The sequence below is a fragment of the Haliotis cracherodii genome, unplaced genomic scaffold (assembly GCF_022045235.1).
Source record: "Haliotis cracherodii isolate W230 unplaced genomic scaffold, xgHalCrac1.p SCAF_18, whole genome shotgun sequence".
NCBI classification, from domain to species: domain Eukaryota; kingdom Metazoa; phylum Mollusca; class Gastropoda; order Lepetellida; family Haliotidae; genus Haliotis; species Haliotis cracherodii.
In genome coordinates this window covers 24,552,989-24,625,077 of record NW_027266273.1, presented here as the reverse complement: position 1 = coordinate 24,625,077, position 72,089 = coordinate 24,552,989, and the positions used below count along the sequence as shown (strand labels likewise).

The 72,089-nt window shown below is 38.7% G+C and overlaps 2 protein-coding genes across 2 annotated transcripts; both read left to right on the top strand.

Moving 5' to 3' along the window:
* Positions 1-1,359: 1,359 nt before the first annotated feature.
* Positions 1,360-4,528, top strand: LOC139465572 (uncharacterized). The gene is made up of 4 exons (XM_071247285.1): positions 1,360-1,389; positions 2,734-3,012; positions 3,362-3,598; positions 3,791-4,528. The coding sequence occupies exons 1-4, from the start codon at positions 1,360-1,362 to the stop codon at positions 4,526-4,528; spliced, it is 1,284 nt and encodes a 427-aa protein (XP_071103386.1).
* Positions 4,529-25,733: 21,205 nt separating this feature from the next.
* On the top strand, positions 25,734-56,856 carry LOC139465433 (motor neuron and pancreas homeobox protein 1-like). Its single transcript, XM_071247146.1, has 3 exons — positions 25,734-26,202; positions 48,456-48,628; positions 56,512-56,856. Exons 1-3 carry the CDS (start codon positions 25,734-25,736, stop codon positions 56,854-56,856), a joined length of 987 nt encoding a protein of 328 aa, XP_071103247.1.
* Positions 56,857-72,089: the final 15,233 nt, after the last annotated feature.

Genomic DNA, 72,089 nt, shown 5'->3' with positions numbered 1-72,089 from the left:
GGATTAAGGTATAACCGTTTCATCATAATAAACGACACCATGTTATAGAGATACTTGATGACTTATTCTTTGGTATTTTACTCTGAGATATTACGACGTACATGCTGTACAAGCAGAATCCGCAGACACAAGAAGTATTCAACTAACATGGCATTTCCTGTAGATATTCTCTGTGTATAAATAAACCCCCATGTGGTCTATATTAGACATGCCATATATCGCAGTAAGCCTCTCACAAGAACAAGATTGACGTGTAATTTGACAACGCTGCCATTTAGATCTGTTAATGTGGAAATCAATCGGTTATATTAGATAGGGAAATCCGGTAAGGCATCATGAGATAAGTTGGTATTAATGTCAGAGTTAATTACAAACAAAGCATATCATTCACAATCAAAAGTGAAAATACGGGTGGACAGGGCACGCTAACCCTTTTCAGGAACATCTGGGGTCATCACTGATTTTTAGTGATCCATTCATGCATTTGCACCGCCTTTAACGCCAAATGGAATCTGTGTCGGTGGATAATGGGGACTAGTTGCTCTCTGGCATTGATGTTTTATATTCACAAGGCATGAAAAATTGTTATCTAAAAAAATACTTAGGTTTAATATTTGAAAAGAAAATAACTTTTAAAAAGATAAAGCTTACTTTCTTACATTCGACATGTGTAATCTTACAGATTTTGGGATTAAAAAACATCTTTCGTGGGTCCAAAGCAATTCATTGACTCGTCATATCAGAGAAAGTAATTGTGTTTTTGCAGCTCTGGCTGAAAGCAAATATTCTGTCTCAAACAAAACTCCTAGCCCCTATGAATATTTAAAGGCGGACCCCTAACTTCATTGAGCCCATCCTGCGTGTGACTGATATTGATGATAGACACAATACGCCTATGATCCTGACGAAACACCCTGTGGTATTTGTTGTAACAAGTCCCGAGTGTAGAAATTTGAATGTGACGCTGTATAATATTTCATTTGAATACGTTTACTTTGTCATAACTGCTATCTGCGTATCTGACGTGCCGCTGACGTCATGACAGTGAGTGAGTATGGTTTTACGCCGCCTTTAGCAATAGTCCAGCGATATCACCAGAAATGGGCATCACACATTGTACCCATGTAGAGAAACGAACCCAAATCTGAGGCGTAACGAGCGAACACCTTAACCACAAGGCAACCCAACTGACCCTCAAATCACGACAAGTGCATAAATACATGTATGTACAGCATTCACGTAATCAGTCACATCCGCCATCAGCATGGTGAAGGATGTTGTCTGGGGCAGCTATAATCACCGAGTCCACTTAACATTGATACTTAGAATCGGTGATTACTCCAGGAACCTACACCCGAAATGTCAGGTCACGACGGTTCTACAAATGTAGTAAGTGACTTATACAAATAGAAAACTCTATTAGGCTGAGATGCCCGCCCGTTATATATCTCACGAGGAAGGAGGGGTGATCCTAGCTTGACCAGATGATAAATAGCCCATTAGCTGTTTGTAGTGTATATGGACTGACCTGGTCGAGAGGGGAGCTAGGGTCAGCCGTGGTCAGTCCAAGCTCAGCGTCACTTCCAGCAACACTGAGAGGAGTGATTAGCACAAGACAAGAGTGACCCTTGACCATTATTGTGGTCAAGGGGAAAGGGCAGGAACCTCTGCGTGGACTTTATTTGAGGCACTCAGATGACCAGATGGGATGGGTGCATGTTTGCACTGGGGACACAGCCTCGCCAATAGATGTACCGTTAATGACATATTTATGCATATGATTTTCAGATTGGTATTGTATTCGCGATGAAAAATGGAATGTTATTTTTGAGTTTGTATTTTTTGAACATATGAGTTTTTTGTCGGAAATATACCACTCAACTCTTGACAGGGATATTGCCATTATTCATAATGCATCCAACATCTAACATCAGTGTGCCTCAGTATCCCTATCAATTGTTGGATAGTGTGCTCTGCTATATTAGGCTTGTGACGCAGTCTTCAGACAGGATGGCGAGGGGCAATTGGTCATTGTCATAAATTATATTCGACAAGAAACATCCATTATGCTACTTCCCAGCCTATTGACGAAAGAACTTGATGTCATTTATCATTTGGATCATTAACAGGGATGATTTATCACTGAGTGATAGTTGGAGTGATATTGAATTTCTGCCGACATAAACACAAGATAAAGTCGGGTAAAATGAAAGAAGGATAGTAGTCAAGATACATCGTAATCGGGGTTTGAAAAGTATCTTCGGTGACCAATTCCGCGATTCATTGTCTTGCAAGTACATACAACAGAGAGCAAACAGCTTATCCTTAATCACTTGAAATACATTATAAGATGTGCAGAATAGATGTTCTTTTAAAAAGTTCAAAATTAGGTATATTGAAAAAACTTTCAAAATCTTGTAAAATGATCATGTCAATGTTTAAGTCACGTTGAAGAGTGACACATTGCTAGATGTTAACTGTGTATATATTCCCTGTAAACCATGTTGACACTAGATGTACCATTGTCTTTAACGTACATATTTGTATATGTATATATTGTACCTCTATATAGTTGGAAGTTCGAGGAAAGGAGACATCCATTGCAACACAACATTGTAACTGTTATCTACCGTAACAAACATCATCAGATTAACTTATTCTTCAGATTAGTTCTTCGTTTGGCAGATCTCTCTTGAGAAAACATGCTTCTGGATCCTTGAAGTGTAATTCCAGGAAGACATATCTGTGGATAGTGCGTACTTCCAGAAAGACGCATCTGTTGACAGTACGTACTTACAGAAAGACGCATCTGTTGATAGTACGTACTTCCAGAAAGATGCATCTGTTGATAGTGCGTACTTCCAGAAAGACGCATCTGTTGATAGTGCGTACTTCAAGAAAGACGTATCTGTTGACAGTACGTACTTCCAGAAAGACGCATCTGTTGATAGTACGTACTTACAGAAAGACGCATCTGTTGATAGTGCGTATTTCCAGAAAGACGCATCTGCAGTAGTGCGTTATTCCAGAAAGACGTATCTGTTGATAGTACGTACTTCTAGAAAGACGCATCTATTGATAGTGCATACTTCCAGAAAGACGCATCTGTTGATAGTACGTACTTACAGAAAGACGTATCTGTTGATAGTGCGTACTTCCAGAAAGACGCATCTGTTGATACTGCGTTTTTTCCAGAAAGACGCATCTGTTGATAGTGCGTACTTCCAGAAAGACACATCTGTTGATAGTGCATACTTCCAGAAAGACGCATCTGTTGATAGTACGTACTTACAGAAAGACGTATCTGTTGATAGTGCGTACTTCCAGAAAGACGCATCTGTTGATACTGCGTTTTTTCCAGAAAGACGCATCTGTTGATAGTGCGTACTTCCAGAAAGACACATCTGTTGATAGTGCGTACTTCCAGAAAGACGTATCTGTTGATAGGGCGTACTTCCAGAAAGACGTATCTGTTGATACTGCGTACTTCCAGAAAGACGCATCTGTTGATAGTACGTACTTCCAGAAAGATGTATCTGTTGATAGTGCGTACTTCCAGAAAAACACATCTGTTGATAGTGCGTACTTCCAGAAAGACGTATCTGTTGACAGTATGTACTTCCAAAAAGACACATCTGTTGATAGTACGTACTTAGAGAAAGACGCATCTGTTGATACTGCGTTATTCCAGAAAGACGCATCTGTTGATACTGCGTTATTCCAGAAAGACGCATCTGTTGATACTGCGTTATTCCAGAAAGACGCATTTGTTGATACTGCGTACTTCTAGAAAGACGTATCTGTTGATAGTGCGTACTTCCAGAAAGACGTATCTGTTGATAGTACGTATTTCCAGAAAGACGCATCTGTTGATAGTACTTCCTTCCAGAAAGACGCATCTGTTGATAGTACGTATTTCCAGAAAGACGCATCTGTTGATAGTACGTACTTCCAGAAAGACGCATATGTTCATAGTACGTACTTCCAGAACGATGCATCTGTTGATAGTGCGTACTTCCAGAAAGACGCATCTATTGATACTGCGTTATTCCAGAAAGACGCATCTGTTGATACTGCGTTATTCCAAAAAGACGCATCTGTTTATAGTGCGTACTTACAGAAAGACGCATCTGTTGATAGTACGTACTTACAGAAAGACGCATCTGTTGATAGTACGTACTTCCAGAAAGACGCATCTGTTGATAGTGCGTTTTTCCAGAAAGACACATCTGTTGATAGTGCGTACTTCCAGAAAGACGTATCTGTTGATAGTGCATACTTCCAGAAAGACGCATCTGTTGATAGTACGTACTTCCAGAAAGACGCATATGTTTTTAGTACGTACTTCCAGAAAGACGCATCTGTTGATAGTGCGTACTTCCAGAAAGACGCATCTATTGATACTGCGTACTTCCAGAACGACGCATCTGTTGATAGGGCGTACTTACAGAAAGACGTATCTGTTGATAGTACGTACTTCCAGAAAGACGCATCTGTTGATAGTACTATTTTTCACAAAACACCATAGATGAAAAGTCAAACCACCCAAACATATAAAAACTGGATTATTGACTTATTTTACTTGAGTATGTCTAGTACGTGAGTTTGTGCAGTTAACTCGCGAACAAACAAGTTTGAAATATTGTGTATAGTGTTCAGAGCATCGCTAATAACTAAACATTTTGTCGAAACATCATCCCAACCCTCGTCTCCGCGTCTACTTACGACATTGACGTTCGTGTTGTAAGTGAGAGTTGCGCCCCTTGGACGAAGTGAGCTGTCGTTAGTTATGTCGTCCTCATGTCAACCGATGCAATCTTGTATTGGGAATTTTTCGTGCTCCGAATTTGAAAAATTGATGGAGCTTTGAGATAATTACAACCAGTTTCATAAACCATCTGCTGGACTCGTGTGAAATGTCAGAGCCAAAACATGTCTTGGTGAGTCGATTGTCTCGCGGCATTCCCTCACGGCTGGCTCACCTACATTCAAACCAGTTTGAGGCTAGATTTTCCGTTTAATGCGAGTGTTTCTAACTTGGTGAGGTTCGTGTATATACAGACGATCTTGAAAACGATGTTAGAATCGGCATCTTAATGTTTCTGATAATCAATCTTGGTAAAAGCTGCGCACTGTATTTCCAGATTGCACTTTGAGAGACCAGTCTGTGGTCGTCGGGTCATTAGCTGTGAATGTTGTATTCATACGCCAAAACAATGTCTATTTTAACGTTCAATTTAGTTAATATGCAACGTTTAAGTGATCAACATATAATTACAATCCTCGTTCCCTTTAGATATCTTTGTTTATTACAAATCGTGTACCAGTATTTCTTTAATACACTCATTGTCATAAAAGCTGTATCTAACGAGTTTAGTAATCTATATATCTGTGTCTGTTTGGTATTTCTTAAAGGATTTTCTGATGGTGATGATGATGATGTGTGTGTGCATGTGTGTGCATGCACGTGTGCGTGTGTGGCTGCCTGGACTCGTCCGGACTGATGTCGGTTTTATTGCGCTAGCCCACTGAGATACCATGCCGCAGTTGGTATCTGATTCCGAACCGAGTTATCTCTTTAATATGCAGAGTAACAACAGGTGCTATCTCTTTAGTTCTTTTAGAAAGATTAATCTGCGGTTGTCGCGTTCTATCAGAAACACGGATCTGTGGTTGTCGGGCGCTTCTAGAAAGAGGAATCTGTGGTTTTCTGGTATTTGTAGCAAGAGGTCAGGTTCTACAAGAGATATGAATCTGTGGTTGTCTGGTATTTATAGAAAGACGATGTCAAGTTCTACAAGAGAGATGCATCTTTGCTAGTCTTGTATTTATCGAAAGACGATGTCAAGTTCTACAAAAGAGATGGATCTGTGGTTGTTTTGTATTTATAGAAAGACGATGTCAAGTTCTACAAGAGAGATGCATCTTTGCTAGTCTTGTATTTATCGAAAGACGATGTCAAGTTCTACAAAAGAGATGGATCTGTGGTTGTCTTGTATTTATCGAAAGACGATGTCAAGTTCTACAAGAGAGATGCATCTTTGCTAGTCTTGTATTTATAGAAAGACGATGTCAAGTTCTACAAGAGAGATGCATCTTTGCTTGTCTGGTATTTATAGAAAGACGATGTCAAGTTCTACAAAAGAGATGGATCTGTGGTTGTCTTGTATTTATAGAAAGACGATGTCAAGTTCTACAAGAGAGATGCATCTTTGCTAGTCTTGTATTTATAGAAAGACGATGTCAAGTTCTACAAGAGAGATGCATCTTTGCTTGTCTTGTATTTATAGAAAGACGATGTCAAGTTCTACAAAAGAGATGGATCTGTGGTTGTCTGGTATTTATAGAAAGACGTTATCAAGTTCTACAAGAGATATGAATCTGTGGTCGTCGGGTATTTATAGAAAGACGTTGTTCGGCACTTTAGGACAACGGTATCTGTAGATTTTGGGAATATTCAGTAAGACATGTAGTTCAGGGGGAAGGTTAACGTACGTGTATGTGCGTTTAGTAAAATATGAAGGTGGTTATGAACCATGTTCTTCCAAGTGGTATTCGCCTATGGTGTGGAATACTTCACGTCCACAATAGTCTGGCATTGAATCACTCGCTGGTACTTATAATGGCCTCACTGCGTGGGATGGCAGTGATCAAAAGAATAACTAGTCACGAACACTGAAAAGTTACAATGACAGCACCAGGTATTTCTAGTAACATGGCTTACCTCACTGAAGAGAAGTTCAAACAAGCTTATCCTTTTTGTTTCAGTGATTATTTAGAAGTGTCGCTGACTTTAGATCTCTGCGGTGTCTGAAACTTATAAATACACGTGCCTCTGGTTATCAAATACCACACAAAGACCGTAAGAAAAACGTGTCAGTAGCGATTCTGTCGTTGTGAGAAATCTCGGTAAACAATGTGTCTGTGATTGTCAGGCAGAGAGAGAACATGTTTTCGTTTCTTGGGGATAAGTAGAGTGAGTGAGTGAGTGAGTGAGTTGTGTTTAAGCCACGTTTAACAGTATTCCAGTAATATCACGGCGTGTCAGCTTAATGTGAGGTAATCCCGAAGAGATGCAGGTATCAGGCGTTTACCACTTTAGTGAAGCCCACGTGCAGGAGTATGGTGCTGACAAACCTAGAAACGTAATCGGGACCAACCGGGATTCGAATGATCATAAGTGTCTAGGGTGCCCAAGGGACGCAACACTGCACAGTAAATAGCCGGAATCACTAGCAGATAAAGTCACAGAAGAAAGCATCGCATCACATAAGGTGAAGTGCACCCCCAGGAGAGGGTACATTCATAAACATGCACATTTTAGGTTCAAATGCATTTTGCATCAAACAACATACTGACAGCTCTCAGAACAAGGTATGACATTTCTCAAGTAAATAAACCACGCTTCCATATCAAAACTGTCGCAAGTAATAGATAACAGGTACTAATTTAGTCAAATGGAATGTTTATCGTGTAGGCGGACATATCACACCAAGCTCGCCGAGACAATGCGCGTTATCTATGTCCACAATGTATGTATAATACCCAACCGTCCCCATAGCCAATACCCTCGTTCCCAGTTGACAAGCGATGCACGTGGGACAGGGAGGGGAGGTATCGACTGTCCACTGTTCAAATGACCGCAGTCCGTGCCCCCTTCCCGACAACGTACAACATGTGGGGAATGCCCTATCAATTATCTCCCATGAGGAATAACATTAGAGCGAGTAATGTACGGCTCACCACCTTCCCACTGATATATTGCACTATAATATCTTCTACCCGTGATTCACAATAGCTTTATCGCTTGCACCTGTAGGAGTCTCCGCTAGGTGGCGTTGTGAGACCGGCAAGGGGGTCTGTAGCTAAGCTATGTCAGAACGTCCGCCACGCCCATTCGCACCTCCGTCACACGTGGTACCGTAAATGAGCAGGGGGTACCGCTTTATCAGCACGACATCTCCGATAGCGACAACCACTTGAGCAAATAATTGTCTTAAGATGTCTCCTGATACGTTAATTTGCTACTTGTGGGGTTAAAATATACAACTCACTTGAAAAACTCACGGAATGTCAATTCCTCTTCCACTTAGCCATGTATTATTGCGATGATATCGAGCAATGCGTGTCCATTTCTGCCACGTTATTGCATTATAAATTTCATCTGTGAAAGAAAAATAACAATTTCGGAGCATTGGTCAAGCGCTCATCTCGTAGCACTGAGTAGCGGGACTGGGAGTGTTTGGTTTCACACCTTATAAATTTCAGGGTCATTTAGCTTGTCGACATGGGTGATTTACTGATTGTGTTTGCTTGAACACCTGCGTCTGCAAGGGGCAATAAACGGCGTAATTCAAACACTTAACAACTGCAATCTCATCTGTTTTGCTTTGTCATTTTCTACCGACTAGTGCGCTATTAATCGTCACATAGCGATAGCCTGCTACTAATTGTATGTTTACAGCCCAGGAAAAAGGTTATCACAATACAAGCACAAACTTTCTCTTAGTGCAAACATCTCGACAAGTACAGAGCTAACACCATAAAAGTCTTGCTGTGGGAAGAGTTCATAAAGTCTTATTAAGCCATTTTCTTTTGTGTTATGACTTACAGCAATTACGTTCGCGTTGTTGGACAATGCTATACACTGTTGCTGCAATATTAATATATTCATCAGCACTATGATCCATGGCGCAATACTGAACAATGTTAAGGGGATGCGAAGACGCATGCTCTCTGTACTGACAATAGCGTATAGATGTATTTCCTGCTGAAGACTGTCACCAGCAGCAAAGCATGACAGTCGTGATACACAGAAAGTCGGATATTTGTTTCATTAAATATCCAATTGGATTAAAACTTACCAGAAACCCTTCACTGTGTATCAGCTTATAATAAAACCAGGAAGTGTGAATTTCGAGATCCATTATTTGACGTTGCTGCATTCAAAAGTGACGTCATTGCCACTTGAGAAATCTTTAATCGAGAAATCTGCTGAATGTGACCAATACGTTTACTTTTAATGTTTGTAAGCAAGATGTGCGTTTAGAATTTACGGATGTTTTTTTATTGTTCGACAATGTAATATGTAAATAATAATAATAGTTGATAACCCCGACTAATGATATTCACTGGCGTCATACATCAAAACTCGATAACATCTGCAAATCTGAAAACATTTGTTAAATCCTGAATGAAAACCGACGTCACTGACTACTAGGTATCCGCCAGATTAATGTTAAATGTTCCTTTTAAAGAAAGAAGATACGTCGTATGAAATTAATATTGACATTTAACGGAACCCATCGAGACATATGAAAATATATTTATATAACTTTCATGTTTTCAAATAATGGAATTATCAGCCGAGTCTTTGTTAATTGCGGGGCGGCTGGGTAGCCTGGTGGTTAAAGCGTTGGCTCGTCACGCCGAAGACCCGGGCTCGATTCCCGACATGGGTACAATGTGTGAAGCCCCTTTCTGGTGTCCCCCGCCGTGATATTGCTGGAATATTGATAAAAGCGGCGTAAAACCATACTCACTCACTCACTCACTCATTGTACAATTGTAACCAATGACGCGAAGTAAAGTTTACAGCAACGTCATTCCATTAATGTGTTCAAAGGATACCTTCTGTTTTTTAAATCACTGCAAAACTCGAATTGTCATGTAAAGAAATTTTCTAATTTCAAACAGTCTATCGTCGATGTGAAGTGGCGGAATCGAGAGGACAGAAAATGAGTGAGTGAGTTTGATTTTACGCCGCTTTTAGTTATATTCCTGCAATATCACGGCGGGGGACACCAGAAATGGGCTTCACAATTTGTACCCATGTCCGGAATCGAACCCGAGTCTTGGGCGTGACGAGCGAACGCTTTAACCACTAGGCTACCCGACCTCCCCTAGAGAGGACATCAAGACTAAAATACAAGTCGTCAAAGATAATGCATTTTGTATCAACCGCTTGCTTTATTCCCATCTTACAACACTGATTGCGGCAATGCGGATAGAGTGCCTTGTTGCGTGACGTCATAGCACAGTCAAACAGTTCGGGAAATACGTAAATGCGCACGGTTTTATGAATTTGTCATACATGCGCACTGACATTATTATAGAAATGACGTCTTTTCGAAGATCATCTTGACATGAAATAATAACGAGTTTATCATCCATCCTTTTAAATGTTGATAGCTCCCCAAAACATGATTTGTGGCGTCCTCTACACAGGAAGTGAAATGCGTCGTAACACAAGTGCTCGGTGAATGGAATGTTGACCGGATCATCTATTTTAGAAAATCCTTGCGCGCAGAACAAAATATCCTTTTAAATACGGAAAAAAATAACATGTGCTATCAATGATACTTTCGTGAAAGATTGTTTACAGGGAGTGGTTTTGCCATATATCCTCATAGTAATGTATGACTGGGGCTTGGTAATGAGTGGATTTAGTGACGTACATGACTATAGAATCTGGACAGTTACATTTCTAAGTACTTTCAGTTCTCTTAATACCCACCAACGGACAACTTTACCCATGACATATGTGTTTTATGTGCTTATGGCGCTTCCCCGTAGAAAATGACAAGTGATTGAAAAACATAAATGAAAATATTCGTCTGACTCTCGCTGCTATGATGAGCTCGGGTTACACAGGAACAAGAAGATAAAGTTGTCCTTCCTTGTGTGATCCCTATTACCTAGATATATAATATTTGACAAAGGGATTCTCTCGTCATCATAAACAGTCAATATAAGAAATGGAAGCGGTAATAGAAAGACCGTCTCTTTTTTTAAAAAAACCCTGCAACATTTATACACTGAACATTTTTTCACAAGTTCCTGTTATACATTATTTATATTCACAGGAATCGTAACCGGTGCCAATGATTGTGATAATGGCGATCTCAAAATCCTTCATTGTGTGATCCCTATTACCTAGATATATAATATTTGATAAAAGGATTTACTCGCCATCATAAAAAGTCAATATAAGAAATGGAAGCGGTAATAGAAAGACCGTCTTTTTTTTTTAAAAAAACCCTGCAACATTTATACATTGAATATTTTTTCACAAATTCCTATTTTACATTAATTATATTCACATGAACCGTAACTGGTGCCAATGATTGTGATAATGGCGATCTCAGAAAAGAAGCAAGTTCAATTATGTCCGACATTTGAATTTTTCAACTCGTACACCAATATCCCACACGATAAACAAGGATTTCATTCGTGGAGCCACGGATCATTTATTACTTAATGTGGCGACCATTACATATTGTTGCATCTCCGTTGGCATTGGTTCGGGACAATTTGTCAAAAATGAAAACAAATGTCATCTGAAGTTTACTGATATTCCAACCATATTCCAGCAGCTCCAGCAGCTCCAGCATTTTAAAAACTTTTGAGGTACAATCGAACATGCGCTTTCTACCAAGATTTCAAAGAGCATCAAACGACTTTCGCTCAAAAGTTGTTTGATCATGGTTACAAGATGCAGTCTTAGTCAAGCATTTATAAGTTTTTTCGGTAGGTATGTTGAGAACATTTCAAAATTTGATGGGTCCGTGACCAATATGATGCCTGATACATTTCCCTATTTTGACTTGTAACATATACTCCCGTTTTGTTTTCAAGTGAGCAATTGACTTTCCTTGGTATGCGTTTGTGACGGGTACCACCGGTGGGGCAGGATTGGTGCTCCTTTTCGCGAACACCTAGTATAATTACTTTTTGATATTGATTGATAAACACATGCTTATATATGATATAGTAGGGCTCGTGCAGTGGTTTTGGTAGAGATTTCTTATGATTATGGGAAGAGTTTGGTGGCTTGTATCTATTATCCTGACACATACAATGAATCATTCACACATAGTTACTTGACCCGTGAGGATCCGGGATAGAATAAGTCTTCGGCAACCCATGCTTGTGAAAGGCAACTCTGCTTGTCATAAGAGACGACTAACGGGATCGGGTGGTCAGGCTCGCTTACTTGGTTGATGCATATCATCGTATCCCAAATGCGTAGATCATGATGTCAGTCACTGAATTGTCTGGTCCAGACTCGATTAATTACAGACAGCCGTCATGTAGCTGGAATATTTCTGAGTGCGGCATGAAACAACAAACAAACAAATAAAACATCATTACTTTACTAAATGTATAAATTGTCATTAACACGAGCTTTCCTGTGAACAAAATCTATTTAACTGAGTTTCTTTGATACAGTCGTAATGCAGGTATTGAGTTTTATTATTTTTTGAAAAAAATATACAAATCTAACTTCAGTCAAAACTACTCGTTGTCAAGGCATATGGGCAGCGTGAATAGCGTGTCAGGGTGATGTTTCTTCGTCACAGCGTACACGCTGAAATAGGGTTAAACAGTTAAACCAGTAGTCATTCCCTGGGAACAAACACACCCGCAAAAATAAAACACACCCTGCCCCTTACATTCTCATGTGTTTAACATTTAGTTACTGTTAAGCTTACCATGTACAACAGACGTTTTGTTTATAGCATTATAAGAAGGAAACATTTTTGGAAATTATTCCCTTAAACTTTGGTGTTTATAGCAGTAAAATGTGTCATTTCAGTTACCGCGTCATTATAAGACTATCAGATGTAAATAATAAGTGTTTGTTTCATCTCAGACGGATATGAAATGCTCCAAGTGGCCACATGTTCAATATGGAAGTAGTATAGCACACACTATCTCCACATAAACAGCTACATCTAATACACGTTTGTTAGCAAAGCAATATAAACCAAGCGTGTTAACACAGAATCCAGTTCCTTTAACCAGTTCTTGATTTATGATTATGAGATAGCTCGACGACACATTTTATTGTAAGGGTGTAAATGACGATGAATACGACCACGTCTCCACCAACTGCATCGTCAAGGGAAGGTCAACATCCTCGCGGTGTAAACTGCCGGACATTTCATTAAACCGCAACGGCCATCTCTTCAAACTTGTCAAATCTCCGCTATCTGAATTTATAACCCGATGTTTACCTTACAGATATGGGAACTATTTCTTATGAATTATTAACCTGCGGGTATGGTGCTCAGCCCAGGTGATGGTGCTTGAGAGGAGTAGCCGGTCCTTCACAGGTGATAAGGCAGGTGATTACAGATAGCCCACGCCCGCTACTTGAGCCGACCTAACTACCTGTAATAGATTTGTGATGGGACATCACACGCTGCCTACCCGGTCTTACCTGTGTGTAGGTAGAATAGTGAGAACTAACCCACATGTTCTGATATACATTTGTTTATGGCTATTGAAGTGAAAATGTCGAATTTATTTCCTGCCTTTATAACTCTAATTTGTCCCTAAATCAGTTTATGGATACATGTTATTGACACGTGATTTCATTGTGAAATATGTAATGCATTATAAAATGCAGGATGAAAAGAATATATTTACAGCGCAGTAAAAAGTTCAAAGTAAAAAAATACAACTTCAGATTAAACATAATATGTTCCACATAACGTAAATAATAATACTATTTTATGGAATTTAAATTTTTTCGAAAAGTTTCGACAAAACTTCTTATAATATGAGTGAAAAGTTAAAGAATATAAATTTGAATAACTTTGGGCAGGGATATTTCAACATCTCTTGTTTAAAAGGAGTATTAATGTGTAGAGCGATGAAACAAATTGAAAAGAATTACAAAATGTGCCGATTTATAGGCAAAACAAGATTATGGTTTTTAATAACAAGATTTGATTGTGTGTACATGCACAACGAAATGTGAACGGGAACATAATGCTGGTTTTAAGAGAAAGGGACAACATACATTATTACCTTATGACTGGAAGTACAGAAGGTTAGGATGGCAATGGAGGGACACACTCAGATAAACTGTTGACTCGTGGCTTGCTCTTCTGGAATATTAAATATTTTAATAACCTAAAAAAGAAAACGTGCCAATTTTGTTAATGGAACGAATATTGCCGATCAACATTGTAACAAAGAACAGTAGGGAGAGACGGGAGATAATACCACAATGAATGTACTCTATGAACAACTGGAAAATAATATCAGAAGTTGCACACACTTACTTCCTCCAGTGGAGTGTTTAATGTTAATGAATGGTCATTGTTCATGTTTTCATATTGTCCTGAGTTTGTCAACAAACGTGACTCTCTGCCCTTCAGTTCGCCTTGATTGCAAATTTATTGAGATGCGACTACAAAATATGACTTGCTTCCTGTCCCCAAAAGTCAACTGAAATAAACAAATGTAAAGAAATGAAATGATTGACAGGTGTCATGTTAACCCTTGGCTCATCGCACGTCGTAAACAGAGGGGTTCTGTCATATTGTGTGTTGTCTCGCATGTAGACTGCACCTGCGCTTAGTATCGGTATGTATTCAAACCCTGGAAAGAGTGGTCAATGCTGTAGAATAGTTTATACCCCCAAAAATCAAATTCATTTCGAAAAAAATATTTCATTTTACTGATTCCTCATTTCACATAAATATTTTCACAGATATGATTTGATGGATTGTGTTAATTTATTTTAATTTACCTTTCGGCCATGAAAAAAGCAGTAAGTGCAAAACAGAAATATAGCAGGAATTCAATTATCCACAGTAAAAAGTGATTTGATTTTCCGTTAATCCTTAAAATTCTGTCAAATGATATCTTCACTATCGATGTAATATATAAATGAGGGTAATATCTCTTTCACAAATTTTAAAAATTCCTTGTCAAGACTTACATTGCCCCTCGTGTGGAACACTACGTTAAGGAAACCGCGTTATAGTGCGCTTGTATTGTACAGCAGGTCCCAAACACAAAACTTGTATTCATATTAAATATTTCACTCAGTGACAGCTATGGTTGAGAGCAACAATTTTGTTAACATGTGAAATTATTTCCTCGAACGGTTTTACAAGTCGTAATTGAATAATTGCTTTGAATTAATTCATTAGTATCGTGTACAAAGATTGGCTTACGATGTTACAAAAGCGTGTGTGTGTCGGATAGGCACTGTGTGCGCGGCATGGTTTAGCAATGGGATGCAGATCGATAGTGGGTGACGAATGAGAGACAGGCTTCCCGGGGCCAAGACAGAGGAATTATGGGTAATCGTTCCTCCTTGCAATATTATTCATATCATGTAAAATATATTTTATACACAAAACACTATTTGTCTCTGATTATACACTAATTATATTTAATTCATTTTAAACTCACTATAGCGTTGATTAAATGTGTCCTGATTATTTTGCTTTTACACAATGTACTTGTATTTGATAATGTTGCTTTATACATAATTCAGTTTGTTACTGTTGCTTTTAAAATAATATATTTTGATAACATTGCTTTATTACAATATATTTTCGGTTCATTTGCTTTCATACAATATATTTTGACAATATTTAATTTCCCCAATGTATTTTCACAATATTGCCTTTTGCATTTTTACAACTTTTATAAGGCATTTGAATTGTATGATTCTTTTAACCTTCAGATATTAAGATATAACGTATGTGATACTTGTGCTTATGTATGACGGTGATAGTTACGTATGACGGTGATAGTTATGTATGGCGGTGATAGTTATGTATGACGGTGATAGTTACGTATGACGGTGATAGTTACGTATGACGGTGATAGTTACGTATGACGGTGATAGTTACGTATGACGGTGATAGTTAGGTATGATGGTGATAGTTATGTATGACGGTTATAGTTATGTATGGCGGTGATAGTTACGTATGACGGTGATAGTTATGTATGACGGTGATAGTTATGTATGACGTTGATAGTTACGTATGACGTTGATAGTTATGTATGACGGTGATAGTCACGTATGACGGTGATAGTTATGTATGACGGTGATAGTTATGTATGACGGTGATAGTTACGTATGACGTTGATAGTTACGTATGACGGTGATAGTCACGTATGACGGTGATAGTTATGTATGACGGGAATAGTTATGTATGACGGTGATAGTTATGTATGACGGTGATAGTTACGTATGACGGTGATAGTCACGTATGACGGGGATAGTTACGTATGACGGTGATAGTTACGTATGACGGTGATAGTCACGTATGACGGTGATAGTTATGTATGACGGTGATAGTTATGTATGGCGGTGATAGTTATGTATGGCGGTGATAGTTATGTATGGCGGTGATAGTTATGTATGGCTGTGATAGTTATGTATGGCGGTGATAGTTAAGAATAGTTGAATAAACTTTATTTGAAAAAAACATTATACTTTTCTCATGTAAGTAGATGCACATATTATCTTAATGCACATCAATCGCAATCATTGTTACTTGGTATGGTGTGGTGTGGTGTGTGTGTATGTGTGAGTGTGTGTGTCTGTCTGTGTGTTTGTGTGTCTGCCTGTGTCTGTGTGTGTGTTTGTGTGTGTCTGTCTGTGTCTCTGTGTGTGTGTGTGTGTGTGTGTGTGTGTGTGTGTGTGTGTGTTTGTGTGTGTGTCTGTACGTCTCTGTGTGTGTATAGTACAGAAGAGTTGACTTCAATAAGCGAAATGCCCCGCGTGTTTTAAACAGTCCTCAACCATTTTCATAACTGAAGTATATACGAGGCTACTCGTGATTCATCATGTAAATAGTACTTGTCTTCTATCTTTTGATGAATTATGGCATCACACCACTATCAGGCATCATTAGTAATTTCTTTCAGCTTTTCTTGTCACAGTGCCAGGATAATATTGTTTACTAAAGTGAGTTCTGCCATACATTTTACCACAGTGTGTTCTGTCATATAATATACCACAGTGTGTTCTGCCATACAATCGTCACGATATGGCTGAAATATTGCCGATGTGACGTTAAGCTTTAACTCACTCTACCATACAATATACCACAGTGTGGTCTGTCATACATTATACCACAGTGTGTTCTGTCATACATTATACCAATGTGTGTTCTGTCATACAGTATACCCCAGTGTGATCTATCATACATTATACCACAGTGTGTATTGTCATACATTATACCACTGTGTGATCTGTCATACAATATACCACAGTGTGTTTTGTCATAGATTATACCACAGCGTGTTCTTTCATACATTCTTTCACAGTGTGTTCTTTCATAAATTATAACACAGTGTGTTCTGTCATACATCATACCACATTGTGATCTGTCATACAATATACCACAGTGTGTTCTTTCATACAATATACCACAGTGTGTTCTTCATACAATATACGACAGCATGTTCTTTCATACAATAAACCATAGCCTTTTCTTTCATACTTTATACCACAGTGTGTCTTGTCATACAATATACCACAGCGTGTTCTTTCATACAATATACCACAGTGTGTTCTGTCATACATGATATCACAGTGTGTTCTGTCATACATTATACAACAATGTGTTCTGTCATAAATTATACAACAGTCTGTTCTGTCATACATTATACATCAGTGTGTTCTGTCATACATTATACAACAGTGTGTTGTGTCATAAATTATACCACAGTGTGATCTGTCATACATGATATCACAGTGTGTTCTGTCATACATTATACAACAATGTGTTCTGTCATAAATTATACAACAGTCTGTTCTGTCATACATTATACATCAGTGTGTTCTGTCATAAATTATACAACAGTGTGTTCTGTCATAAATTATACCACAGTGTGTTCTGTCATACAATATATCACAGTGTGTTCTGTCATACAATATACCACAGTGTCTTTTGTCGCACCTTATACCACAGTGTCTTTTGTCATACACTGTAGCACAGTGTGTTTTGTACAAAATTATACATTGTACCACATCTGTCATAACTTATATTATTGGGTGTTCTGTCATACCCAAAATCACAGTGTGGTCTGTCATACATTAATCCGCAATGTGTTTTGTATGACATTATACCAAAGTCTGTTCTGTAATACATTATACCGCAATGTGTTTTGGAAAACATTATACCACAATGTGTTTTGTCATACATTATGCCGCAGTGCGTTTTGGATAACATTATACCACAATGTGATCTGTCATACATTATACCACAATGTGTTTTCTCATAAATTATACCGCTATGTGTTTTGGATAACATTATACCACAATGTGTTTTCTCATACATTATACCACAATGTGTTTTCTCATAAATTATACCACAGTGTATTATGTCATACATTACACCACAGTGTGATCTGTCATACATTATACCACAGTGTGTTCTGTCAAACATGATATCACAGTGTGTTCTGTCATACAATATACCACAGTGTCTTTTGTCGCACCTTATACCACAGTGTGTTTTGTCATACACTGTAGTACAGTGTGTTTTGTACAAAATTATACATTATACCACATCTGTCATAACTTATATTATAGGGTGTTCTGTCATACCTTAAATAACAGTGTGGTCTGTCATACATTAATCCGCAATGTGTTTTGTATGACATTATACCAAAGTCTGTTCTGTAATACATTATACCGCAATGTGTTTTGGATAACATTATACCACAGTGTGTTATTTCTTACATTATACCACAATGTGATCTGTCGTACATTATACCACAGTGTGATCTGTCATACATTATACCACAGTGTGATCTGTCATACATTATACCACAGTGTGATCTGTCATACATTATACCACAGTGTGATCTGTCGTACATTATACCACAGTGTGTAATGTAATACATTATTCCACAGTGTGATCTGTCATACATTATACCACAGTGTGTTCTGTCGTACATTATACCAATGTGTGATCTGTCATACATTATACCACAAGGTGATTTGTCATACATTATTCAACAGTGTGACCTGTCATACATTATACCACAGTGTGATCTGTCATACATTATACCACAGTGTGATCTGTCATACATTATACCACAGTGTGATCTGTCAAACATTATACCACAGTGTGATCTGTCGTACATTATACCACAGTGTGTAATGTAATACATTATTCCACAGTGTGATCTGTCATACATTATACCACAGTGTGTTCTGTCGTACATTATACATCAGTGTGAAATGCAATACATTATACCCCAAGGTGATTTGTCATACATTATTCAACAGTGTGTTATGTCATACATTATACCACAGTGTGATCTGTCATACACTGTACCACAGTGTGTTCTGTCAAACATGATATCACAGTGTGTTCTGTCATACAATATACCACAGTGTCTTTTGTCGCACCTTATACCACAGTGTGTCTTGTCATACACTTTAGTACAGTGTGTTGTGTACAAAATTATACATTATACCACATCTGTCATAACTTATATTATTGGGTGTTTTGTAATACCTAAAATAACAGTGTGGTCTGTCATACATTAATCCGCAGTGTGTTTTGTATGACATTATACCAAAGTCTGTTCTGTAATACATTATACCGCAATGTGTTTTGGATAACATTATACCACAGTGTGTTATTTCTTACATTATACCACAGTGTGATCTGTCGTACATCATACCACAGTGTGATCTGTCATACATTATACCACAGTGTGATCTGTCATACATTATACTAATGGATACTCTGACACATGTTATTAAAGAGTGTCTTCTGTAAAACATTACACAACAGTATGCAACGATGTGTCATACAATGTAGAATCAACGGTAGTGTTTGCTGCAATCAAATTGGTTGATAACGATCTTAAATAGGCTTGGGACCTTGCATTCGTCTTCACTGTGTATGAATAATGTTGGAAGTATCTTATATTTCTCAATGTCATAATGTGTTCCATAGTGACTTACATTGTTCTAAAGTGCGTCCTTCAGCGTGTCCTACAGTGTGTCCTACAGTGTTACCTAGAGTGTGTCTTACAGTGTTACCTAGAGTGTGTCTTACAGTGTTACCTAGAGTGTGTCTTACAGTGTTACCTAGAGTGTGTCATACAGTGTTACCTAGGGTGTGTCTTACGATGTCCTACAGTGTTACATAGGGTGTGTCCTACAGTGTGACCTAGAGTGTGTCTTACGGTGTCCTGCAGTGTTACCTAGAGTGTGTCCTACAGTGTCCTACAGTGTTACCTAGAGTGTGTCTTATGGTGTCCTACAGTGTTACCTAGAGTGTGTCTTATGGTGTTACCTAGAGTGTGTCCTACAGTGTCCTACAGTGTCCTACAGTGTTACCTAGAGTGTGTCTTACGGTGTTACCTAGAGTGTGTCCTACAGTGTTACCTAGAGTGTGTCCTACAGTGCCCTACAGTGTTACCTAGAGTGTGTCCTACAGTGTTACCTAGAGTGTGTCTTACGGTGTCCTACAGTGTAACCTAGAGTGTGTCTTACGATGTCCTACAGTGTTACCTAGAGTGTGTCTTACAGTGTTACCTAGAGTGTGTCTTACCGTGTTACCTAGAGTGTGTCTTACGATGTCGTACAGTGTTACCTAGAGTGTGTCCTACAGTGTGACATAGAGTGTGTCTTACGGTGTCCTACAGTGTTACCTAGAGTGTGTCTTACGGTGTTACCTAGAGTGTGTCCTACAGTGTTACCTAGAGTGTGTCTTACGGTGTCCTACAGTGTTACCTAGAGTGTGTCTTACGATGTCCTACAGTGTTACCTAGAGTGTGTCTTACATTGTTACCTAGAGTGTGTCTTACGGTGTTACCTAGAGTGTGTCCTACAGTGTTACCTAGAGTGTGTCTTACAGTGTTACCTAGAGTGTGTCTTACAGTGTTACCTAGAGTGTGTCCTACAGTGTCCTACAGTGTTACCTAGAGTGTGTCTTACAGTGTTACCTAGAGTGCGTCTTACAGTGTTACCTAGAGTGTGTCTTACGATGTCGTACAGTGTTACCTAGAGTGTGTCCTACAGTGTGACCTAGAGTGTGTCTTACGGTGTCCTGCAGTGTTACCTAGAGTGTGTCCTACAGTGTTACCTAGAGTGTGTCTTATGGTGTCCTACAGTGTTACCTAGAGTGTGTCTTACGGTGTTACCTAGAGTGTGTCCTACAGTGCCCTACAGTGTTACCTAGAGTGTGTCTTACGGTGTGACCTAGAGTGTGTCCTACAGTGTCCTATAGTGTTACCTAGAGTGTGTCTTACGGTGTTACCTAGAGTGTGTCCTACAGTGTTACCTAGAGTGTGTCTTACGATGTCGTACAGTGTTACCTAGAGTGTGTCCTACAGTGTGACCTAGAGTGTGTCTTACGGTGTCCTGCAGTGTTACCTAGAGTGTGTCCTACAGTGTTACCTAGAGTGTGTCTTATGGTGTCCTACAGTGTTACCTAGAGTGTGTCTTACGGTGTTACCTAGAGTGTGTCCTACAGTGCCCTACAGTGTTACCTAGAGTGTGTCTTACGGTGTGACCTAGAGTGTGTCCTACAGTGTCCTATAGTGTTACCTAGAGTGTGTCTTACGGTGTGACCTAGAGTGTGTCCTACAGTGTTACCTAGAGTGTGTCTTACAGTGTTACCTAGAGTGTGTCCTACAGTGTCCTACAGTGTTACCTAGAGTGTGTCTTACGGTGTTACCTAGAGCGTGTCTTACGATGTCCTACAATGTTACCTAGAGTGTGTCTTACGGTGTCCTACAGTGTTACCTAGAGTATGTCTTACGGTGTTACCTAGAGTGTGTCCTACAGTGCCCTACAGTGTTACCTAGAGTGTGTCCTACAGTGTCCTACAGTGTTACCTAGAGTTTGTCTTGCAGTGTTACCTAGGGTGTGTCCTACAGTGTTACCTAGAGTGTGTCCTTCAGTGTCCTACAGTGTTACCTAGAGTATGTCTTACGGTGTTACCTAGAGTGTGTCCTACAGTGCCCTACAGTGTTACCTAGAGTGTGTCCTACAGTGTCCTACAGTGTTACCTAGAGTTTGTCTTGCAGTGTTACCTAGAGTGTGTCCTACAGTGTCCTACAGTGTTACCTAGAGTATGTCTTGCAGTGTTACCTAGAGTGTGTCCTACAGTGTCCTACAGTGTTACCTAGAGTGTGTCCTACAGTGTTACCTACAGTGCGTTCTACAGCGTGTCAACCCTGTGCGCTCCAAAGCTGGTGAACATCTCCGGCCCCCGCCAGCCGCCATCCCCTCCCCCACCTCCCTCCCACCCCCACGTATGCTGACAAGTCAACAGAACCTTAACCATCAACGCCATATAGCATTATCCTGACTGTTGTGTTATATTTGTGACTTGCGTTTTATTTGTTGTCATGCTGTGATTGTTGCGTGGTATTTTGCTGTATCGGTGAGGTTGTTACGTTGTTGTATTGTTGTTGTTATTCTGTTGCATTTGTTGTATTGGTGTTGTTGTCATGTTGCATGTATTATATTGTTGTTGTTATATTGTATTTGTGAGCTTGATGTGTTGTATTTGTTGCATTGGTGTGGTTGTCATGTTGCATGTATCATATTGTTGTTGTTATATTGTATTTGTGAGCTTGATGTGTTGTATTTGTTGTTTTGGTGTAGTTGTCATGTTGCATGTATTATATTGTTGTTGTTATATTGTATTTGTGAGCTTGTTGTGTTGCATTTGTTGTATTGGTGTGGTTGTCATGTTGCATGTATTATATTGTTGCTGTTATATTGTATTTGTGAGCTTGTTGTGTTGTATTTGTTGTATTGGTGTTGTTGTCATGTTGCATGTATTATATTGTTGTTGTTATATTGTATTTGTGAGCTTGTTGTGTTGTATTTGTTGTATTGGTGTGGTTGTCATGTTGCATGTATTATATTGTTGTTGTTATATTGTATTTGTGAGCTTGATGTGTTGTATTTGTTGTATTGGTGTTGTTGTCATGTTGCATGTATTATATTGTTGTTGTTATATTGTATTTGTGAGCTTGGTGTGTTGTATTTGTTGCATTGGTGTTGTTGTCATGTTGCATGTATTATATTGTTGTTGTTATATTGTATTTGTGAGCTTGGTGTGTTGTATTTGTTGTATTGGTGTAGTTGTCATGCTGCATGTATTATATTGTTGTTGTTATATTGTATTTGTGAGCTTGTTGTTTCGTATTTGTTGTATTGGTGTGCTTCTTGTGTTGTTGTATTCCTGAGACTGTTGCGTTGTTCTACTCGTTGGAGTGTTAACAGGCTATAAAGCCAAAGCATGAAACGTAGAGTCAGTTTGAGATCACTAACTCCAAGTGATCACAGCTAATCACTGAAAACTGGCTAGATGGGGAAAGGGACATGAAGATGCATCGAGTGAGTTTGTGTAACCCACAGCAGATCGATCAGTGTTCATAATGTACATACATCTTCATGACATTGTTACAGCATACCCCTCCCACAGTTGTGCTTCAAGATTTATAGCACGTGAAACGTGGACTTTCTCCGATATCCTAGTGGAACACTACCTACACATTTATATATCCATATATATCCATATATTACATATCCAAAGTCTGTGCTTGTTGACAGCAACACGGCAGATTATCTTAAAATGAATAATGTTAATCTGTTTCAGTAGCTAAACTGTAACGTTCTATAAAATTCAGTTGACAGAAATTCTGCTTCAAACATAGCACTGATTCTAGAACGAAGGGCTCACGCTGACAACTGCCAGTAAGTGTTATGTCTATATTAAGTTATCAGGGTAAAGATCGATCCCTGCAGACAAATCTAAGATCATTTGTCTCGATCCAATCACTGGCAACTAAGGTTGAATGTTCGAGTCCTTTCTCTAAGTATATTGAATCATAGTGAAATATACACACACAAATATTACAAATACGTTGCTTTGTGGAGTAACTCTTCCATTTGAATTAGTAAAGTAAATTCGTTCCACAGCCTTTCCATTTTGGTAAAACGTTAGTTACAGATTTTATATACAAAAGCACTAATCCCTATTCGTAAACACCATTTGAAGAGTCTACATAAACTAAAACTATTTTGTATATGTATCATCCTCACGTGAGGGGCCGGCCATTTGATATTCTGGGGAGTGGGGTGGGGGTGGGGATGATATATCATCGAAAAAAAAGGCAAAAAAGAAAGGAACTGCCCGCCAGAAAAAATACGTTGTTGCAAAGCGTTTTCTCAAGACCAACGTGTCTTTTTACCAGAGTAAAAGTTAACGTTATGGGAATATTAATAAAACGACAGAAGCATTCATTTTATATATTTTATCATAAATATGTTTTAATGAACTCCTCACAACATGTTGCCCAGTTATCAATTATGTTCATGAACACTCACCATGTTACATTGTGAACATATTAAATATACTACCCAACAGAAGTTAAGGCACACGCAATTCTTTCATATTAATCTTTTTTTTAAACTTCTTTTGAGTAGTATATATACGTTATATTTATGAATGTATGATGTATAGTGCTATTCAAATGGTTTCATCGATTTCACTGAACAGACTCTGTAAGAAGCAATGTGTAGGAGACAAAAATAAAGACGATTCTCTTGCAAATGACTAGGCTATGAGTAACACTAATAATTCAACACAGAATGTTAAACAAACACTGATTAAATACAAACGACTTTACAGTGAGATACTTAAATCAATGCAGACAATTGAAATCACTTCTCTTAAGTGGACACCCAACTTTAACACCTGGTGCTACACTTGTCTCCAAGTCAGTGTGAATGGCCATTGCTATTGTAAGCGTCAAGATGGTCTCATGGCCGCGCTCACATTAATTCCCGCATCGTCCATTAGACATAAACTGATCCAAAATAAAATAATAAAAAGTTTCTGGTTTGCAATTTTGTTGTCGTTGTCACTTGAAGCTTTTGTGTGTGTGGTGACGTCACCCCTGATCCTCCCTCAGTGACTCGGCAACAGAGGTGTGACAATTGTCCAGTCCAGTAACACGGCGCTACAAACTGGCAATTGTCACAAGGGGTAAACCACAGATGTTCAAACACACAGACATATCTGATAGTATCCCCCTCGCCGTCCCCGCTGTTGTTGACAGACCCCCTCTCTACGTGGCCCGGGCCCGTCACAGGACCTCTGCAAGAACCCAGGCGCGTGCATGCCGTTTTCACTGGAAGATGCAAAATACAAATCGGTCTATTTCCTCTCGCTCGTGTTTACCACTATTAGCTTGTAATTACAATAGCCCCCGTGATAATGTGTTTTCCTGGCCCACCTAAAACCCATTCAGATCTCTTATCTGTTGTTGAAGGTCTTGTGAGACTAATTTTATGAGTTGCTTGCTGATCGTGCCGTACCGGCTCGGCCCATATCCACCCGACGGCTCTTCTCTTCAGCTGGGCATCATCACAGATCAGTTCTAATTAACACTGGCGTCTTGTAAAGAAATCACCACAAAAGTAAACCTGCTTCCTCGTCCAATTAATAGCATTAAGGATATTACCGTTATTAACGACTGTACAAAAGCGGAAATAAATCAACGGCCGAAGAAAAAGAAGTCGATAAGCGTAATGTACATGACAGAGGATTGATTGACAGGGGCTAACCAAGGCTACGACTTTCCTGGCGGATTGGATCAAAATTTCTTTTAGGTTCTTTTTCTCCGCTTTCTGAGTCAATAAACAGGGTAACGCCGGCCCCCTAACCCGCAGCCTATCGCACGGCGGGACAGCCTTATTTAGATATGTTGGCTATTGACATTGCACAGCCAATCCGTGCCCGATATTCTAATTATCCACTGTCAAATAATCTGCTCACGGGTATTGTTATAATCTTTCGAGGACGATCAAAATTCCTACTAGGACTCAATCTGTTATAGAGAAAATCATCGGTTGTGAATCTAAGTTGAATAAGGTTTGCGACTTGGCGAAAAAGGACGTTTTTAACCGGACGCTACCAAACATGGAGGGACGGAAGTCGTTTAGCATTGATGCACTGTTATCAAAGACAACCTCGGGTAAGACATCTAGCCCGGTGCCACCTTCACCTCCCTGCAGCTCACCCCGACCCTCATCGTCTGGGTCAAGTCATATGGGCACCCACACGCCCGAGTCAAGCGTGTCACCCCCCGGGCCGGGGATGTCCCCCAACACAAGCTTCGTTCCTAGGCCCGGGCTTCTGAACATCCAACACCCGGCCATGCTGCAACCCACAAGCCTCGGACTACCCGGCATGTTCTCCACCCACCCGCTGTACTCGTACCCCGGACAGACCCCCGGGCACCCCCAGATACCCATGCTGCCAGGGAGCGCCTTCCACACCCCTGCCGAACAGGCGTTCAAGTTAGCCCAACTCCAAGGCATCAACTACGCCGAGTGGCTGGCTCGGTCGGGCATGTACATGCCAAGAGTAGTCGACTATCCAGGAAGCTGTAAGTATTTATATTTTTTTAATATTGTCTACCTGGAATATACCAAAATTATGTCTGAACAGAACTCAATTAAGGCATCATTATATTTAATTGGAATTCGAAACTTATAATGTATCAACTGATGGCCTTACCACAAACACACCATCCAAAGCATGTGATGTGTGAATTGGATCTATAGAAACAATGCAATGCCCTAATACACAATATGTGTCTACTAAACATCATCTGCTACTGTCTGGTAATTCTAATAATTATTTTGTCAACTTTTTTGTTTACAACACACATACAAATTAGATATTGATGAATGTTGTAAAAAATATACATTTAAGAGTGTTTACAATTTACACAAAAACAACTTGTGTTTATACGAAGGTCAGGGTTGGTTTCTGTAACAGCATACATTGATATATTGGAAGGGTTTGTCGACAAGTTCAGTAGTTAAAAGTAATTCTCAAAATTATATTTTCGTATAATATATCAGCCTTAAATACATCTTTATTAATTTCCTACCAATAAAAAAACTAGTTTACAGCCAAGTAATTTATTTGTCGATATCAACAAATTAAAGCTCTTGTTCATGCAGCAAGAATAAAATCAGCTTTTTTTACATAAGCAAGTTGTTCATGGGATTTCCGTTATGAAATATTGTAGCTGAAAGAAATATTTAAGTTCATCTTTCAAATTGACTTTTTTGTAACTATATTAGTTTAGCTACTCACGAACACCTGGCATCATTATTATTTCATAGTGATTCATAAACACACGCCTTTGATATAAGTCGGAATCGTAAAATGGACACTGCTCTGAGCAGATATCTCTTAAGATTATAACTTTTTTTTGTCGCGTTTATTTACTGCACGTTAGTGTGAGGATAAACGTAATAGGTCTTTACAAAACAATGAGGGAAAACATAAGCTGCAACGACATCAATTCCAGGAGTATTTTTCAGGGAGAAGCTCTGCTGTATTAGGGGAATAGAAAAGGATTCGAAATAATCCTCGAATCCCCAGTCTGTAATCTTACGCAATACCATGATGCGCTGATGCATTTTTCTTTTAACAGCTAATTCATTTGAAGATAAAACCATGTTATATGTTAGGAAAACACTGTGCAAGATAGCGCCAACAAGGATACTGTAACTCATTTGGCTATTACACGATTTATCAAATTAATGTTTCTGCAGATGCTATTCAATTTGAAGTCGAAATGGTATTTTCTCTCTTTTATTTAAACATTTCATTTAATAATAACAAAGTGCGTTAAGATATTGATGTTAGTTTAATGACGAGATATGTTAGCACATATCTTCTCTGGTTTCAATAAGTAACATATATAAGTACAATGCATGCTGTAATAATTTAGATCGTTTTGATCAAACAGATCAACAATATTTTTTGCAAAACAAACAACATTTTAGGGGTTCTTAAACTTTATTGCTTAATTGTCTTCTAAAGTGCAATGAATAAAATTACTATTGAGTGTTAACGGAGCGATATGAACTATTATTAGCTATCTTACATAATTCAGATGGCTGGATCTGATTGAATATGGTTATTATCAGCACCTGTTCACAACCCCACCCATGCTTTAGTACCTAGCATACAGGATGGGATAGTTAAACAGCTTTGCAAACACAACACACAAAGTAAATACACCTTCATATATCACTGCGTTGTAGTGAGAGAACTCAGTTCTATAAGCTATCGATGATACTCTTAAAATGTGTGGAAATTATACTGTGGTCATAAAACGATTTAATATTGTGTCATTGTGTCCTGGTACTTGAGAGAGGTGTGCTCGGTGCATTTATAACCTGATTTGATCATGCCGTGTCTCACATACTTCTTGTCAAAGGGTTCACCCTTTGCTCGTTTAGGAAACCTACAAGCTTGATGCCTCTAGTTTTGTTAATTGAAAATGACATTCCATGCTAGCCCACGGCTGGTATAGTGTGACACTATATATTATAAATGTACACATTCTCCCAGCTGTAGCAACTACATGTGGTAATGCTATTTAGGACGAATACAGTTCCTCATAAAAATGAAACTACCTAATCAGTTTTAGTGACCATTCTGTTACTTCACGTGGTGTTGGACAGGCATAAATGACTTTCGATGGTTGATCCTCTGGGGCTTAACGGCAGGACAACACTGTTAGTATTGACATCTCATCATAAATTGTAAATAAAAAGCCACAAAACACTTCCCATATTCATAAGAGTCGATTGTACGATTCCGACTGTATCCAGAACATGTGTTTATGAATCACCATAAAAAATTGATGATACAAGGTGTTTGCGTAAAAGGTGAGCGTATCCTACCCCACCGGTGGCACTCGTCACAAACACATGCAAAGGCAAGTAAATTGTTCACCGGAAAAAAAGACGCGGGAACATATGGTACAAGTCAATATAAAGAATTGCATCGGACATAAATTTTGTCAGGATAAATAGTAACGTTGATTTCAAAATGTTTAGAATTTTTTTGGAATCTGTCTGATGACAATTTCATTAAATAATTCTATTTCCTGGTCCAGCTCTAGGAGGTTATAATCAATTAAGATAAAAATCCTGTCCTGGAATACATTAATATGTTTGCTAATTAGAACTAGTCAAAAGCATGATGTCATAATGCGGACACATAGGTCATCGCGTTTATATAAAGCATCACAATATTAATTTGACATTTAAATGTTTTGTTCACATTTGCTAAACATTAAATGTGAATTATTTAATCTTAGCTTATTTATTTCGATCGTGGTGGAAATATGATGGTTAGAGTGTATGTGTATTAATAACAATGTTACCATACAATGGTAACGTTTAATAAAATATTGTATTTAATGAAATAATAATGTGTATTACGTGAAAGGTTAGACGTCTCACCAAGGGTAATACGAATAAAGAATTATGAATATCGTAACGAAACTGTAGCATACAAAAATGATACTGGTATAATACACACTACGCCTTCTATCACAAAGGACACGCTGTGGTCACACAATATTGTCATTGAATTCAAAAGTTTATAATTTTAAACTCAACGTTATGTTTTGTTTCGTATTCTTAAATTTCTCTGTTACTAGCATGTTTACCGAATACAAACACATTGAGTTGTCGTGGCAGGTGTTAATTAGAAGAGATGCAGTCTGTATATGCAATCAATGGTTTAATCCGTTTTGATTTCGTATATGTTTGAACCGGTATCTCAGTTCAAAGTACCCTTATCATATTACATCAGAGATCGATCCTGGGAAGATGTGGGGATTTTGTATTCACCCTACACAGGGGGACGCAAAGATTGATCGTGTTGTATACAGCCTATGGGAAGAGTATTCGCTATATTGTTGATTATAATACACGACACATAGTTTGAACAGTGAAGCATATATATGAAAATATGTCACACGTTATTCAAAGATTATTGAAACAAGCAACTGACAATAAAATAGGTTTATCATTGAATGTTGAAATTATTGTTATGCAGAAGACTGACTGTTTTCTGTGTATGGGTTATCTACTTGCAGAAAGTTTTGTTTAGACATAGTTTGTAGGTCAAAACAGCCAATGGCATTGGGCACAAGTGCAGCACTTAGAACTCCTTTGTACCTTCTCCCAATATACAGTGAACCGTTATATTATATAATGGAAACGACTCATGAAAAATTACATTATGAAAACACAATGCACAATAGCATTAAGTACTGAGGTTAAGAGGAAAGGAATATGCACAATGTACTGGAAATTGACAACAGTGTACATCTCATACATATGCAAAGATTGTATACAGTTTAGTGTTCAAAAATAGATTTGATAATATTAATAAATTACAATATAGAAACAGTTATATGCTAATTACTAAACAAAAAGAAAGAGGTTTAAACTCAGAAACACAACAGACCACTGATGTGTCTTCCTAAAACGGACAAGTATTTACTTTCTGGTTCCATGGATGCTTTTCATAATGTTTTGTCAATGAAGGATCCAAACTTATGTCAATCCTCGATTTGCGCAAAGTAGTTCGTGGTCATGCTGTTTTCCCTATGTAACAAGGAAATGATAAAAGGGCCTACCCTTTCAGACTCTGCACAGTGAAAGTAAGAAGGGCCAGGGAATTAATAGTTACGTTAACAAAATAATTTACAAATGCTAACAGGTCTCGAAAACTTCAAATACATGTTTGATGTATTATTAGAAGAAATCGATATCACAGTTTTATCTAATCTTAGAAAATATTACAATTACATTTTGATTAATCTTGCTGAAGAAAAGAAGATAGGTAAAGTGTGTTCATTTAATGGCAAATGTTTTATTAATAAAACTATATATATATATATAATATATAATTCGTCCAGTATCTGAATTTCGTTACTTGGTATATCAGGAGGACATGCTATTGAACATCATGCAAATATGTTTTCAGCCAACGCGGAACTTCTGTTGAAATTGACTATTAATTGGCAATGTAATCAATTATTGAAATGTCCAATACCAAACCATTGGATGTCTTCTTTATACTGAATAAGAAAACAGTATTTGTGTGTTGATGTGATGCGATGTGAAATGCAAATTCGTTTTCCTAAGTTATGTAGTTTGCATGCAATTAATTCCTATATAACCGGTTTCAGTGTTTGACTATGTAACTAAATATTAAACGATCCAACCTTTTTTCTTATATTAGGATATATATATGACTAATAGTCTTTGCTGTCTTATAATCTCGTTAATTTCGATTATTCATTCTTTGAACCACGTGACCCTTCCTGGAAGACCTCTGGGCGGAAGATACATTGTATACTGTGTTTAATTGGATGCCCTACTGCATCCATTGTTACTGACATTTACCTCTCCATATGTATACATTTGCATTTTATTTATTGATTAATTCATAACAACAGTTAGTTGTTTTGTAAATATTGCATCTCTTGTGCATTTCATATATTGATAATTGAATTAAAAAAACCCAATAAATTGCAAATGTGTGTCAACATTAAATCTAAACTGTATTTTGGGCAGATAATGACAGATAACCTAAGTATGGTGTAATTGCTTTAACGAAATACGAAACGGGTTAATAATCAGGGAAATGAAACACTTGATTTATCGACTTGACATTAAATCAACAAAAATCGGGTTTTAGTACACTTCATAAGTAATCATAAAACTGTTTGTTCCTTTAGAAAGTTTCAATATCAGCCGCGGGTGTTGCAGTATACAAAGGTGTGTATGCTCATGTGTGTTGTGTGTATGTGTGCTTTCATGTTATATACATCCGTAAACACACACACACACACACACACACACACACACACACACACACACACACACACACACACACACACACACACAGCACACACACACACACACACACACACACACACACACACACACACACACATACATATATATATATATATATGTTAGTGTACGTCATCTGCCGATGTTGAACTGACCGACACTGAAGGGTGTGGGTGTGGGGGTGGGGAGTGGGGGTGAACTCTGAGTCAATCTAGGTGTAGGTACGCGACGTCACTATGTCTCCGTACACATACTATCGCAATAATGTGATGCCAGCTAAATAAACTAGACTCTTCTTAAGCAACACCGTAATCCCTATTCAAAAGTTTAAGGAACTCATTTTAATTCCTACATAAATGGGGAATGCTTGACAACACTCGTTATCGACTTGTGATAAATTGTTGACCTATGTTCGCAAATCAATTCTGATTCATAGAATTTTAATCAAGAAATAATTTGTCGCGCCGTGTTATCGTTGGGTTGTCGACGTTGTGTCGTATTAATGTCGACTGTAACCCGTTTTCTGCATGACACACGCTACTCACCGAGGCTGTACCGCACCACGCTACACCTACATCCAGTATTTGTAAGTAGAAACTACCTTCATGATAATGAAAAATTATCAAATTATTTTGTAAGTACTCATCTATCATTCAAACATCGGTACAAGTTTTATTTAAACGAAGCTGGACTTGGATATTAATTCATAACTATTTCGTACTAAACGAAAAAAGTATTTACCTAATAAATAATTATTGCGAACATGATTATAAATATTTTCATCATTGATAATTTACATTTACAATTATTAAAAATAATAAAATTTTATTTTGTCAAATATGTTCCTGGTGCTGTCGTTGTAAAACCGAAGCATTGTGCCAATGCAATATTAAGTCGTATTAGATAATCCGATATTTGAATATTAAGAGTAGACACTCAGTGAGCCATATGGTAATCCTATCTTTTTGATTATTATCTACGAATGCCTATTAATAAGCAGTATATGAGCTTGAGGCATTAATGTAAACACTACTTGTACGACAAGTATTTGACTAGCCAGTGGTAGCTAGATGATGGTTGTGTAACCAACAGTGGCCGGCATTACCGGACGGGTTAGTTAACAACTGAAGGAGGTACTTCACGCCTGTTCCTGGCCTTATCAAGCTCCACGAACACCAGGTACAGGCTAGGTATGTCATAAAGCAATTATCCCAACACTAAGCTCCTCTGAGCCTGTCTTTAGATAATGGTGTAAGAGTCGCAGAGACAAATTCTTATTATGTCAGAAAAGATCTGTCCTATCTCCATATGCTTGGGGGGCAAATCTCCTTGAAATTGTCCTATCTGTTTTAGATAAAGTTTTAATTCCTGGTTCACAACATCAATAAGGTGGTGTAGATGCACGGGGCTACTGGGATTAGCTGTAACGGAGGAGGTAGCGAGGCTTGAGCAGATTCCGCTGACAGCTTTAATTATGTACACTCATGGGGAGCGGAAACAGAAGGAAGTGTTAAAAGAACACTGTTAACACGTGTGTTACCATAGCAACGGTATGATTAATCGAAATGCAGGCAAATTTGTTAGAGCTTCGATTGGGCTTTCCCCGTTTATCTATTGTGATCGGGGGGCTGTACGTTTGATGTTGAAGATGAACCCCTTGAGATGGCAGGAGTTGGGGAGTTAGGAATGTGATTTACAACGGTCGTGTGAAATACGTGACTAAACAGACATACAGTGTGGAAATTATGAACAAATCTGGCAATAATATGGATGACATATTTGGTGATTTTGACAGCATAGGAAGTTTGAATTGGCCTCTCGGTGATAGCGGTTTATTTACAGCCTCCCCAGTGTGGGATCAACCTGGCCATTGTCATTTCGCCAACCTTAGACTAGGTAAATAACAACAAATGAGACTTTTAAAATGAGATTTTGCTCCACCGTGTTTGCAGAGGTTTCATCCGGTGCTACGAGTTTATGTTTATGACATTGTGTAAATATATATCGGTTTCACCTGCTTATGTGTTAAATATATACCAACAAAAACTTCATAACTTAGACACAATGTGTGTATAGATAAGTGCCGTTAGATTACAAATGTCATACAAATCACGTTCTACCATCAACTGCAGTTTCAGGGTTGTAATAAGTGACACTTCTATAAATCCTAATATTAAAAAATACAAATCTTGTTATTTTTTGTTAACAATGCACTCTCTACCTGACGTATGTTAAGCAGATCCGGAGATATGTGACACTTCTATAAATCCTAATATTAAAAAATACGAATCTTGTTATTTTTTGTTAACAATGCACTCTCTACCTGACGTATGTTAAGCAGATCCGGAGACCCTAACGCTTATCAAATTTACACTTCTTAAAATGCAAATTAGTTAAAAACTATTCCACATGAAATGAATAAAAAATAACAATGAGTTTTATCATATTTATGTATGTACTAGCGTCTCCCTTCATCTGTAATTTGTGACCCTCTCTATATTTGTTCAGTGCTATAGCGGCGCGGTAACACTTGGCTCAAAAATTTTACTTACATTTTAAATAAACTAAAATTTTACACTGATACGATGTTTTTCCCCCATCTAAAAAAACATTATCAGCTTATCAGCGAGAGCACGTAAAACCGGAAATACCAATAAAAATATCCAAACTGAAGTATGCAATTTAATCCTATTATTATACTATGTGGTTATAAAAACGTGTTCATTGTATATCTGGACTTATGTTTGTAAAATGTTTTATCAATTTTATTCAAAATTTCATTAAATATTGTTTACATTAAATTTGTCGAAATCGTGTGTGAAGTGATCGGTTTATTATTCTGTACCAACACTTTCAAAGACGATATGGACACATGAACAAATATTAACACATGAGAACGCCATAAATAGATTCCTGTATTTTAATAATGTTCAGTAACGCAAGTAGTTCTCGATATGAAACTGACTGTTAGAATCTTCAGAGCTGCAGCCATCAGGGCTGGGAAATTGGAAATATCTTCGAATTATTATATAGAAATTTATCATACTCATTCATCTTAATTATTTATTAACAATGAAGTACTGATTTTGTTAAACAAAACTGGTAATACACAATGCCATTTAGAAAGTGGTCAAATGTAACAAATGTTATATTTGGGATAACTCTTTCTTAGTAAAGTACAGATTCTCGTACTTTCTTGGGTTGAATCCCGTTCGGGATTCGAACCCACACTGCCAGGGTGAGACACCTTTAATAGCCAACACACAAAGAAAGTACTAGAATCAGTACTTAACTAAGAAATGTTATGCCAAATATAATATTTGTAATAAAAAAAATTGGCATTCAGAACATTTTGACAAAACCTACATATTTAGACAATTATTTTATTCTACTTTGCAACTTTGAATATGATTTTAAATTCAAACGTGTTTTTTACACTTCTGGACTATAGATCGGGTCTATTAGTATAGGAATTAATGGTAATGTTAAAATGTCCCCTTGCAATGTAACAGACAATGACATAGTTTCATTTTCCTCAGTATAAGGGACTCACGTTTTACTTGTTATTAGACAGCGAAAAACCCGATAAAGATGAACAAAATCCATGTTTTCGTCTTGAGGTAAAGAATAAACTCATGAGGAAGGTATGCATACAATGTGTTAAAAGCTCCCGGAGAACTGTTGTATACAGCTCATATGCATATATTATAATATCGCATTGTGTATCTGCAATGTATTTTTGGTCAAATGGCACTGAAACTAAAAAGACAAAAACTTTGAATTGATTACAAAACATAGGCATAAGAGCAGCAGTGACGACCATGAATATGGAGACGTTCCACAGCTGACATGGTAACAGTTGTGAACTCACTTCAATGAGCAGAACGTATGTGGTTGGTGCCTCGGGCGTCATGTGGTCGTAGAGCGGAGACATCAACAAGTGGGTAGAGACAGGTAACTTCTGCACTGTATTGGTATCCTGCACAAACATTATTCATGCATATTTTGATATGTTGACACTGGAAATGTATCAATATGATTTGGTATTCAAGACATAGTACATTCAAATCTTTCCTGCAAATATTCCGGATAACCCTACCGACTCACCACATACATTCAGTATAATATGTATGATCAGCTGATTTGTTGCAACATTCTCCGGTAGCCTCGATTTAAGCAGGACATGTTGTGCACCTGAGTTTGTCGGGACACTATTGAAAGAGGAACCAGGACACTATTTTAAGAGGAACCAGGGCACTTGAGTTTACCAGGACACTATTTTAAGAGGAACCAGGACACTATTTAAAGAGGAACCAGGGCACTTGAGTTTTCCAGGACACTATTTAAAGAGGAACCAGGGCACTTGAGTTTTCCAGGACACTATTTAAAGGGGAACCAGGGCACTTGAGTTTTCCAGGACACTATTTAAAGAGGAACCAGGGCACTATTTAAAGAGGAACCAGGGCACTTGAGTTTTCCAGGACACTATTTAAAGAGGAACCAGGGTACTTGAGTTTTCCAGGACACTATTTAAAGAGGAACCAGGCTCTGGAAATTGGCAGGCCCAGATGCAAATCCTTCAGAAGCTACCATTTGGTGTGCTAACGCAGGTTTATGACGTATGAATGTAGCAGTTAACGATCGCCCAAATACACCGAAACACGGTCTGGCTCCGAGATGGGGCTCTAGACAGTGTTGGGAAGTCCTTAAATGTTCCCATTTTTCCCATATATTTTGAGGTTGATTCAAGCATAATTTATTGCGAAAAATTAAAATGGAGTAAGTGACACACTTACGAGGCATTCTCTCTCACACACAAATGGATATTTTTAATTTCAATGTGTTACCAAATAGTGTACATTTATGAATAATGAAAGTGCAGGATATTGATACAGAGCCGAAGTCGTACACATACACACACGCGAACACACACACGCACGCACGCACACACACACACACACACACACACACACACACACGCACGCACGCACGCGCGCACGCACGTGCACGTGCACACAGACATGTATATATTTCAGAGCAGAAGAATTTTAGTTAATTTTAGGAAAACGAAAAAAAAATATATTTCGTATGTACACTTTATCAATTATACATGCTTCGTGGAATAGTGATGTAGGGTCGTCAAAATGGCGATTTAGGCAATAATATTACACTACATAACATGTTGGTAGAAAACTTTGTGAAGGCCAGCTGTATAACGGGGAGACGATGTACCCGGTCCACGATATAGCCATCTTCACACGTGCATAATCCAATAAACTATTTATCAGCTATTATATCACTCGACATAATCTGGAGACAAGATGATTAATACTACTTAATAATGCCAAGAAACAGATAGTTGTCTGAACACAGCAATATAGCAAGGCAGTTGTGTGGCCAGCTGTACCGAGGGTATTGCTTGTCAGGTGGCGCCCCCTGCTGGTGTAATGTGTTATTGCGCTCATTATACCTGGAGTTAAGCACGCGACAGCAGGTACGAGAAATATGTCCAGCCGAGAACACTTTGATGTTCCATGAACTGTGAGAGGCAAGATGGTCCCTACAAGCTCTGGGTCGAACCTGTCCCCCTCACATTGCACTGTCGCCAGGGTCAGGCAGTGTACACCCGGCTGGCCATATAACCCTCCACTTGGGAAGGGCTGTCGTGGTGTTTTGTCTTGATTGAAATGAAAAGAAACGAATCATGAATCGAATTTCGATGTCTTTTTCGTTTTTGACATGAGATTTCTCCAAGTCACGACATAAAAAATTATATCAAAAAATAAAAAATAAAAGAGTAAGAGTAAGTCCTTGGGGACAATGCAAGTACTGGGGTAGGGTGGGAGGGGCGGGTGTAGGGGGTAGATCGGAATTTAATTGTGTGGTCCTGTGCATTAGGCTTTAGAAAAAATATATCGTAGATTGATTGGAACGAGGCCTTACGTGCGATCTTCAAAGAATCCACCTTCTAAACTAACCGAAGTCGTAATGCATTTCAGTTGTGCGTTTTTAGTTCCTAACTTAACGATACACACCCTTTCGTTCCAATAAGTGTATTTTTAAGTCTGATCGGAAGTAAATAGCCCTGGTCGTACGACCTTGCGAGTAATGTGTATGACACACGACGCCATGTTGATCTCCGGTTGGTATTCGGGCAGGGCACGCATGGTTGTGTAGGCTGCAGGCACATTTGTCCGCTTGAGACAAGACTGCGATTGATGGCGGATAGCATGGTGCACGCGTAGCTCGTGCTTCAGCGGACGTAGATAAACAGTCGAGGAGAAGCCAAGCTGTGATTTGTTCAAATTGGGGCACCGGAGTCGCGAGAACAAACACAGACATGACATCCAACTAAGTGAGATATTTGCAAATGAAAAATTAGCCATTTTAGTCATTTTTGGTTTGTCATCTAACGTCATGTTCGCGTGCTTATTCGGAGACCCTTGCATTGAGAGATTGGAAAAATGGCAGAGGATGCTAGTTTATGGTATCTGTGATGGAATAGTCAAACAGAAGCGTCGGGAGATAACCTTGTAATTGCAAGGGTCTAGGGATTAAATGCACCCATTTTCAGTTTTTCATAGACGGCATTTTTCATAGTGATATGCAATTCTATCGACCGGCACAATTTGCATAGCATTATGTCAAGTTATCTGATTGAGGAATGTGTTTTGATCTTAACCTCTATTGAAACGTGACTTTGATAATCAAAGCGGCACTATATACAGGGCAAATAGTTATCGAATGTATTTTCATTCAGCTAAGATTAAACAGCCATGTATACACTATGCTCTCTGAGGATCTTTCCTATTGAAGAATGTTCCTAATTATTACTTTCACACATATTTATCCTAAACAACCAACAGAAACAGGTTGGAAACTATACCACGAGAACACGAGTGTGACTTCCAAGTAATTGGTGGAGAACCACACAATATATTCAGATGTAATTCTTAACCTTACGCACTGAATGTATTAATGTTCATTATATACTTCAGTGTGAGTTTTCCAAAGTTTAGAAAAGTGATATGTTCATTGCAGTGGACATAACACTTGATTTTCACTGCAGTGAACATAACACGGACGGAACTATTGTCATACAAAAGTTACCTCCCGCAAATTGTCTCCCTTTATCGTAAATGTTTTGTCCGAACACAAACTGTTGACTTCCTTTTCACGTTAGTTCCACATTGACAAGTCAAAGTAATGACAGATGATCACTTATGGAGTTAATTTCTCTCCTTGCAGCGTGCTATTCTCCGGAAAATGCTTCGTTACAAACTGTAAATTTCTCATTTAACTCGTCAATCGAGACTGTTCGTTTCTCAAAGCGCCATAATTGTAACTTGACCAGCGTGTATTCTTTCATTTCCAACTGCTGTCTCGTAGATGCCAAGAATATGTTTTGTTTAAGTTGATTTTGTATATAATTACATCCACATGCATGATAAGAATTTCAGTGACTCTAAATATTTTTTGTTACTTTTGTTTATATTTCTAAAATTTTACAAACACGGAACTACTTTTTAAGTCGCAATTATAAAAGTGTGTTGGGGTGGGGTGTGTGTGGGTGGGTGGGGTGGGGTGGGGGGGGGGGGGGGGGGGGAGAAACGTCCCTGCTTGTGAGGTAGGAAGAAATTTTCGGTTGAAGGTTTAACATTTGTAATAAGATAATTTAATTTTCCGGTAGACAACTACACAAAAAGTATATAATAAATAGGATATTCCATGTGTCGATTGAAATATCATGTTTCTCTCATCTAATGACGAGGGAAAGTTAATATTTTCCTCTGCACGAGATATCCTCTATTTATTGCACAACATGACCAAACATAACCAACTATCGTAAGCTGTTTACAAATGGTAAAGTATCCTTTCTAAATAAACCTGTCAATGTTCCTCAGACATGTGAATGCCATACTGGGACAAATTCAATCCCACCACATCTTGCTGTGCATCTATTATTGTTATGGTTAGTATTCATGTTATTGTATCACTCCTGTACCAGTGAGTGAGTGAGTGAATATGGTTTTACGCCGTTTTTAGCAATATTCCAGCAATATCAGGGCGGGGGACACCAGAAATGGGCTTCACACATTGTACCCATGTTGGGAATCGAACACAGGTCTTCGGCGTGTACACCTGTACCACCAATGTGGTTATCGAGTAATAATGGATACAGTGTTTCAATGAGAGTACAAAACATATGTTTCAGTTATTAGTACATGTTCCATTCCACGCATGTACAGCCTTGTATTCTCTTAAAGAAAACGTGTTTATCAATTTCATAAACCTTTGTTTTCAATAGTTGATAGTTACACACGTGGTGATGGGGGAGAGTTATGCTTATATATGCGCCCGGTGATCAGATGTAACTAAACCAAGTATTGTTTAGTGTTTGTATTCATAAACTCTGAGTTACAAGGTGTTCCACGTGTCCTGGTTAACGGAGCTTAGTTAACTGTAGTAACGTGGACACATGTTCATCTGACCCGTGAATATCCGGGGTAGAACAGATCTTCAGCATCCCATGCTTGCCGTAACAGGCGACTATGCATGTAAGAGGCGACAATCGGGATCGGATGGTCAGGCTCGCCGACTTAGTTGATGCATGTCATCGTATGCCAATTGTGTAGATCGATGCTCATAATATCAATCACTGGATTGTATGGCCCAGACTCGACTATTTACAGACCGCCGTCATATAGCTGGAATATTGCTGAGTGCGGCGTTAAACAACAAAGAAACAACATGTTCACCTGCGGTTTAATCCTACTCTTCGATCAATTAATTGCTGAAGCAAATTTTAGACTAATTCGTCTTCTTTTACTGATACATTACTTTATTGTGGCAGCAATAAAACGTAAAATCGTACACGTCGTAACACGAGTCATAATGGTGGTTAGCCTGTTGTCACTGTCAATGAAGTTGTCTTCATTTGTCCTATAGCAACTATATTTATGCAATTAACGTTTGTTCCATTTTGAACTTCGTAAAGTGAATGGCTCACTTCGTGAGGCTTGTCATCTCTCTATGGCTGAAATAATGCCGATGCGACGTTAAATAATAACTTACTCACTTAAGATATCTCTCTGAGAAAAAACCGTACCAGTTTCATTCCGCATTGAGCTGATATAAAGAAAGAAACTAAGTAATATATCATGTAAAATATGTGTGATAATGAACGGATAATTGCTGATCACAGATAGATGCGTGAAATGACGCACTTGCTTCATCGTTAATGCCAGCCAGATACAAAACGATGCATACGATAATTTAACGCAAACTTCATGTCTAATGCATATTTTGAAACTTTTATTATAATGTTTACCAATTCTTTGTATATATTTATGCCATATCGTTATCTATATCATAGCTATTGCAACGAGTTTTCCGTTTAGATAGCCAATCCACCTTTGTATATTTAACACATGCACGGTTTAGCGAGTACATGTAAATGATATCACATACTTGCAATACAGCGATATTTAGGGTATTTTTAGATACCAACTTTTGTTACAAAACTTTGTTTACAAAGGAAAAGTTCCCCGCTACTGCATATATTAGATAAACTGAAGAAAATAACAAAATCCAATTGTATTGAACACTTGCATTTCAAATAAAAGATTGCCTCATCAGAATACGATCACGTTAGTGTCACTGATACATATTTCCTCCACATCTAACAACCAAATGACAAAAGATGAGCAAGTATATTTTCAACCTGACTAAAGATTTCATCATAATTCAAAACAGTCCCCCTCAACGAGATGGCTCTGGCATTGACACGAAGTGTAAGCAGCTATAAAGTAGTATGTTTTATTTAGAAAGCCGAACTATTTTCTGAATGAATCTGACTTATCGCCCGTTTTAATGATTGCAGGAGACTAACGGTCTCCTTCTCCACACCATCACGGCTCGCCATCTCCACAAGCAATCTTTGAATATTCTTAAATCGAGTCATCATAATAACTATAACTCTGTCTTCACTTCCAGCCATATTGTCCATGAAGGCTCCCTGCAATTGTATCTTGTTCTGCACAGTGAATATTTTGAAAACAGTTTAATTCCTAATCTCTTCCTCTTTGACCCGGGAGCATTCATTTGCGAATATTTATATGCCTCGTGTGGTTAGGCTGCTATAGACTGGCATACGTCCACGTTGGAGGGGGGAGCTGTCGGTGCCGGGATTGGTCCCTGGGAGGAGTGAGAGTCGGGAGACGGCCGTCGCTAGGGCCGGGGACAGTGGAGTAATTGGCCAGGGAAGCTGATTAGCCTTGTATGCCACACTGGCAGCTGCGAAGGCCTCATCTCATTCCAGTATGTCAACAGTTTTAATCATCATCCCGAGATTAAAGCTGCATTTTTCGATGAAAAAGATCGCAATTTGCTAATTTAATTTTCAATTTCGCTGCTATTAGGCAAAGCGGAGTGTGATTCCCCGCTACATTTACTGTCGATTTGTATTCACCCGTCCTGAGCCCGAGTGCCCGGCTAGATTAATACGATTACCATGTGAATAGATAGAGAGCGTGGTGCCGGCTACTCTATCAAATAAATGGCCGAGTGAATGGCTCATGGTTCTGGTTTGAAAGCGTACAAGAGAACATTTGTCTGGTGCTCTTTCCTCAGCCTTGATGAGTGGAATTAAAGAATTGGCAGGGCCCCTCGTGGCCAAATTTCACTGATCTTGCAAATTAAAACCCTTCGATGATTACCTGCTGGGCATTCACATATCATCCTCCAAGCCAAATTTGGCCCATTACAGCAATATGGCTTGGCGCGAGGTCCGCATCCAATTGCGACTCGCTTCTACTCCTATTGAAGATGTTCTATCAGCGCTCAATATACATTTCCACCTAATCCAATAGACATAGCTTTTGCCATCGACTGGCGTTTTCAATTTCTTCCTCTATTCAGTTTAGAGGGGAGGGCACAGGGAAGTGATCGCCAGAAACTCTAATAACAACATCTTTTAGCAGCCATCGATTTCCTTGTCCCATAATCGTTGGCCGTCAAACTCCCAACTTCCCCTCGCTGAAGCTGTAAATCGGTGATTTCTTATTAGTGTTCGGCGTTTAAAAGGCAACTTATTTAAAGGTTCGTCAATTGGGGTCCTGTCGACCGATAATTGAAGATTTGGCCAAACAAACACTTGTTTCTGGAATTGACCGCTATAGCAATTTCCCTGATTAGGGTGGTGCGCCTCGCTAGCCCCTCGCCCCGAGCTGCCGGGATGGTATTGTCAGCAGAACATAATTGATTAAGGCGAACCCTCTATCGCCACTTAAACACATAAGTAAATGAAGCTGGCAGCATGAATCAAACGAATATAGCTCTATTAAAGGCCATGGCGCAGGACATGGGATTGCAGCATTTCATTTAAATTGAAGTATTCGATAAATACAGGCGAATTAATATGGTATTTGACGGTTTGAGAGCCGCGCGAACTACGAACCGCCGTGTGGAAAATAAATACTGCCATTCATCAACAAAGCGGGTAATGGAGCGAAAAATTGCTCCAACTTGCGGAAAACAAGTCAAGGGAAAGTTAAACTAATAGACTATTTTCCTTGATGATTTGTATTCTTCTAAATGGCCGCGGCAATCTCATAATAAGATGTCTCCGCGTCGGAAATGATATCAAGTCATTAGACAGTATAAAGATATAACGTGATTAAATTACTCGCCAAGTTAGGCTGCTCCCTTGGGACTCTCTAGCAAGCTTCTCGGGAGCTAATTTTCCACTCCATTGAGAGATTTCTTTATATTGATGTTAAGGCGAAGGGTTTTTACAATGATTAAATGGAGCCGCGGACTTGGCGTTCACAATTCGCCGTGTGGCACGCTGCAGAGCAATGAATTAATCATAGCGATCTTCCAAGTGATATAAATCAGTGATAAGTGGCGGCAAATAATTGAGTAATAGTCACCGCGATTTGCTGATAAACCTAATTTGCCTCTGAGAAGAGGGAGGGGGTTAGAACAGCCGACGTCTAGGGATGCTGAGATTTGATTGGATATTTGCTTTGATCTCGCGAGATCTCTACCCCGTTAGGTGTCAGTAATGTCCAGTTAGAATTCTTCCCTTACTCCACCCCCTGCCAATTACTCCCCGGCGCCCTTGTTCAGACTGGATTACTTTTATGAGAAAAGTTTTGTTTACTTCTACCAATAAATTGGCTGGGATTAAACATAATACGACCATATGTCTTGAAAGTAAAGTGTAGTTTTGAGTTACAGTCACGTGAGTCACTGTTTAAATTTACCGATACACACATCCCGTTCTACTTCTGCCACAAACCGCAAGTTATGTTTGTGTGTACGAGTCGGCAGCTACACCTTCCTTTTGTACCTTCTATTCAGACACAACACTTGTAAATCGTAATCTATTACCTTCATTGTCGTTATGGTTTCTTTGTCTGAGTCTAGTGAAGTATCTAAGATAGGCAATAACGGCTGAACGCTACTGGGGTTAGTGTCAGTGGTGATGTATGGTGGAACGGGGCCGGGTTAAACACATTCGACATCTTGGTGTGGTGTGTACACTTGCTTGGAAGCTTGGAGATATATTACACATCCGAATTTACAGACTTAATATTAGCGTCGTCGCTTATAGAAGAGCTTCATCAACATCACTGGCATCTTCGTACGGAAATGAACAGTCACGTGGAAATATTACACATGTTCTGTAGGATATCCAATTGTTGGCATCGTGTATATTTTCATTTCCCGTCCATGGATTCCTTCGTTAACAAAGATAGCAATATGTCAGTTATATGATTTAAGTGCGGAGTTGAGCAGCAAAGAAATATTACCACATATTACATGACTTCCATAGATTCCTTTTTCTATAATTCTTTCAATTTCATATACATCACATTCCCAAAGATGGAATCAATTTGCAAGATTGCGTTACCACCAAGGATTCCACAAGATACCACGGATATACACTTCCACTGATTTAATCTTTTTGTATATTTCAACATGTCCATATATTTCTACATTTTGACACACGCACGTACGCACGCACACACGCACGCACGCACGCACGCACCCACACACATACACAGACAGACACACAAATGCAGTCCAAATTACGCCAGGACTACCACGGCCCGGGACATCAGATATGGGCTTCACACAGTGTACCTATATGAATAAAGGAACCCGGGTTTTCTCGCTTGACGAGAGAACGCTTAACCACTAGGCTACCTCAGCACCCGCTGTCCAAATGAAACATACTGATGGACATAAAATGACATGAATGCATGTCTTCGTCTACCGTGTCCCCAGTTAAGTTGGTTGCATAGTTGCTGTAGGTGGCATTGTTGATGTTCCGCCATCAGCTGGCAATCAGCTGATGTGGAGGTTGGCGGTGCAAGCGATATTGGAACACATTGAAATAAAACTGGTATTTGAAATAAGACAATGCCAGTGCATTGATGACGTTCAGATGAGAACACCCCATCCACCACGCCCCACCCCCCTCTATACAAATGTAAGGCTTCACTATACAATAAAACCATTCTAGCAATGGTTTGGAAGAATGTGTGTCTTCCAACAGAAGATGTCCTGTTACCGTAGAGCCAGTTAGGTATAATGACTTATACTGACATTGAAAAACAAGTTTTCCATAGTAACAAAGGCTTGGAAAAAAGAATGTTCTGACTTAAGAAAGAATTCCCTTCCAGCTGTTCTACCGAAGTCAGTGGATAAATACCATCACCTCAACCACCACAACAAAATGTTCACCACCTCAATGCCAAAAATGTCCCCTAAGTCCCAAATCCCCCTTTCTCCATCCCCTCAATACGTTCCACCTACATACCCTTTTGTACCCTCCCTCTAAGCTCACTGATGTCCTATTAGGTTCTGCCTAACACAAGGCTGCATTGTCCGGGGGAGGATGGTGCACGCGCGGCGTCAGTGGCATGTGATCTTCTCTGTCTACTGTCAACACCAGACACACGACATCCTAGTCCCTCTTTGGTCCCCCCTCAGCCCTCCTCGCCACCAACACATCGCACCTATTGTTTTACGCACAGCTCTTAACACCTCTTTTAACTTCTAACGACTCTTGTTTAATATCACTGGTCAATGACATCTTGGAACTTTGAGATGGACATGGGAGAAATTATTGCCCTCTGTTCACGATTCATCCCGGTTGTCCGGGCTCGTGGTTGCTTGAAAAGCTTTCCCGCAAAAAAACTCTGTAAATAATGATTAAACATGTTGCCAGTCTCGTTGTAAAAAATACCGATTTATTCGTTTCAGCTAATGGATTTACACTGTCTGTGAGAAAGTAATATCTGACTTATTGTAAATGTATTAATAATTCACTATTTTAGAAACAGATCTATTTATAAATATATCTAGGAACTTCGTAAATAAATGTACCGTTTCAGCAAATATTAATGCACAATAAATACCCTTTTGTCTTTTATCTTTTTAAAATTACATGTATGTATCTAAAGATAAAAGAAAACATATTCGAACAATAAACTACAGATATATGAAATTATATAAATTGCAATAAAGAAGTAAGTATAGCTGTATAATATTATGTCTGTGTATTAAATATGAGAATGAATGTCTTTAGAAGAATTGCTCTAATATCATTCCTGGAAGAAGCAGTATGTTAATATTAATATACCTGATATTATAGATGAAGTCCTATATTTGTTGTATGCCCTCTCTGATATTGTATATGATCCTAATCAGTAGAGGCTGTAGCCAAAAACAAACATAAAACCAATACCCACTTCAAACATGCCACCACAAGAGAAAAGATAATATTCCCTGAATATGTTCATGGAAAGATATTTAAGCCAGCCCTTTATTATCGAATGCTCTATCTCCTTTGTAAATCCTATCGAAAACACAGTCGTTGTTGTTTATGCCGTTAAAGGATTAACGTTTTCCAATCAACTCTTCGTATTTGTTGAACATGTTGGATTCGTGTTGATAAATCCAGTCAATTGGCCCTCGAGTCTCTCGTTCTTCTGCTGTGGAATGCCTACCCGCATAAAGTATTTTCATTCACTCCAGATGAACAGGCATTCTTCATCTGACTGCTTCAACATAATGAAAGGTTGATCCGCGAGTAATCAGCTGCCACGGCTATCAACATAAGGGCATTGCAGGTTATTTTTATATCATACACTGTGATACGTGACATTTCAGGTTAAACTGATCCCCCAGGAAGGTGGTATACACAACCAGTAGAAGCTTCGGGGCTGCTGCCATATTGCCAATGTGAAACAGGAATTATTTTGTTAAGTAGTACGGAAATTATTTTGGCAAATAACAAAAAATGGTTTTGTTAAGAAACACAGATATTATTTTGTTAAAAATATACTTGCATTTAACATGGCAACATTATTGATAAATAACTGTTGTTTGTAGGAGGGCGTTGTGATTATTGCAGCATAGTGCAACTCTGCATGGAATCTTTGTCATATCGGATACTTGTATTGCATCTTGAATGTCAGTAGCAGCAGTCTTCAGAATAGATTACGTGTCCTTCAGCAAATGCATTTGCAGATTTTCTGCAATTTTGTATCTTGTTTTTTTTCCAACTCGATTTTATTAAGATATAACCAGAAAAGATGGATCAGTTTTTGTTGTTGGAAATATATTCATAACTACATGCATTTATATGTTGGCCTTCGGTTGGTGCATAATATACAATACTTTCATCTGTAATAACCCAACACTTTGAGTGCACTATTACCAGTAAGAGAGTTCACTATGATCATAATAATATATATAATTTATATTATATAATAATGAATATACAATATAGATAGTTCAACTATTTATTAGTACTGTCCAACAGATGAGGTATCAAATCCACACAAAAAACAACTGAGTTTACATATGTAAAAACGTCTTAACAACATTTACTACTAAAAAGAAGTTAAAGAAACAACGATCATGGCATGATAGTATAACAACAGTTACATGACAACATCGAGTGTTCTTTAACTTATTTCGAGTAGCATATTATGGTGATAATAAATTCATTTGTTATGAATTGTGAAATGTCCACCCTATGTGTGTTAATCTTTTGTGAAATGTCTCTAAATGATCTTTATATTTAAATGATGTATATTTGAAGCAACGCCAAAATCATGTTTAATGTACAATATGTATAGTGTGATGTTTCGTTAATATAAAACGTCAACGCCAGAGAATAACCGGTCTCGAGAACCACGTGCAGGCAAGCCCATATTGTGATGCATACGGCCGATCCCAACTCCTAATCTATTTGAATTTATATATTTAACCACTGAACCTTATGGCGACTCCAGCGTTCATGATCAGGACATTACTGATTATCTTGATGTAGACAATCTGTTAACAGCTCTAAACTGTAGGTAAGGCTGTAGTTCCGGATGTGTTATTATGAAGCCCGTATTCCAATGTTTGACCAACACCTTGCGGACAGTGTGTTCTATGCTTGACCAACATGTTCTGGTCGGTATGTTCACTTTGACCGCCATGACTTAAGCGGTGTGTTCTATGTTTTGCGGCCATATTGTGGACGGTTTGTGTTCTATGTTTGACCGCCATGTTGTGGACGATGTATTCTATGTTTGACCGCCATGACGTAAACGGTGTGTTCTATGTTTGATCAACATGCTGCGAATCGTGTTCGATGTTTGACCGCCATGTTGTGGACAGTGTGCTCTATGTTTGACCAACATGCTGTGGACGGTGTGTTCTACATTTGACCAATATGTTGTGGAAGGTTTTTGTTCTATGTTTGACCGCCATGTTGTGGACAGTGTGCTCTATGTTTGACCAACATGTTGTGGACGGTTTGTTCTATATTAGACCGCCATGTTGTGGAAGATTTGTGTTCTATGTTTGACCGCCATGTTGTGGACAGTGTGCTCTATGTTTGATCAACATGTTGTGGACAGTGTGTTCTATGTTTCAACTGCAGTGTGTTATGATGCAGGCGGTGGCCAGGGAGGGCTGGGGAAGACACGGAGACCGAGGACGGCGTTCACGTCGCAGCAGTTGCTGGAGTTGGAGAGACAGTTTAAGCTCAACAAGTACCTGTCAAGACCCAAGAGATTCGAGGTGGCGACCTCCTTGATGCTCACAGAAACACAGGTGCGTGTGCTTCCGTATATATACACACACACAACACTCTCCTATGATACGGACAAATCACAACAAATAATATCAATAAAAGTGTAAAATAAAAGCATCAGGAAATTACTGATTATCTTAATGTAGACAACTCTGGTAACAGCCTTAAGCTATAGGCGAGGATGTAATAATCATAAAAGAGGTTGAAAATGTCTCTCTTATGCGCAGTCGTATCTATGGACGCCTGTTCGTTGTACGGGTGGGCGACAGTGTCAACCACTACAGCCGTGCCAGCGCATCAAGACCACTGTTTCGAGAGTGTACATGTATGCCACTGAATAGTTTGAAAATATATTCTTTCACAAATTTAAAACAGATATATAGCATAATCAATTATAACAACAGAATTAAAAAATAAAACATACCTAAAACATTTTTAGAAAGAGGAAAGTTGCTAAAACTTTGTCAAACAAAACAAATTGAATATTATCATCTTTAACGTGTAAATCAATATGTGACATATACAATAAACATATCAACAAGCAGGGATGTATTATAATATTAATATGCTTGGAACCATCGGTTAGTATTATTGAACATTACAAAACATTATTATTAATTCTTTGGTCGGTTATGCAAAAGCCTTGGATCGATACAGAACCGAACGGTCTTCATTGGTATCCCATTTGCACTTAATGACAGAGAAAAACGCAAAATCAAAACACTGAAATACCTCGCAGGAATCTTTACATATTAACCGATTAAAATGCATAAAATGGGATTTAATAACACATCTCTTTATTAAAAATTCTTCCGTCTCCACCAACTGCCCTCACCATGTACACGGTCTGAGTGACGGCTAGGACACAAGGAACAGCCTTCAACCACAGTGTAGTTAAATCACATTATACATAATATTATTGGTTTTGTTGTCAATTTAAGTACGAAAGACTTTCTTATAATCATCTGATTTGCTTTTAATGCGTTTCTAAATCCTTCATCTCGCATATTATCGCCTGAGTCTCGCGACGGAAGCACGCGGATTTAACTCTGCCTTCGGCCTAACCGATAGCCATGGGTTAAACTACGAAGGGTGAATATAGCATGGGAATGGTGTTCAGGACTTGATAACCTTTGTCTTGTTACCTGTAATAATTGTGAATACATATCTCACCACTAAGCTGGTCGCCCGTACCCTACAGAAGTCACCTGATTCTCACAGAAAGGCGGGGTCGGTGGGATGGTATTTGCGCGTTTGTTTTTTCGTCCGTCAATTGTAATCACGAAAAATTCGAAGCCCTGTGGATAGTGTTTCAGCCTGTCGCGCCAAAGTCGCGGGTTCATTTCCACGCATGTGATTACCAGGCACTCACTCACTCCACGAAAAATACGTAAGTGTACATTCCCAAAGTCGGTGTTGGCAAAATATATTTAAAACAGGTGATACGTTTTAAAAATATCATTCGAAGCGGTGGGGTAGCCTAGTGGTTAAAGCGTTCGCTCGTCAAATGAAGGCCCGGGTTAGATTCCCACAAGGGTACAATGGGTGAAATCCATTTCTAGTTTCCCCCGCCGTGTTATTGCTTGAATATAAAGCGGGGTAAAACCATACTCACTCACTCCCTAGAAATATCATCCGCTATTTGAATAACGCTGGCTAAAGCTATATAAACTGTTAATTCTGTACAATATTGATGTGTTATAGATGAAAGCATCAACAAGAAAAATATTTTTCGGGCACCATATGAGAGTCTTCTTCAGATTCCGGTGTTAAAAGCAATCAAGCACCTCGCTTGTAAATGTCATTTAATGGAATTTCAAGCGCACCTCACTGGCAACAAGTCAACATCCCTCAAAAGACTTTGACTAAGTTGGCAAACTTCTCATTGACAGGCGAGTCCCGTTCAAACTGTATGTGTGTGGAAGCGTTTAGCTATGTGTATATGGCCTTTTAACTTTATACTGCCAGTATCAACCTGGCCAATTAGATCAACTTTAGTCGCCCACTGTCAAATTTGGCGGGAACAATGGGCCCCCGTGTTTGGCAGAAGAGGTCGAGCGCGGAGTCACGGAGGATAATAGAGATATAAGCGCGTGTAAATGATGCCCCGCTTCGTGAGCCGGCTGCCAGGGGGGATAGGGGGACAAGCACGTCTCGCAACAAGGAGAATTTACCCAGCAAACATGGTCGGTACGAAGGCACACGAAATCGGAAACAATATCAACCATTGTTCTGAAGAGTATCAGAATCAAGTGTAATCGTGTACTACTTCGGTTGTCTCCCTTAGATTGTCACGAAGCGTTAAGTTCGTGAAAATGTGCTGGAAATGAGTTGGTAAACTAAAATGCCTGCTTTCCTTAGAACTGTTTTAGATCAGACAAATTCACTCTGTCGACCGGAGCCTTGTCATGATCTAACTCGCATGTTGCAAATGACATTTTTATGAAAGTTATAATCTCTAGGAAATATTCCCTTAGAAAGCTAGAATGATGAAATGAAAGTTGATATTTGTCGGATTATCTTCAACATAAACTACACGTTTTAACAAACAAGCCAATCTTTCTCCCTTTGTTCCTGGTCCCAGACAATGGATGGTCTCATTCGGGTTGAAGAGCGCGTGCGCAGGAGGGAGGGTTAATATTTCCCTATCAACATGGCCAGGAACACTGTTGTCTATTTTGACGTTTTTTGCAAGTTTTCAAATTTGTTCGCCACAGGCACGAGTGTAAGAGGCCCGGACAACAAGGGATGGCAAACACTGAGGGCCATTACCTTGATAATAGAGCGGCTGAAAGTCTTAGGAAAACAACAAATAGAGAAACAAGTTTGCCAAAAACGACACCTCCCTTCGCGTGGCACGAGCAGAACAATAGCAGCGTTGTGTTTCAGCCATCGTTTCGTATTTTTCTACTTTATGAACAATATCCCTCAGAAATCAAGCAACAAACAATATTGTGGACAAACTAACACAGTGAGAGGTCCATGGAATGACAGGTTGAAGTGTTGGCATTGTTAGTTCGAGCTAGCGAAGCAGTTAGTCTGTATGTGGCATGACTCGTCGCTGCAAGTATGTTTACACGGTTGAGAATCAGGGGGGCGCACCGAGAAATTATTCACAAACCCACTGGTGAAACATTTTGATCCTGCTTACGAAATTATTTCGAGATCAAACGAGTTCTCATGCAAATTGCAAGCGTTTCTAAACAAACTCGGAAAAAGAGCACAAAACGACAGGATGATTGCAAAGTGACGTGGCAGATCATAGGTGATTATGATAAGATTCAGGGATTAAATTTTGATCAATTTTGACGATTTGGGCAAGTTTGATGAGTTAAACAAACAGACAGAGACGCTCTCGCGACACCAACCTGCGTGCCGAGATACGGATGCTATCTGGATGGTTAATTAACTACAACATAACACTAGTGGGGAAATATTTACAATGCGCAAATTAATTTACTAATTGGTTATAGGCGTCTTCGCTCAATCAGATTTTTGCTCAATGGGCAATTAATTAGTGCCGCAGATCTGAGGAGGAATGGGAGTTGGCTGTAATACCCATCCCGCCGTGCCCTCACCGACGATCAAATTTCAATTAATGAAAACCCAGTCCTTATTGGAGTCGTTGGTCCATTGCTTGAATTAGGGGCAGTCAATTTCACCCGGTAAACAAATTATATCCTGTTCACAGAATCCTTTCCTTTCGGCACTTTGACGGATCTAAAACCTGAAAGAGTTCTATCATTAAGTGATGATTAGATGATGCGCATTCTCCGCCATAGAGCAACCAAACTAGTAAATCTTCCTCGGAGCAGACAAGGCGTGATGCTTATTGATAAAGATGACTATTTCAGTTGTTTGAACGCGAATAATCATTCTTCTTATGGGGAAGACATATAATGGGAACCGTGTCTGTCATCACGAGGTTAATGATGGGGAGACGATAATGAATAGCTATTGTCTTAGACCAATCATATATCGCCTCTCAAGCGATGAGTTCATATACTGTACATACACCTATTACATTTTTATGAAAATGGCCATTGATTTTTTTAATAAATTTAAAGCATATATACAGTATATCATTTCCACATACACATATACTACTCAAAAGAAGTTAAAGAACACCCGATTCGTTCATATTACTGCAGTTAATTTTTCATGGCATGTGAGATGTAACTACAGTAGTATGAAAGAGTGTTCTTAACTTCTTTTGAGCAGTATATGTATATGCTGATGGTCGATGTGGGAACTCATTATTCAACAGAATAAATATAAATCTACAATAGCAAACATATGTACATGCATTGATGGGGAAAAAAGGGAGTCATATTAATATCGCGGTATAATGCTGCAGCCAATGTCATTGTGTGTTACTATGATAAGTGAGTGAGTGAGTTGGGTTTAACCCCGCTTTTAACAGTATTCCAGTTATATCACGGCGTGTCAGCTAAATGTGGGAGGAAAGCCCGAGGTGATGCAGGTCTCAGACGTTTACCACTTCGGTGAAACCCACGAGCACGGGTATGGTGCTGACAAACCTTGAAACATAATCGGGGCGAACCGGGATTCGAACACCCATGATAAGAAGGTGGTTGGAGAATGGAAGTGTCAGATGTGCCGAGAAATTAACCGATAATCTCCAGAAATGTCTCATGTCGTGTCCCCTTTATATACCCACTCTTACTCATTCCCACTTCATATTCTGACATTTACACCGGCCTTATACAACCGTGTATGTATGTTTGTATACATGTATGAAGAAAAGTATGTTATTAAAGTTCCACACATTGTAAAATGTCACGTATGACAATCCAAATAGTTATAAAACGTATACAATGTCATGATCAGGTCATGTGGCCTATAAGACACATAACACAGCATAGATACACATAAGCATAAAATAGCAAGGTACATGTACAGGTTGAAATATAGACTCGCGTGGTTAACGTTTCATTTTACTTATGATAAGGCGGGATTATAACGAAGTTTTTTGTTTTCTTCTCTGAAATATTTGAGATAATAATGCTTTTATATGATAACATAAGATACGATATAGATTATAAACGTATCACAAAATGTATATTAAAAATAAACCATATATAAAATACAATATAAAAACACTTTCCAGCCATGACTGGCTTACGAGTCACGACAAAATTCCTTAAAATATGTTTTTATAGAATAATTAATTTTGAAAAAAATGTTTTCGTTTTTCATAAAAGTCTTAAATAAAAACCAAAAATGCCCAAACAAATAAATAAGAATACAATACCCCCATGAAGATATTAATATTAGTTATTAGTTTTAAGGAAAATTACAATACATATTATAATACTTTAGTTGTACTGTTTTTTTCGTTTAAATGTAGTTTAAAAATTTACGGCAAAAGGATGACATAATTATTTACTTGACATACTAAATGTCAATGGTAACACTAGTATGAATAGCTGGTTCATATCCGTAGGAAGGCAAATATATGTAGTCTCAGGTCAGCATAATGCCCACACGAGGAAAGAAAATGCTCTTCATCCTTTATAGAAGAGGAGGAACAGAATTTACATATTCTGTTATCTAAGGGAAATTTCGGACGAGAAGAGCGGCCTATATGTATGACTTGCCTCCGTTCTGGCCGCTCTTGGGCGCCTGTATGGTACACTCCGGCGAGAGACAGAGGAGCGGAGAAACCCGTAATCTGTCACAGATTAATCGCTCTGATCCGCTATATGACGCATTTAAATGGATTACTTCAGGGATTAGGTAGTTCATAGACTCCTCGAGGTGTTAAATACCATATCCAGCCGTCGCATGTTAATCAAGATCTCCTGTATACATGGTTTAACAACAAGAGAGAGGTAGATTATTACAGGTTGTGGAGAAACTCCAATTAACGCCAGTGATGCCTTGCTAGTCCCAGGTGGTAATCTCGGTGCTAACTCCCGCACATATGGTCACCGATGTCGTGCCTCTCGTCTATAGCATGCGGCCTGCCTTATCTCGGCTACACGGGCTAAGGAGAGAAATTACACTCTTAATTGGATTAATTAAAACCCGCAACAGTTAAGATTGCTAGTTTATCGTGTAGGATTAGCGCTTTAGTTTGCTTTTTGACAAGCGGTACCCCGACAACGCGCGACGTGTAAGCAGAGGTAACACCCACTATAATAGATTCTTACCCAGCCTACAATATCTCCCTAGTTCAAGCACGGAGAGAAAGCCGATCTGTCTGATAGACACAGCTCCTTACCGCGCACCTGTGTAGCGACACCCAACCCGATACCCATAACTGGATACAGGTGATCGCCGCTATCATCGGGTTGTTAGAATTAGCGAATGTCACAAATTGTGGACAATTAACGATAAATGGGCCTATTCGCCGATACAAGGCATTACGTGTAAGTCCTAACTAAATAGCTGGGCAGACTTTCAACAAAAGCTCGGGCCCAATAAAGGATCTATGCTTGTCCGTGTGTTGAACAGAAGCTTATATTATGAACCCTCATACCTGTGGGTCGCCGTGTTTCCACACTCAACCTGTTCCCGCTCACCCGGGGGATAAATCGCACCTTGATAATGTCTCCGTTAACACTAGCCACAGTAGGTCGAGGGGAAGGTGTTGGTTATCACTCAATCTCACACCTCCGGGAGGCGCTATCACACAATGCTGGAGGTGTGAAATTTCAGAATAACAAACCAGTACATATTCCGCAAATGAAGGCAACATGTAAATAAATTACTTGACATTCTTGCCTTGATTGTTTACTGACGTTTAAAATAAGATTTATTGGTTAGGGTTACTTGTAGAAATATATTAGTGGTGTAGGTTTAATGGCCCCAGCTGTGTGAGCGTGGTATGGTGAGACATATCTGACACAACCTTGGCATCTCATCTTTGAATACAACACGTCGCGGGGATATAAATGGTCGGCTACAGGATCGGACACATGTTGGCTACATGCTCGGACACTTGTTGACTACAGGCTCGGACACATGATGGCTACAGGCTCGGACACATGTTGGCTACAGGCTCGGACACATGTTGGCTACAGGCTCGGGCACATGTCGGCTACAGGCTCGGACACATGTCGGCTACAGGCTCGGGCACATGTCGGCTACAGGCTCGGGCACACGTTGGCTACAGGCTCGGACACATGTCGTCTTATTGCCCTTAAGCCCCACCCCACCCACCATCCACCCTCACCCCCATACCCCACCCCCAACAAACAACAAAGAAACCAGCAAGATAAAACTAAATACAGATACAACATAAAAATTGATAAAAGACATGACAAATTAATATACTCTGATACATAAAAATACATGTGTTGAAAGAAGAATTAAATTAACATTTTAAGTAATTTATTATAATATATGAATAGTGTATTTAAATTCTTAAAACGAGTGAAATGGAGTTAGAATTGTCTGTTCTTTTAGCGACACCAGTTCAAAGATACATATTCCTGCTATCTATCAATACACATAGACATTTGAATGATATCAACACCACATGAAAGAAAAATGAGAGTAATTGTTCTTTTTCATTATTTGGTATCGTACGAACTTTGACCAATAACTGCCTCCACTCAGACAATCTTTTGTATTGTTAGATCACTGTTTTGAACAGTGTTACAGATATACCCCGACGTACAAGGTTTATATGAGACAAAATGATGTAGGTAGTTAACGCGTACCACAAAGGTGTAACCTACGAGCACGGGTAAGATGTAATCAGGTTGTTATCAAGTCAGCGGATCCTGTGGCGGTAAAGGGACGCAACACTCCATAGTAAATTACTGCGCTGAAGGATTTTTGGACAGCCATACTCCCATGCACAGATCTTTCTTCTACTAGTAAATTCTAAAAACATATTTTAGATATATAATAAATTATTCTTGTCTTGCAGGTAAAGATCTGGTTCCAGAATCGCCGCATGAAGTGGAAGCGGAGCAAGAAGGCTGCCATGGAGGCTAAATGTGGGAAGGAGGAGGACAAGACGCGGTTAGAGGGGACAGACAAACGCACAGACGCACACAAAGTGACGGACGGCGGGGACGAAGTGAACGGTGATAACATTGACGTTACGGAAGTGGACATGGATGATTCGGCAGAGACGGAAATAGACGACAACGAGGACAGTGATAACGAAATGTGTGTTTCCCAGAATTCCACAAACTCTGACCTTGTTTCCGGTGTGTCAATACCGACGTCGAATGGTCGATGTTCTGTCGTTCAGCCTGCACATGCCTGATGCAGAGGAAGGCATTGCGAATTCTTTTATTGGAAGATTATGACTGATTCCATCACAAAGAGAGACATGGCAATATCTTCGTGAGATGCGGACTTCACGCATTGTGTTCACATGGCGGCCCACAACGTCCCAGGACAAAGTGAATCTCACAGAAACACGATGGCACCAGGTGGCAGTGTATATCAAAGGTCCAGGCCTGACGGACGTAAGTACACGCAGCCGTGTCCATTGTGAAACAGGCCATGCGGATGTTAACATACGCATCCGTTTCTCGTGGCTCAGATCAGGAGGATAGTACCACACACGGCATGGTGGCTGTTTAACAGGTCATGCGGGCCCAAGGATGAGGGATAAGCACAGGAGACCGTGTCTTCTGTGGATCAGGCCAAGATGACTTTGCACAGGCAAACGTGTCTTCTATGGATCAGGCCAAGAGGACCACAGCACAAGCAATCGTGTCTCCTGTGAATCAGACCAAGAGGACTTTGCACAGGCAGTCGTGTCTTCTATGGATCAGGCCAAGAGGACTTTGCAAGGCAACCGTGTCTTCTGTGGATCAGACCAAGAGGACTTTGCACAGGCAACCGTGTCTTCTGTGGATCAGGTCAAGAGGACGTCAGGACACGAAATCGTGTCGATTGTGAATATGACATCTAGAATCTAACGCAAACGCGTAGACTTTGACCTTAGAAGGTCTTGATTCTTGAGAGACGATGAATATACTTAAATGACATCTTATTATCAGTGCCAACTCGATGACGTCGCCAACATCAGTATTTCCTCTAGCCTGACTGGCCATATGTTTTGTTACTCATTGTAGCCCGTCAGACATGTTATCAGTGTTCAACCACTTCTTAAAGTCTATCGATTGCAAAATGTGGGTGATGTATTCTCAGGGTTTAAGACACCTGTCTCATTGAGCACCGACGATGAGGTTAAGCGTACCGAACTATTGCAGTCCTAATAGGAAGTTCTGTTGAAGTAAAGAATAGAGGATTTAAACAATTGTAGCATTATTGCCCAATGTAAATATGATCTGAATGAATGAAGAGGGTGAACTACGAACCTCCTTTCTGCTAGCTGTTGTTATCATGTGTATATTTTCCGATGCATGGCAGTCGGATATTATGTGTTAAATAAATTAATATGTAGAACTACTATGCTTTTGTTTTTAATTCACTCTGCTTTCCTGTTGAAGGGTATGTGTCGTGTGGTATCGGGTCCAACTGAATAGTATGTTGTGTGCACACTGTTCTTTCCCCACACTGTAACCGAGGGCGGATCCACTAGCCATTGGGCTACGATTACTTGTTAGCAGCGTCACGGGTTTCCCTCCTCTTACAATGGCGTCAACGGTTAGGCTACTGTTACAGCGGCGTCACATATTACCCTCCTGTCACAGCGGCGTCACATATTACCCTCCTGTCACAGCGGCGTCACATATTACCCTCCTGTTACAGCGACATCACATATTACCCTCCGGTTACAGTGGCGTCATATATTACCCTCCTGTTACAGCGGCGTCACCTATTACCCTACTGTTACAGCGGCGTCACATATTATCCTCCTTTTACATCGGCATGACATATTACCCTCCTGTTACAGCGGCGTCACATGTTATCCTCCTTTAACAGCGGCATCACATATTACCCTCCTGTTACAGCGGCGTCACATATTACCCTCCTGTTACAGAGGCGTCATATATTACCTTCCATTTACATCGGCGTCACATATTACCCCCCTTTTACATCGCCGTCATATATTACCCTCCCGTTACATCGGCGTCACATATTACCCTCCTGTTACAGCGGCGTCATTTATTACCCTCCGGTTACAGCAGCGTCACATATTACCCTCCGGTTACAACGGCGTCACATATAGTAAACTGCATTTATAACGAACACGCTGATAACGAACTGACTGATATCACGAACTGTTTTTTGGCGCCGTCCATATGCTGTATATGTGCTTATAACGAACTACGGTTATTACGAACTAAGTTTAGCGGTCCCTTTAAGTTCGTTATAACCGTAGTTTACTGTATTATCCTCCTGTGACAGAGGCGTCACTACTGACTCTCCTGTTGCAGAGTCGCCAAACACAGTGGAACACATTTGACGTACGTTCAGTCATCGTTTATCTTTAATACTGATCAGGTTTAAACGATTTAATTAATTTTCAATTCAGAATAAACATCAAAGTACACCAGAGTCACGAAAACATCGCACGATTTATTACCTGCTCGTTCATGAAGCTCTCAACTGCAGTAGTAGCAATAAGACGTCACAGCGTGCCAACTTTAACTATTTCAGCCTATTACATCCCGAAGCTATGAAAATATCGTACTTAAATAAGGATATATAGTCAAAGGATACATCACTCTATCGTGACATTAAGTGCAAACTTTTAAACAATATCCCCTCTTCATGATCGACTCCTTCTTAACCTGACTCGTTCCGTTCCTCAAAACACTGCCCCTTCTCGTCACGCGAAGACTCTTTTTATTACAAAATGCCTCTTCCGTCGTAACATGGGCCCAGTACTTATACGGTGTACATGATCCTGCTCACCATCCTTGCATCTTCATGCCGTGTGTTATGGCCACAACAACCACTAGTCTTTGCTGTAACCTTCTTATGTCAAACATTCCGTGCGACATTTCATAAAACGGCATTTATTGCACGGACTGTACTTGAACTTTGAGCTAAATCAAAGCAGGAACTATTCATTTCATGGCCTAATAATTCTACCGAATCCTACGTAATCGAGATCAATAATGTCCTAGTTTGCTAATATAACAGATTCGGGGTATATTAAGTATTGTCGATATCTCCCTTATATTACACACCACTTGCACATAACATTAGATAACATTTGGCGACAATTTCCATCTATGCGGAATACCCCAAAGCAGGTTTTATACCTTTTCAATAAAATCAAACTTCTTCAGACACATAACATCGTCATTTTACGCCACTTCTCCTTATTTTTGTATGTTTCTAATTCCATAAGAGTTTTTAGACGTCCATGACTATTTGATTGCGGAATTTCTGCGATCTCGCTCTGACCTCTAAAGTAGAAGACGGCACTTTTAAAGATATTTTCTTCGACACTTGCAGCTTCTCTGCTCGTATCGACGGAATATTAGCCTACAAATTGCGATCACTTTACCTATTCGTCGATAGTTATTCGCCACACGAGACCCGAAATCGACGGAGATCAGAGTGAAATAGCACCGCCAATACTTAGCCCATCACCATTAAGTTAAAGTAACGAGAAAAGTCTCTGAGATTAACGAGAATGTCACTACGGCGGCCCGAGAGGTGAGGACCTCTGGGATTCGAACTCAGCGCCATTAAAGCTGCTGTGGAATATATAGCCTCAGCCTGCCTAGCCTCGGAGGAGTCAAGTTGCCAGCGTGGAGGCTGAGACGATTTTTTTCAGTCTAATTCTAATGAAAAAACTATTTGTTGGCATACATACGTACTTGGTGCTGTTTTGTAGCGTCGCACAGTCAATCTTACCTCTACTTTGATGTCGTGATTATGAGCATGTGGGAAAATACCACACGGAGTTCAGACAGAAAGATTGCATGAAAGAAATATCCACTGGGGTGTTAAAAGTTGAACTGTCTGAGTTTCTTTCTTCTTCGATAATAAAATATATGTATGGGTATATCTACCCTTTGTATGTGCAATGGTTCAACCACACCATCGTCATCAACGTCGTTGTCGTCATCATCATCGTATTGAAAACGTTACCTTATCTGAAAAAACAACCTGACAAAATTGGAATTGTGTTTTCCTGCTTAGCTGTCCTTCTTACAAAACTCACATATTTGTCATCGTCTTCACTGATCTTATTCTAAATATGAGTAAGGAGTGCGATTAGAAGACAGAAGCATTGTACGACCTTACTCCAAGCCAGTATACACGTTTCCTTGGGTCTAAACAGCTTCACAACGAGGCTTAATATTTCTATACTCGCCATGCCATTTTTTATATGAGCAATGTTAGCAAATATTTACTATCTATGATACTAATTTCAAACTGCAGCTTGTGCCCCACCGGTGAGGCAAATACGTTTACCTTTAACGCCTGGTATCATTACTATTATTATATTATCGTTATAGTGATTCATGAACACATGTGCATTATAGAGTCCGAAATAATGGACAGTGGATTTCTTATGATTATGGAACTGTTATTTGTCGCGTTTTTCACCACGCAAGAAAGATACATGAAAATAGCAATATTGTTCTGAATCTACATGTTGTATTGGACCTTGGTCAGATCTGAAGTGAATGCTCATGGAAATGTAGGTTCGCAGTAAATAAAGCGACGAAACCCTTTCCATCTCCAATAAAAATATCTGCATAAAGCAGAGTCCATTGTACGATTTCCTACTCTATAATAAACATGTGTTTATGAATCACTATCAAATAATAATGATACAAGGTGTTCGCGAAAAGGTGAACTATCCTGCCCCACCTGTGGCATCCGTCACAAACACATGCACAACCAAGCCATTTGTTTAACTGAAAAAAAATACGGTTACATGTGGTTAATTCAAAATAGGGAATTGCATCGACACCATTTTTGTCAAATTTGGAAATATCGTCCCCATGTCTACAATAAAACATAACACACAACTATATTTTTTTCTTCAGTGAGTACTTTGATCCCACAAAGAAAGACATCCGTTGTGTCTTATCGTGACTACACATATGTTCTCTTTTCGTTCTGGTGTGAGTATAAATCTAGACTTAAACGTTTTTTCTTTTGTAATTGTCTTTTCCAAAAGCTCTGAACTGGGTTTTCTCCCGGCTCATCAGTACATCGCATGTCTGATTTACGGGATTTATTCCAGTAATATATCGTTATATCTCTGCACGTAAGTCTTCCCGTAATGACACGTGCAATAGTTAGCCATGTTTTATTGTTGTATCATGCAAATATTGGATTAGGAACACTCCCGGAGTAAATGATCTAAGTACATGTAAGCTTCGTGGACCAGAACGTGATCAGTATCCAGGGTTGTTGAAATCAAACTGATGTGATATATTGTAAATGGATAGTTTTGAAATAGCTTTTGTTAACAACATATTGCCGATCTAAACATTACCGTGTGGAGTATAACGCACTTCCTAGGTTTCTTAAGTCTCTGTACTAGCGGGATATTAAGGTATTTAAGAGGAGGAGGTTGATGTATACTTACACAGGTACATTTAGCTCACAATTTCACTCACACGCATCGTAAACTTACGCTGATGTGGAGACGGTTTGAAGAAAGTAAAGATATATGTAGATGAGCGTGAATATTTATACCCATATCAATGTGCAGTCACATGTGGAGATTCATCCCGCTGCCGATTAGTGCGAACGGAATCTAACTAATTAGTCCTCTGTTGCCTTCGTGATCGCTGTAAATTGCCAAAACAAGTTTATAGAATTGCTTACAAATCATTTCAAGGATGGCACCAGCCTACATCTTAAGTGCTTTAATTCTGGGAAAGTTCGTGTAATATCATAACCAAAATATTGCCCAGCTAAGCATTAGAAATAAATAGGAATCCGATACAATCATAGCCTTATCCCTCATAGACAAATGGGCTCCGCGCTGACAAGGGGCCATTAGAATTCTTTGGACGGGACTATAAAGCTAACAGTAGCCGCTGGACCCCAAGTCAAGCATGAAAAGATTGGAGAACACACACGTAAAGACGACGGGCGAGTCGGGGGAATGGGCTAGCGTGCTGGTGATTGATCGGGGGGAGAACGGCGGGAAATCACACAAGATGAAAGTGAAATGATCCACAATGGGCAATTTCTCGTGATCAAAATACAGAGAGCGATAATGTCGGAACGGCATCCTGTGCCATCAGGGGACTAACACTCCACTAACACTCTGCTAACACTCCGCTAACACTCTGCTGAATGCCGGTCTTCAAAACACAGTGTTACTTATAACCATTAGGAAACACAAGCAAACAGGACCGACAACTAATCTGAAGAGTTCCTCCCGTCGAGAAGGGGTCGCCATCACTGTAGACTACAGCAGCGCTTGATTACAGTACAGTAAATCATAAGACACGTTTGACAAATGAACACCAGATTTGATGCTTTAATCAGTTTCCTTCAAACAATGTTATTTTTAGATATGTCATCAGTTCCCATCAGTCAGTGCTATTTTCTTTGAGCTAAAAGTGTAATAAGATAATTGTTTCACAGCTTAGATAATGTCGATATAAAATGTCTGATTGCCAAACCCCGTGATGTGCAGACTGTTGTTGGTGGCGATCCGAGAGGCAGCCGAGAGACGCTGATCTATCGCAGACTTCCAGGAAGAGGCTGATGCCAGCATAACGCTAGCAGTGTAGGCGTCCGCGTTACATGTACATTCAAGCGACAAAATTCTTTCCATAATCATAACGTAAGAAAGTAAGGAACAATATATTTTATATAGGTTAATATTCTTCAAAACTTTTAAATATTTCCTTCCCAAGGTAGTACTTTTTGTTATATAAAAGACTTACCAGCCTTCTAAATGAATACGACAAAACATTTCCATTATGATAGCAAGTCTCTACTAAAAGCAGTGTCAGTTATACTATTCCCACTTTATCTTCTCTCATGAGCATAAGACCGCCTTCATGGTCTAGTGGTAGAGCGTCCGCCCGGAGAGCGGAAGGTCCGGGGTTCGATCCCCGACAACGTCATACCAAAAGACGTTAAAAGATGGTACTTGTTGTTACCCTGTCTGGCGCTCGGCATTAAGGGGACATCATGGTATCTCAGTGAGCTAGCACTATAAATCGGCATCAGTCCGGACTAGTACAAGCAGCCACACAAACACACACACACGTACATGCACGTCGCTATATAAGTGCAATAATCTTGAACGCGACGTTAAACCCCATTTCACCTCACCTCATGAGCATAAGCGTATGAATTCCTGTCAAATTGTGATACTACTCGGAGTTTGCGAATCTGGCATCCGTCACAAACACATGCAAAGGCAAGCCAATTGTTCACCTGAACAAACACGGGAACACATAGTACAAGACAAAATCAGGAATTGCTTAGGACATCATTTTGGTCACCGATGCGTCAAATTTTAAAAAGTCCTCCATATGTGAACCATAAAACGTTTTGAAAGCTTTCTTGAGGCCTTGAATATTGTAAAACCTACATGGTATCAGTGAGTTAATGTGAGATTCATTCACAGCCGGGAAGTGTTAAATATGACACAGACAAACATAGTGACAGATTTATTTATTTTAATTTTACGTCATTGTCCATTATTCTAAAGCTGATGAATCGGATAAACAGCTTCCATCTTAAATTGATTCACTCCATTCGTGTTATTGTTCTATCATTTACTGGTGATCAAAGTCTTAATGCGGCCTCCTGGTTGTGAAATATCACTCACAGACAGTAGACTGACATCTCTACTTCACTAGCAAGTGGAGACCTGCATCACTTTCCTCCCACATTAAGCTGACACGCAGCGATATAACTGGAATACTGTTAAAAGCGGCGTTAAACCCAACTCAGTCACTCACTCACTCACTCACTAGCAAGTGAATAACAATGTTTCCTATAATGAAGTAAAGAAATAAACAGCGTATTCACACATAAACATCAACATGATCACCATCAACCATTCAAAGACACTCGCACAGCTAATAATGACATCATCCTTTCATTTGTCTAATAATAATATGATGAATGAGAGTACAAGAGACAAGAAGTGCACCCTCCATACAACTGAAATAGAAAAACAATATGCGACCAACCATGAGATAAGGGACCTTTTGAGTGAAAATTCACATTTTGACTTGTCATTTTTTTAACCTACAGCATCATCGGAACACAAACATGCAACAATTCACAAGCTTAATATATTTATTACAGAGATACATGACATCACACATGGCGATCTTTACTGATGTCATCGACGTCAAACACAATTGTATCCTAGTTCCCATAATGTCTCTTTTCTCCTGGTGCGTCACATTTTAGGGCTTATCGTCTACGAGTATTTATGAAAAGGCAATGAGAGCATAATCTTTATAGTGTGAGTGCGTGTAGTTAATGAGGAACTAGGCTTGAGTCGTTTGGTAGTCCCAGCACATTTGGAATCTACCCGGGACCGCAGAGCATTCTCGGCCTACCGTTCTTTATCAGAAGATTAAACAAACTCAGAAAATGTATATCTACGTTAAAATTATATTTACAATTTGCATGTGCTACATTTTCAGATGACACACTAAGAGTGTGTTCTCCTCAGTTCCTTCACATGATACACATCCAGGAAACTATGTATTATTTAACCACTGACAAATGGAATTGTATAGATGCAACAATATCACATTTACTCATTGAATAATGGTATGATATAACACACTGATATTACCTTTAGATTTTATAAAACAGTATTATATAACACAGTATTATTAAATTTTGACATTGGATGTTAATACTACTGTTATATTTAGATATTGAATAATGGTATGATTTATATAAAGGATATTTGTCTTTTCTTTCAAATAAATCACTTTATTTCAATCATTGATCGATGGGTCCATTTAGACATCACCATTGTCAGTAAACAAATGTGACAAAAAGGGGTAATTTTATGTTGTAGTACTTGTGTTTACGCTTACACAATGTGTAATGGTATGATACACTTGTATACACCAATATCTCATTCACACATTACATATATCATTGGCTAGAACATATAATATGTGTCCACTAATGTTACATTACACTTTGGATAATGGTATAAATGTACGTTAACATTACATTTATGTGAAACTATTTTAGATATAACCACTGGCCAATGGAATTGTATACATGCAGCAATATTACATTTACACATTGGATAATGGTATGGTATGGTATAACACACTGATATTACATTTAGACATTTTAAAATAGTATTATATAACACACTATTATTACATTTTGACATTGGATGTTTATACTACTATTATATTTAGATATTGAATAATGGCATGTGAAGTTCGGGAAACATTACAGTGAAGTGTCATGTGTGTAACAACGGTGAAGTGTTATAAATGTAACAACAGTGAAGTGTTATGTAGATAACAATAGTGAAGTGTTATGTATGTAACAACATCGTACTGTTATTTTTGCTGACTTGTTTGTTGTTTAACGCTGCACTCAGTAATATTCCAGCTATATGACGGCGGTCTGTAAATAATCGAGTCTGGACCAGACAACCCAGTGATTGATATCATGAACATCGGTCCACGCAATTGGAATCGATGACATGCATTAACCAAATCAGCGAACCTGACCACCCGATCCCGTTAGTCGCCTCTTAGTAGCATAGTGGTCTTTTACGGCAAGCATGGGTTGCTGAAGAACTATTCTTCCCCGGATCTTCACGGGCCTTTAGTGTTACGCATGCAACAAGGGTGAAGTGTTATGTATGTAACAACTGTGAAGTGTTATGTATGTAACAGCTATGTTATGAATGTAACAACGGTGAAGTGTTATGTAACAACAGTGAACTGGCATGAATGTAACAACAGTGTAGTTCTATGTATGTAACAACGGTGAAGTGATATGTAAAACGGTGACGTGTTATGGATGTAAGAAGGGTGAAGTGTTATGTGACAGTAGTGAAGTGTTATGTACACAAGAGTGAAGTGTTATGTATGTAGCAACAGTGATGTGTTGCGTATGTAACAACAGTACAGTGTTCTGTATATAACAACAGTGCAGTGTTCTGTATATAACAACAGTGCAGTATGTTGTAAATAACAACAGTCAAGTGTTATTTATATAACAACAGTGCGGTGTTATTAATGTATAACAGCGCAGATTTACGTATATAACAACAGTGTAGTTAATGTGTATACCAACAGTGCAGTATTATGTATATAACAACGGCGAAGTGCTCTGTATATAAGAACAGCGCGGTGTTCTGTATATAACAACAGTGCAGTATTGTGTATATAACAGTGAAATGTGATGTATGTAATAACAGTGCAGTGTTTTGTGTATTACAACAGTGTCGCGTTGTGTCTATAAGAACAGTTAAGTAGTCTGTTTGTGTAACAGTGAAGTGTTATGTATAACACAAGAGTGAAGTGTTCTGTATAACACAAGAGTGAAGTGTTCTGTATATAACAACAGTGCAGTGTTATGTATATAACAACAGTCAAGTGTTATGTATGTAACAACAGTGCCGTGTTCTGTATGTATAATGTATAACAGTGCAGTGTTATATATATAAGAACTGTGTAGTGTTATATATGTATAACAGTGCAGTGTTATGTACATAAGAACTGTGTAGTGTTATATATGTATAACAGTGCAGTGTTATGTACATAAGAACTGTGTAGTGTTCTGTATTTATAACAGTGCAGTGTTATATATATAAGAACTGTGTAGTGTTATATATGTATAACAGTGCAGTGTTATGTACATAAGAACTGTGCAGTGTTCTGTATTTATAACAGTGCAGTGTTATATATATAAGAACTGTGTAGTGTTATATATGTATAACAGTGCAGTGTTATGTACATAAGAACTGTGTAGTGTTCTGTATGTATAACAGTGTAGTGTTATGTACATAAGAACTGTGCAGTGTTATATATGTATAACAGTGCAGTGTTATATATATAAGAACTGTGTAGTGTTCTGTATGTATAACAGTGTAGTGTTATGTATATAAGAACTGTGCAGTGTTATATATGTATAACAGTGCAGTGTTATGTACATAAGAACTGTGTAGTGTTCTGTATGTATAACAGTGTAGTGTTATGTATATAAGAACTGTGTAGTGTTATATATGTATAACAGTGCAGTGTTATGTACATAAGAACTGTGTAGTGTTCTGTATGTATAACAGTGTAGTGTTATGTATATAAGAACTGTGTAGTGTTATATATGTATAACAGTGCAGTGTTATGTACATAAGAACTGTGTAGTGTTATATATGTATAACAGTGTAGTGTTATGTATATAAGAACTGTGTAGTGTTATATATGTATAACAGTGCAGTGTTATGTATATAAGAACTGTGCAGTGTTATGTGTGTATAACAGTGCAGTGTTATGTATATAAGAACTGTGTAGTGTTCTGTATGTATAACAGTGTAGTGTTATGTATATAAGAACTGTGCAGTGTTATATATGTATAACAGTGCAGTGTTATGTACATAAGAACTGTGTAGTGTTATATATGTATAACAGTGTAGTGTTATGTATATAAGAACTGTGCAGTGTTATGTGTGTATAACAGTGCAGTGTTATGTACATAAGAACTGTGTAGTGTTCTGTATGTATAACAGTGTAGTGTTATGTATATAAGAACTGTGTAGTGTTATATATGTATAACAGTGCAGTGTTATGTACATAAGAACTGTGTAGTGTTATATATGTATAACAGTGTAGTGTTATGTATATAAGAACTGTGCAGTGTATGTGTGTATAACAGTGCAGTGTTATGTACATAAGAACTGTGTAGTGTTCTGTATGTATAACAGTGTAGTGTTATGTATATAAGAACTGTGCAGTGTTATGTGTGTATAACAGTGCAGTGTTATGTACATAAGAACTGTGTAGTGTTATATATGTATAACAGTGCAGTGTTATGTACATAAGAACTGTGTAGTGTTCTGTATGTATAACAGTGTAGTGTTATGTATATAAGAACTGTGTAGTGTTATGTATGTATAACAGTGCAGTGTTATGTATATAAGAACTGTGCAGTGTTATGTGTGTATAACTGTGCAGTGTTCTGTATGTGATAGCAGTGCAGTGTTATGTTTATAACAACAGTGTTGTATTATGTATATAACGACTGTGAAGTCTTGTTCATGTTGTAATGAAACAGTGATTCGATGTTTACATACATATTACACTTTTACATAAGTATGATTGAAACATTTGGATATGTTGCATGTATACATTGAATAATAATTAGATGGATACATATATACACTTGTAGTTTTCATACCAACTAATGAGGGGGCACGGGGATCCGCTGTGCAGAGTTGCACGCCTTGGGCACGCCAGAAACGCTATGATTATGGGTTCGAATCCCGGTTTCCCCCGATTATGTTTCTACGTTTGTCAGCACCATTTCCGGGCTCGTGGGTTTCACCGAAGTGGTAAACGTCTGAGACCTGCATCACTTCGGGCTTTCCTCCCACATTAAGCTGATACAATGGAATAGTGTTAAAAACGGCGTAAAACCATACTCACTCACTAACTAATGGCTCTAAGCATACGTGTTACATTTATATATTGAATCATAGTTTGCGGTATACATAAATGTTACACTTACTGAATAATCGTTTCATGCGTATGCATATGGCAAATTTACATATGGGTTAGGGTTTGATGTATACATTCATGATACATTTACATACTGAATAACATTTTTTACGCATACAAATATGTCACATACAAATAATGTTAAATAATGGTTTGATCCATACATTCATTTTACATTCACACATTGAATAATGGTTTGATCCATACATTCGTTTTACAGTAACACATTGAATAATGGTTTGACCCATACATTCGTTTTACATTCACATATTGAATAATGATTTGATCCATACATTTATGTTACAGTCACACATTGAATAATGGTTTGATCCATACATTCGTTTTACATTCACATATTGAATAATGGTTTGATCCATACATTCATTTTACATTCACACATTGAATAATGGTTTGATCCATACATTCATTTTACATTCACACATTGAATAATGGTTTGATCCATACATTCGTTTTACAGTAACACATTGAATAATGGTTTGACCCATACATTCGTTTTACATTCACATATTGAATAATGATTTGATCCATACATTTATGTTACAGTCACACATTGAATAATGGTTTGATCCATAAATTCGTTTTACATTCACATATTGAATAATGGTTTGATCCATACATTCATTTTACATTCACACATTGAATAATGGTTTGATCCGTACATTCATTTTACATTCACATATTGAACAATGGTTTGATCCATACATTTATGTTACATTCACATATTGAATAATGGTTTGATCCATACATTCGTTTTACATTCACATATTGAATAATGGTTTGATCCATACATTCATTTTACATTCACACATTGAATAATGGTTTGATCCATACATTTATTTTACATTTACATATTGAATAAGGGTATGGTTTGTGACTTCACATTATCTGTTAATATTAGCATGCACTTTCAGTAGATTTACATAATGATTAATACTAAATATGAATATGTAATAGTATGAAGTGAAAGCCTAAATTACATGTTTGAATATGTACTGATATAATACTTCAGCACTATATTGTCATATGACAATACTAATGCATATTGATGTCATGTCACAGTTTATATAATGCTTCCATATATGCATGCTATCAAATATAACACTGGCATAATACTAGTGTATATGTATGTTATCATTCTGATTGCATTCACAAAAACAGTAATTGACACCAGTAAAAAGGAAAATTCAAACTGTAATGAACAACAGCATATCATCCAAACATTTACATGAAGAAAACATGTTTCGAAGTCAAACATGCTAACAGGATAAATTAGTTAATCACCATTTACAATGGGTTTAGTTTTAAAAAAAGACAATGAGACCACAAGACTCTAAGCCTGCAAGACGAAAGATAACTACAATACGCAAGTTAAAGAGAGTTAAGTACAGGACACGAGTTAAAGAAAATTAACTATTGAACTCTCGTTAAAGAAAGTTAAGTATAAAACACTACTTAAGGAAAGTTAACTGTAGGACGCAAGTTGACGATTACATTTCAACTTGTAAGGGCCAGACCTCTGACAGGCCACTGGTTTAATGATTAGAACGCGCTATTTATTTTCTGTTTCCTCTTGCCACCGCGGAAGGAAACTCTCACATAAAGAATCGGAGAGCATAATATGAATGTCTTTAAGAAGCTCTCCCCTCCGTCATCCGCTAATACAAAACTGTCAAAGAGGCAACGGCCAATAAAGAGGATTCAAGCAGCGAGAATTTTTTTAAGCTCAGGGGACCCAAACAGCACAGCAGTGAAATGGAAACCAATTTAATGAATTGACATGATTTTCCAACTCATTTAATGCAATCTTTCAAACTAAATGCGCAAATTGTCTAAACTCCAGTCGCCATTCGTGACATCGCCATTGAAATGTGCACAACACGACAGCTCACGTGACCAAGACGCCACCTAGAGGAGCAAATTAGAGTTAATGCATGTGGTGACAGCGAGTGGATTAATTTATCAAACGCGTGAATACAAGAGGCATGCTCTACATTGAATGAGACTGTAATGAAACGCTTGATAATCAAATTGTTTCAATTTGGCTCTTAGGAAAACAAATACACGGTCAATTGCATGTGTGGTGGGTCGCACTGATAAAACGGACACAAAACAAGGAATGGTTCTCCTAAAGTATTTCCATTCTGCTGGAATTACTGCCACAATGTGAGTTAAGTACGGAGCAGTAAATTTCACTCTCACTCCATTAGGACACGCTACCCTCGACTCGGGGAAACTCAGGAAGCCTTGCGGGAAACCTCGCGGTCTCGGGATATCTGTTCGCCAGGTTATTCTGACGAGTAAATGTTTTTTCAAAGACTGTTTTGAAATGTTGCATAATCTACGGCCATGCGGGGAGTTACAAACAGTTCATTAATGAAAACTAGTCATGGAATTGTAACATGGTCTCTTTCCTGTATAGTTATCATATTATCCCTATACTCTGACACAGACGTGCGATTGACTTTAGTCCTACCCACATGTACATGTGAGCCTTTAGATGCTCAGTATTTACGTATTTATCATTATTTAGATGCCTGTTGTTTCTATTGGATGTGGAAAGGGTTTAGTTGCTTTGTTGATATAATGTAATCAGAAATAGGTAGTTGATGGCAAAAACAAGTAATATTAAAAAGGGATCAAGTATTAGAAGTCAGCTCATTGATGTCCTGTCTGGGTTGGTCTGTATTCGTACGCGGCCTCAGAAAATGTACAAATGTGCTTATAGGTGTACAACGCGTACAACCGCCATGTGAAATATAGAATACATTCCCGAATCACCATATTGTACCTTGAATAGAAGTGCTATAAATAGGGGGAACTGATGTTCAGTTTTACATATACCCCTCCTTCCCCATCTCCCCCTCTCGCTCACCCCGGCATGTGCAGTTACTGT

Coding starts and splice junctions, on each gene's coding strand:
- LOC139465572 (XM_071247285.1), top strand. CDS start 1,360: ATGTCAGGTCACGACGGTTCTACAAATGTA. Junction 1,390..2,733: donor ACGACGGTTCTACAAATGTA/GTAAGTGACTTA, acceptor GTGTAATTCCAG/GAAGACATATCTGTGGATAG. Junction 3,599..3,790: donor GTGCGTACTTCCAGAAAGAC/GTATCTGTTGAC, acceptor GCGTACTTCTAG/AAAGACGTATCTGTTGATAG.
- LOC139465433 (XM_071247146.1), top strand. CDS start 25,734: ATGGAGGGACGGAAGTCGTTTAGCATTGATGCACTGTTATCAAAGACA. Junction 26,203..48,455: donor AGTCGACTATCCAGGAAGCT/GTAAGTATTTAT, acceptor TTTCAACTGCAG/TGTGTTATGATGCAGGCGGT. Junction 48,629..56,511: donor TGATGCTCACAGAAACACAG/GTGCGTGTGCTT, acceptor CTTGTCTTGCAG/GTAAAGATCTGGTTCCAGAA.